General features: G+C 39.8%; 1 protein-coding gene and 1 long non-coding RNA gene across 2 annotated transcripts; one reads left to right on the top strand and one right to left on the bottom strand.

Moving 5' to 3' along the window:
- Nucleotides 1-29192: 29192 nt before the first annotated feature.
- Nucleotides 29193-60866, bottom strand: LOC132623515 (uncharacterized). Its single transcript, XR_009576264.1, has 4 exons — nucleotides 58801-60866; nucleotides 58592-58679; nucleotides 36973-37042; nucleotides 29193-29491 (listed from the first exon to the last, which is right to left on the bottom strand). It is a non-coding gene; the product is annotated as an uncharacterized LOC132623515 (long non-coding RNA).
- Nucleotides 60867-65899: 5033 nt separating this feature from the next.
- Nucleotides 65900-68443, top strand: LOC132624081 (uncharacterized). Its single transcript, XM_060338912.1, has 3 exons — nucleotides 65900-66076; nucleotides 67634-67956; nucleotides 68371-68443. The coding sequence occupies exons 1-3, from the start codon at nucleotides 65900-65902 to the stop codon at nucleotides 68441-68443; spliced, it is 573 nt and encodes a 190-aa protein (XP_060194895.1).
- The last annotated feature ends 3646 nt before the right edge of the window (nucleotides 68444-72089 follow it).

Below are 72089 nucleotides of genomic sequence, written 5' to 3'. Positions count from 1 at the left end.
GTTATTTGTAACCCGAGCTTGTCGCTCGACGTGTCGTATGTTAGTTTTCCCTTCTCTTGATGTTAGTTCTATTTTCATTTATTGTAGATTGAAGTGTTGTATGGGATGATTTCATTTTGGTTTTCGTGAATCGACGAAAGATATGTAATGGCTATTCCTTACCTCTTTGTTGGCATGAATCTGCATCTAAATAATTTCCGAACGACATACTCAAAAGAAGAATCCTTATCAAGTATCTCCCTTCGTAGTGATCTATCATCCAAGTGTTATAGTGTTTCCCTTGACGGGAGTTCAGATTAGGTCTAGTATTTGTTCCATATTAGATAAGAAGGCACAGAGAATACGTATATTGTTCTACAGTCTATTGTTATTTGAGTTCACACCACCGAGCTATAATCGGTTGGGTACGACACTAATGTGCATATACATAGAGCCTTATACGGCCTGGTATGGTATGATTTATACACAGAGCCTTATATGACCTGGTACGGTATGATTTACACACAGAGCCTGATATGGCCTAGTATGGTATGATATACACACAGAGCCTTATATGGCCTGGTACGGTATGATATACACACATATCCTCTTTATGTCCTGGTACAATATTATTGTATTTATTTATATGATATGAGTCAGAAGAAGGTAAGTATTCCCTCAAATTATCCTTGCCTCTCAGTTACATTCAGTTGTTCATGCATATCAGTTCAGTGTCAGTTTACATATATTCAGTTGCCTGACATACTCGGTACATTATTTCATACTGACGACCTTTTTGTTCGGGGCACTGTATTTCATACTGTAGGTCCTGATAGATAAACAGATAGGCCTCCTTAGTAGGCGCTGCCGAGTTCAGCTTGATTGGTAAGCTCCATCTCATCCAGAGTTGTTAGGTCTAGAGTTTTGGAGTTTATTGATGTATATATAGAGATGATTGGTATGCCAGGGTCCTATCCAGACCACAGTACAATTTTTGTTCTGGAAAGGCTTGTAGACATGTTCTATATGTACAGTATGTAGCATGGTGGCCTTGTCGGCCTGTATATATATCTTTTAGGTTGATTCTAGTTCAGTTGATTTACTTTCCCATTTACAAATTTTCACGAGTTGCGGCCTTATCAACTTAAGGTTTTGTATGTCGTGGAAGGATTTGTCCTTGTTGGCCTAACTATGCTAGTAGGTGTTCAGATCTCATGAGTTACAGGTTGTTACGCTCGGTCAAGTAAGGCACCGGGTGCCGATCTCGCCTCATTGGATTTGGGACGTGACAAACTTGGTATCAGAGTAGGTCTGTGTCCTAGGGAGTCTACAAGCCGTGTCTAGTAGAGTATTGCTTATGAATGTGTTGCGCACCACATTTATAAATAGGAAGCTACAGGGCATTTTGGAATAGTTATCCTTCTTTCTTATTCCAGATCGTGCTGTAGAGATGAGTCATAAGAGTTTGAATTTAAACTTACGTTTTGATATATTTTATATAGAGATGCGTGTGACTAGAAATACTACACCTAGATAGAGGGTTAATGCGGCTGTAGGAGAGGGTACTTGTAAAGTTCTGCCACATGATACGGCCCTGTCTGTGGCCCAAAGTTAGACACCCCACCAACCATCTCCGACTCCTCCACCACTTGCGGAGCTCCTGCGAGCCACATCATCTCCAGTTCTTGTTCCTATTCCATCTGATCAGGATATCAAGAGTGCAGTACATCTATTGACTTAGTTAGTGGCTACGCAGACTCCACGCTAGGCGAGAGTACCAGTAAGTGCTGGACCCTCTGAGGGGCCCGTAAGTTTGAGGGTTTAGGAGTTTATTAGTTTGAGCCCTCCAGAGTTTACGGTGAAAGATCAGGAAGAGGACCTTTAGAATTTTATTGATCAGCTTCACAGGATCTTTAGGGTTATGCACGCTTCGGAGATAGAGACAGTAGAGTTAGCGGCTTCCTAGTTACAAGATATAACCGTCCTTTGGTATGAGGGATGGGAGCGGTCCAGGAGATATGATGTACCTCCAGCAGAGTAGGAGGATTTCTCAAAGGCTTTCCTGGATGATTAACTTCCGTTGGAGATTTGCGGGGCCATGTTCGACTAGTTCTTAGCCTTCAGGCAGGGCAATATGAGCATTCGGGAGTATAGCCTCAAATTTGATTTGGCCAAGTATGCTATGTCGATTGTCAATACGATGCGGGCTAGGATTCATCAGTTTGTGACCTGTCTTGCACCACATTTGATTGGGGCTTGTACTACAGCCTTATTATATGATGACATGGATATCTATTGGATCTAGGCCTTCGCTCAGAATCTAGAGGAGCGTAAGCGTCAGCAGAGGGTTAATTAAAGGATAGAGGGAGAGCAGTGTAAGAGGGAAAGATCCACCAGTTATCACAGAGCGTCTCAGGGTGGCTTTAGGCCATGGTTCTTTGGTCGACCACCTAGGCCACCACCATCTCAGTTCCTGTCATGCCCTAAATCTGAATGAGACAGACTATGCTCTGTATACAATTACTATGCACCTGTAACAGACTACATGTCATAACTTGAAAGATAAATGAGAAACGAAATGACTTCTTTATAAAAATGTGGCCATTGGCCTGAGGCATGCAACTGAGGTACAACTGATTACAAATAAAGCCACTATTACTTTTACTGACGCCTATATGAAGACCTACGACTGAACAACTGATACAAGTGTAGGGACAGGGCCCCGACCTACCCATAATCTCTAATATCAAATGGAGCCTACAGTGCTGCCAACAAAAGGGACGTCAGTACATAAAGATTGTACCCAGTAGGTAAGGCAGACATAAAAACATATACAAAAAGTGAAGCTCATATAAGAGATAAATGGAATGAAATCAATCAAATACATCATGAGGCTCTAAAACATCCTACAGGAACTCATGTTTAGTCTTACTATACTTAAGTTGTTCTGGACATTCTTTTGAGTCATTCTGATGATATCTTTGGGTCACTGTGTAGAGTGACATTCTGGGAGCGTTCATTGTAACACTTGGGATCACATACTTTGATTTTTTTCTGGAAGCACTTTACATTAGGTTCATTCCTTTCTTATAAATTGAGTAAGTCACATAGGGCGCATAATAAATAACATACTGAGCCACATAAGGTCTCGTATTTATACTAACATATTGAGCCACTGTGAGGTCTCGTAAGCATAATAATGTACCCATCTAATCAGAGGTATAATACATATATAGCGCACAATAGGTGTCGTACCCAACCGATTATAGCTTAGTGATACATAGAGATACATATGTCACACCCCAACCTTAAGGGGTGTGGCCGGAACCCGGTACTCGAAGGCCCGAGCGAACCATCTATTATATCTGTACTCTGTAACCTGAATCATAGGTCAACAAGGCCACTGAATGACAATAGTAATAATGACATATATCAACCTGCAAGCAGAAAGGCCCAACACGTATATATACTTAACTAGGGCTAACAAGGCCAAACTCAACACTTGTACACTGACTGATAGGTTGTAAGCCTCTAACAGTACTATTATGTAACAACTAGGAGGGACAGGGCCCCGACATACCCATAGCTATATACAAATATATGCATGCATCTCTATACATTAACTCTGACCGTAACTCTGAAGAATGGAGTGCAACAACCAATCGCTGAACTCTGGCATCCTACTGGAAAGTGCACCAACTTGGCTATCTATACCTATGGGCATGATCACAGCGCAAAGAAGGCGTCAGTACCAAAGATTTGCTGAATATGTAGGGCGGTAAGCATAAATGTAACATAAGCATAAGAAATGTAAATAATACGAGGAGAGATATAGAGGCAACCTGAACTCTAAAACAAGACGCTGAGGGCAATCATAACCACAACGTGAATATAACTATATGCTCATAAAAACCATTCCTCACTATGGAGGCTTATAACATATCATAGCGTATAATAATAAATATCCCTCTGTGGGGTGAGCTCATTATCATAACATCATATCTGCTCAACTGATCAGTGACAATGCAAGACTGACCTCAGAAGAGATATCATAAGAAAAGTTGGAGTGACCTATCATCGTTACTCTCCGACTATCATTATTGTCACTACGTTCCTTATTCATTAGAATTATGAAGCACATGTATAGAGAATATGAGAACTGAATGACATGGATTACACTTGATATAGAACATACTCAAAGTAGGCTTTCATTTCACTGATTGAAACTTCTTTAGCTCGATTTAACAATTAAGGCACTATGACAAACACTTCTCTTAAATGATGATTAATAGAGTAAAAGCAGGTAAGTCACACTTGGTGCTAATTATATATAATATAACAATTAGCTCGGAATGGGATCTTCTTGGTTCACTTAACGTAAAGGTTACTATAGCATTTAACTTCCTTGATCAATAAGCAAGGAAGGTGTAGAATACGGCAAACTATTGCCATATAAGCTGTTTATAAGAAGAGTTAACGTTAAGTGTTTTTGGATTGTCATTCACGTATGTTAAGGAATGATCCTTCATACGATAGCAAACAGGACATAGAAACTTAAAGAGTTTCTTAATACAAGCCATATGAGAATTAGAGACTGGTTTATTCTTCATAGAATATGATCGACTCAGGTTATCGGAATAACATTCAACGAAAAAGCGTTTGAGTCCTAGTCATGCCAAGAAAAAGGAGAGGAATGCCCTACATACCTTAATGAAGATGTTTTCCATGTTCCACGAGTCCTTGAATTCTGTTCGAGTGATTACCTACAGAATACGAGTAATTCGAGATCAAATCCAAGTTCATAGCTTAGCGAATTCTTCATTTACGCATTTTATCGAGCAACTCATAGGCGCGAGTTTACAGACTCGTTTGTAGCTTATTTTCCCTGTAAACCGCTACTAATTTCTACTGTTCTACTCCTCCTCATCACCACAATCCATCCATAATATCACAGCCCAAAATAACACAATAAATCAACATAAAACATCCCAACAACAACACTAGTATCATAAGAGTTCTTTAGAGTTAAAGAATGCTTGTTCTATGGAATTTTTCATCCATTTTCTAGATTTAAACACTTGTAGAGCTTAAAGGGATGAAGAGGAAGTTGAAATATACCTTATATGATGAAGAACACCCTGCAACATAAGTTACTTCAACATGAAGTTTCCCTCCGGAAAGCGAAATGACGAAAAACTCTCGATTCTATGATGATCACGTTATCCCACATGTTCTAATCACTTGATTACCCCTTTGATTTTCTTAAGATTGATAAGGAATTAGTTTGAGAGATCTTAAGGGTGCTTAGGGTTTATAAGAATAAGAAAATGAGCTTGTAAGTCGTTTTGGGGATCTTTTATACATGTTGGAATATGTTTCCACCAACCAAAGTTCGCTGTCCTGTGGCAGTTTGCACCCTCGGACCGAACTGTGAAAATTCTCTACTCCGATGTCCTTCGATAAACAATTAATGTGCTATAAAATAGACTCATAGACCTTTGATTTGGTGTGTGGATCACCCCGTAACTCCAGTATATTGAGAGAAAAGCTCTGTGACATCCGACCCACAATTCAGCAAATTTACAAACATAACTTGTGACGACCTTTGTCGACTTTCGTTCTTACAACTCACTTGACTCCCATACATAACAAGTGACTATTATATGATTCAAATACTTCATATCATTACTTTGTTAGTATGTGAAGTACTCCTAATCTCACCCAAAAGTACGAGTTAGCGTATTCCCAACTTGTCGACCTTTGACGAAACTCATCCTTCTTAGATTTATTCACTCTCCTAACCTTTCTCCACTTATTAATCATACTTATAGATTCTTATAACGATTAATATTAATAAGCTCAATCCCTTTTTAACCTTAAAATAATTTCTTTTGACCTGCGTCGACTAACTCATGATGCGACTTTAACGTGCGAAAATTCGATGTGCAACAACATACATATATAGTGCACAATAGATGCCGTACCTAAACGATTATATCTCGGTGGTAAATAGAGATACATACATATATATTGCACAATCGTACTCAACCGATTACAACTCGGTGGTAAATAGAGATACATACATATATAGTACACAATAGGTGTCGTACCCAACTGATTATATCTTGGTGGTAAATAATAATAATAATGTATACATATACATGATACTTAGGCTTATTACTTTTTCAAGTTGTAAATTATTCAGAATGATATAATGTTGTTAATCTTCTGAATGCAGTTTTGGATCTTATTTACGTAACAGACTCTCCCAAATGGAATCAAGGAAATATGGCATGATAAGAAGCTCGATCCTACAAGACAATCTTAAGTGACAAACATATGAAACTATTAGGTGCCACGAGTGGAGTATTTGTGATAAGACACTTCTTTGAAGGACAACATACGGGACAGATTCATGTTGAAAGGCGGAAAGGACAACCTTTACATATTTTATACTCTTATGGTTCCTAACCCCGGACCTTTGGAAACATATGAACTCAATAATAGTGAGAGTTGAACCACTTACAATAACTCGATACAATACAAACGATATCACAGGAGGGGTACAATTGTGTTTAAGTAGAAGACTTGCGATACATCATTCTTTATAACTCATATAAGGAAGGGACTTATGATAGTACCCTATGTTGGAGAAAGGTGGATACAATCTAGACATATGCGTTTGCTGTTCTATAATCTTCTTTGATACTTCTCAAACTTACATTCTAGCCTTTTGAATCATCTTACCCTCGGGGAGGACTATGCTTGTCTATGTCAACGTTCTTCATCTTACAGGATGTCCTATATCCCAATAGCGGTAACCTGGGTACTGCCCACATGCTTCACCTTAAATTAAGGTTATAGTTCATAACAACTATCTAACGTCGTCAATATGATTTACCTTAAGTAGCGATCTAGAATCCATCAACAATACTCTAAAACTCATCTATCTAATTAAGTCTCAATAGAATCTGAAGTTTATCGATGAGCCCTTGGAGCTCTTTACATGATTCATCTTACTTTACAATCTATAACCCTTTTGACAATCACACTAGCCATGTGATTCAACTTAAGTAACGACCATCTGCGTACTATTTGCATAATTCATCCTATGTATCATCTCGTCATCTTTTAACAATCTTTGGGAGTCACCAACATCATTCGCCTTAAGTAACGTTGTATGTCTCAACTATGATCACATAAGAGATATCGATACCATTCATCTTAAACAACGGTCTATAATCCCTTCAACCATACCTTAGAAACTCTCGTCATCACTTATCTTAAGCGTGATCTAGATTCTTTTATCTACACCTTACTGGAAGCCATCAAATTACTCGAATAGTTTATTCCCATAGAAGCCTAGCGTGATTAATTGGATACCATTCACCTCAAGTTAAATACTAGAATCTCTATGACAATGATCCTTAAACCATTTATACAATTCATCTTCAGCATAATCTATAATCCCTTAACAATCACTTGAATACATCCTAGGTATCCTTCTATCATTCGTTAACGCTCTTTAGGATCTATCAACATGGTTCACCTTAATCGAGCTGCTACACCCCGATTCTGATCACATAAGACTATCAACATATTCATCTTAGACAACGACCTATAATCCCTTTAGCCGTACTTTAAAAACCATCCATCTCATTCATCCTAAGTGACGATCTCTCATCCATCAACATTCATAAGGAGTCATCAATATAATTAACCTTAATTAGATATACTAACCTCCTCTAAATTGGGAACTCGACCCTAAAATTAGGACATCATATGGGAAAACCGATTCGTACGTACATAACATGGCTCTAATCTGACTCATGAAACCTTTGACCTGAAAATGACGCACATTCGTATTCCTTAAAATTAACGGTAAGAGAAGAAAGATCCTTATAGGAGTACAAGGTCTACGACATATCACAATAACTTATCACCCGAATACGTTTATCGTTATAAAGAATTTAGGACATCTATTACATACGATTCAACTTAATGAAAAGCTATGACCCGCTGATGACGATTCTAGAAGTTCGATTCTACGAATGGAATAACTGAGTGGAGTATTTATACCAAAACATATGATATAACTCTTATTTGAATTACGAAACACTTAACATCGAGTTTGTTGACACTTGATTTTTGACCTCCCGTAATTTATTTTAATTACTCGGGGTCCTTGGATAATAAATAAAATAATTTACACCACTCACAACGGATCTGAATGATTTTACATAATTATTCAGGCCAATATTTTACTCCTATAAATCAATGAGGAACTTTCAAAGCTCTATTAATTATTCAGAAACTTACCAACCTTTTTTATAGCATCTCTATAAAATACTTTTGCAAATTTATCAGCAGCAGAACAATTTTAAATAATTGTTCATTTAATTAACCAAAATCAAAGAAATCAGATGAGGAGGAAATTTTTTAAATTTTATCCAAGGAATTTAAGTAATTAAGAGAAGTTACCATCTTACCCCTCAAGCTTTGAATTTTATATGTTTGCATATTTATGTTAATTGACAAAATTGTTTTGAAATTTTAAGTTTATTAGTTTTTATTATTGTGTCCTTGCATAAATGACCCCCTCATAATTAACCAATTCATGGTTCAAGATGGATGGGTCAATATTGCAAATTCTAAATTCCTAATGGCTTTAATTGAAATGTCTAAACCATGAGCAAATTAATTGAGGGCATTAGTGCATATTAGTCTTAATTGGTTAAAATTAATACCAAGGTGAGGCTACACGTGCAATGATTAATTGCAAGAATATTTTTTGCAATCAATTACAATGGCAGGCTATAATTGCAATCCTCATTTAATTAAGGATCAATTAAAGGCCATTTTTGCAAAATAAGTTTTAATGTTTCTTTTAATTTAATCACGTATTTGTTTGACCATAATTTAGTTCTTTTGGGATGACTAGTTACTTTAAATATCAACCTATTTTACTAAAATGTTTGTTTCGCCCCTACGGGTGTATATACACATGATATAAGCGCATATACCCATGTAAATATATAAAAACGTTTTGATTTTTTTTTTTAAATAATGGGACCAGGTCCAGCCCACAAGGGGCTGACCCGACCCAAAAAATGGGTATTATACTCCCTTAGTTATACATAAAACTGTGGTGGGGGGGGGGGGGGGGGGGGGGTTGGGCTCATTTGCAAAATTTAAAGGGGGCTAGGGGTAAAACCCTGGCCACCCTATGAGTCTCTACACCTCCCTACGCCCTTACCTCCTCCGCTCTATCCCATAGGCGGTGACGATAACACCGTCATGATGTCGACAAGTATGGTAGATGCGAAAAAAGGACGAAGCATTGAATGCTCATCCTTTTTGCCCGATTTTCGCTCATTTTGTATCCAAACACGGTATTAAGGTACAATCCATCGTTTATTACTTTTTTTTTTCTATTTTGCAAGCTGTTAAGGTGGAGTGAACCATTGATTTTATGGATCTTTCGATCTGGACCGTATAGTTGTGTTCTAAGTTAAAAAAAATGGTAATTTTGGGGGAGTACCACATAGGTAGTGTTTTTTCTAGTGTTCGTTTGGGGGTTCTATAAATAGAAACCCCCCATTTATGAGTAAAACGAGGTCGAAAAAAGGGGGCAGATCAAAAACTTGAGATTTGAATAAAAAATTCAAACTTAAGTTGCTAAGTATAATTTTTAGGGCTTTAAACTCATATTTGAAGCCTTTCTAGTTCTAAAATTTCTTTGCTTTGTCTTTGGTGTTGTGGCTCGAGTTTGCAAGCAGAAGATTTTTCTTTCAAGTCCATTCTTGACTCGGTTGCGCCCAAAAAAGGTAAATTTTTATCTTATTATCAATCTTATTAGTTTGTTGCTTATTTAAATAGTTGTGGTAAGTTTGTTTGGTTAAAATGTGATTAGTGTTAATTTTGTTAGTTTACTACTTGCTTAGATAGTTGTGGTAATTGTTTAGTTAAAATATGATAAGTGTTAATTTTGCTAGTTTGCTCCTTATTTAAATAGTTATTGTAAGTTGTTTAGTTAAATATGATGAGTGTTAATTGTGTTAGTTTGTTGTTCACATAGTTGTTGTAATTGTTCAGTTAAATATGATTATTATTAGTGTTAATTTTTGCTGGTTTGTTGTTTACATGGTTGCTGTGGTTGTCTAGTAAAATATGATTATTGTTAGTGTTTAACTTTGTTAGTTTGCAGTTTACACAGTTCATGTTGTTTAGTTAAACATGACTAGTGTCCATATAAATTTGTGCCATTTTACTACTGTTTACCTATATGTTGTACAGTTACTTAGCTAAACAGAATTAGTACTGACATGAGCTTTTTTTTTTTTTTAATCTAAAACTTGGTTATTGTATAAGTTATTTTGGTTAACATTGACTAATTCTAAGTTAAAAACCTGTTAGAACTCTTTGATTGAAGTTATTGACCAGTGGTTTAGTTGAATTAGATGGGTGTCTTTATAAGCTTACTTCAACTTTTTCCTGAAGCATGAGTTGCTATGCACACTCATGATGATTTGGAATCCCACAATATTAACCTAGCTAGGACTAGTTCATGGACTGCCTTAAAAAAGTTGAACTTATGTTGTGTAATGCCTCCATAAAATTGAATGTGATATTGGAGTTGTAGTGACCTGTTCAGTTGTTTAAATGGGTTCCATGATGGACTCTTGTTGTGTGGGCAGTCTTTTCTTGGGCCAGTCTTTGTGTTAATTTTTATATAATTGGAATCTCTATACTATTTTCGAAAACCTGGACTGTGATTTGTAATCTTGACAACCCTTATGCTGCATTTGACTGTTTTGGTGTCATGGTTTCAATGATGTTTTTTTTTTTAAATTCAAGGCGTGGTATTTATTTTTTGGTCAAATACCAAGATTTGTTCGAGTGTTTTCTACCCATGTCTAAGTTGAGCTTGTTTCTTCTATATCATACACATATGTATTTTAATTACTGTGTGATGCCTTGCTACATGTCCTATAATTTTAGTTTGTCCTCCTTATGTCTATGTGATTCTATTGTTCTTGTACTTCCTATGGTTGTTCTGGTTTCTACCTGCTCTGTCCATTCTTGACATTGTTGTCTAGTTATCATCTCTATGAGTTGTGTGTGTTCCATCCTTGAGTCATTCACCTTTCCTGGAGATGGCATGAAGTGTGGACTTATATCCCATGACTATGTAATAACATCTATTTTTACTAGTTCAAAATCTAATTTTTGGTTTTTATTGTCCAACTTGGATTCATCTCTTAGCATTATATGAGCTCTTGCTTGTTTGCCTTGCCAAGTGACAACTTACTGAGTCAATTTTCATAGCTGTGTGTTGTCTCCTAAGTTGTTTATTTTGCTTAAGTGTGATGGCAAAGTTATGAATCCAATTCTGTGACCATGTGTAGGCTTCACCTTTGATAACTCCCTGGGTTTTGGCTTGTAATTATCTCTGCTTCATCTTTGGACCACTCTTTGACTATATGATTCACACACTTGTGCTTCTGTCTTGTTTTATTAGAGTATGGTATATTACTAAGTTCCATTGCCCATGACTGTGTGTGGTGCTCCCCTTCTTACACTTCCCCTGTTTTCCTCATGTGACATATAGCTAAGGTCTTCTGCCTTTGACTGCTTGTGGCTCTCATCTCTACGCCTTACATATTTCACCCTTTTGTGATATCTTTGCTGATCCTATTATCCCTGGCCCTGCACTGTCTCTCCCCACATTCATTTTACTTGGACTTGCACCTGTAAAAATGTAACTCCCTCTACGACTACTTTGATTTTATCATGGTTGTTACACTTGTGTGCAGTCCATATTCTTTGAAATTTCTTCTCGTTTAGGTCATGCACCTACTTTGTTGTTTTACCTCACTTCATTGCTTGCATTTGCTTAAGTTTGTGTCACCATTTCCATGTGTTGCATCTGCATGACTACTTTGCTGCTTTTAAAAGCTCAATGTGACCCGATGTGTGCCTCCATTGGTTCTCACTAGAGATTTATGTGTCAATTGTTTCTCCTTACCTTCTCTTTTGACATTTATGCATGCTTGACCACCTCTTGGGTAGTGTGTTTGGCCATTTACTCTTATGTTAGCTGGTTTTTTGAGTGACTTGTGCCATCTTGTATCTACTATCTATGGCCCTCATTCCTGTTGGTTCCTCTATTACATGGACTCTTGTTCTCATTATCTACAGCCTTATGGTCACCTGTATATTAAAATGAAGATGCTAACTTAGACTGCCTATTTGAAGAGGTACCAATGTGCCATTATTTGAATCTATTTTGAGCATCTTTTGCCTTAACCAGTGTTGTAATTAGGCCTGTTTAAGTTGAAAGCTAAGTATATATTTGAGGAACCCATTGTCGCTGTGACACTTGATGTCACGACCTAATTTAAGATCGCGCGGGCACCTACCTTTCCCTTCTCGATAGGCGAACCCTCAATCAATAACATCTTAATCAAGTAAAGACAATTTGAATGTTCCAATAATTAAGCACCATTAACAGCGGAATTCAATTATCTAATATACTCCAATATTGAAAGTATTTACCACCATTAAATAATTAAAGATTCTTTTCAAGTTCCCACGACATGGTCTAGACTAGTGCAAGAGCGACTAAATGATACAGATTACAGCAACACTATAAGACCTAACCTTCTGTCCCGGAATGAAATGGGAGAAGGCCTTCAGATTAGGCACTGTGCATCTCCGAACATATTGAAATCAATCACCTGAAACACTCTATTACTGAAAAGGGTGTAGCAAGAGCAGTATCAGTACAATCAACGAGTATTGAGTAAGTATCATAGGCCGACAATGGTTAGAAACACATATCGGTAAGAGAAGCCACAAATAAACATGATCAGCAACTAAGTCACGTCCTACATCTATTTACCGCACAATATGACACCAAGACCCTTAACTCATTCACCTTCCACTAATAACCATAAGCTAGATCCACAATAATATCACGACAATCATATATCATTATTACCATTGGGTTTAGTCCAGGAGCCGACTCTTCACTATGATATCTTTAGTCTACATCCTTTAGAGGCCCAACATACAACTGATCGTACGAACGATCCACAAGATAAACCAACCAGTAAAAGTCACAGATAATCGAAGACAAGTATACATCATCGCCTAAGTAGTATCTAATCCCAATTGTGCCAAGTCTCAATATATCAATCCAATCCAACATCACAAGTAAACACCAAATTATCTCAACAAGCCATAATGCAATGATGTATGAATGCAATGCAAATTCCGTGTACACATGTACTCCGGACGAAAATATCGACATCTCGGTAGCACAACTCAGTGTGACTCGAGAAGTCTAAGTGCCACTCGTCTCGGATCTCTGCCCAACAAACTGACGGGACCCCGAATCTTTGCCCAAGGGGGGTTGTCACCGGCCCTATGCTGGGGGACCCACAGAGTCCATGCACTCACTCAATCAACTATTCCGGAACTAACATCGGATATCGGCCATCTCACATCACTCAAGTAAAATCGAGCCCAGCTCATCAAGTGTTTCATCAAGTATCATCAGTATCTCAACAATGTATCATGAAAATAAAAGTGTGTGCGATGCATGTATCAACATCAATAATCATGCTCAATATCAGAAGTACCAACAATGGCACGCCAACAATATATCTGAATCACAAACACCAACCATGGGTGTGCTAACACTATATTAGGGTCACAAGGACCAACATGGGTGAGTCAACTAAATATTAGAGTCACTAATACCAACAAGCGTATGCCAACACTATCATCAATATCTAAACAAGTCATACAAAATTCTATCCACGTATCAACATCAAATTAAGGTACCACCATAACACAAACAAGTTGTAACAACAATTCTAAATACCAATTACTCACTCGTGGTGTCAAGCCATCACAATAGATCAAATCAGTCGCAATACAATATTATTGCTCTTCTTTTATTAACCTATTAGTTTAGTACAAGTAATTCACCTCCTACTCACAAGGCATTCATTCCTACTCAGTCCAGAACTCAATCGCAACCGTTGGTACATTTTATCCTTCCATTTATCAACTAGATTCACTATTAATAGTATAACACACTTAATCACATATTATGGAAATTCTCCTCGTGAGACATAGAAAATAGGCATCACCCACTACTCCCAAGTCACATAAAATCCACCGATACTCACGAAAACCAAAACAAGCATCCTAAAAAATCTACAGGCCACAAGCCCGAACATACAAATCACACAACAATACCATCCTAGGATTCCATCCCAAATATCCAATTCCTACACATGAATTATCCGTTCCTTCTAATACATGAATATGGGAAACTAACTGGAGTCTACCGAAAGGGAAGCCGTAACCTACCTAGTAGTCGAACAGGTGCCACGAACCCACACATTTGCCTTGTCTTTCGAAGTGTCTCCAAATAATCAAACTCTATTCACATGAAAATTCTATGTAAGAAACCACGAAGAATGGTAGCCATATTGACTACTTTCTATTCGGGTTAAATTCCACCCTTTAATTTAGGAAAAACGGGTCTCAAGGCCAAAACGAGAATTTTATGGTCAAAATACCAAATTCAATACCAAAAGGTCAAAACCCATTACTATAATCATAGGAATACTCAATTAATTCTCAAAATCATCATTAATGTGAAAACCCCCAAATTTGGGTCTAAGAACCCTAACTTTAATCCCACAATTTTATCACTAAAATGGAAGAAACACGTTTACATAGTTAATAATCATCAAATCTATGCTTAATGAAGCTAACCCAACCAATAATACAAGATTCTAAAGCCAAGAACTTATTAGGGCGAAAACCCATAAAAACCTTTCTTTTAATCTTAAGCTTTTTATGGAAAATATGAATCTAGCTAGTTTGTTACCAACATATTCAAGCATATTCAACATTAATATTACTATTTAGGAAGATTCTAGGAACCAAAAATGATTTAGAACTTAACTCCAGAACCCATTTGAAGACCCATTAGATTCTATGGATTCTAGATTATGCTAGATGATTAAAAGAGGTTAATGAAACCATGATAAGGTAGGAATGTTACCTTAGGGAAGAAATCACTTGAAAATCCTCCAATTCGCCTCCAAAAAGCTCTCAAGTTGGAATAGATATAATGACTAGGATTTTGGGGTTTTAAACTTATAAAAACTGCTCGTCGACCGGTCCAGCGGTTGCCCTTACCGCTCCAACTGTACTGCCCCAGCGGCTGAGCAGACCGCTACAGCGGTAAAGGCTAGGAACTTGACTTACCACTACAGCAGCAACCATACCACTATAGCGGTGCCAATACAGCGGTCCTGATGCCACTACAGCGGACACCAGAAACTTTTCCCAAGTTTCACAATTTCATCTCGAAATTCGATAATCACCCGAGGCCCGAAACACACAAACCAGATACGCAGACATACATAAAAACGCCTTATGACTTTCATTGTCAATCCATAACAACAACTTCAACACAACACCTTATGACTTTTCTCCATAACTATTTTCACCTTTAAGACTTGCTAAACCTTCAAATCAACTTCACATAAGAAGTAGAGTGAAAAGCATACCTTATCACTTGAAGAATTTCACCTCACATAACTTACTCCAAAGCTTGTTCACCACAATTCAACTAGAAGCAAGAACAATCTCCTTCCATGAACTAGCTTAGGGTTTTAAGGTTTGATCTTCTCTTGAAATGAGTTGGAATGTTTATGGATGATTAGGAATGGTTGAGAGAGCTTAGAGGGTCACTAGGGATATGATTTGGGGAAATAATGAGCCCCAAGTTGTGGGTTTTAATTTATAACAAAAGGAAAAATTTTGCTGTCCCCTAAAAATTATACGGCCAACATGCTGTCCCCTAAAAATTTTGCTCTCTGTAAATTTCTAAAATCCTTAAATACAGTCCATATCTCAAAATATGGACCATATCTCAATTATACGACCCATATCTTATTTTTCCCAAAAACAACTTTTGACGAACCTTTCCGCTTTGATTCACTTATTCTCGAATCCTTCCGTAACTTACCAAACATGAACTTAAACACTTATGAGCATGAGTTAAGAATATCCAACCTCATATAACCTCGAAGGCAAATCCCGGTGTCCAAAACTAAGACAACTAACATACAACGAATCTCAATATATAAAACTACAAGGTGTAACATTTCTCCCCCCTTAGAAACATTCATCCTTGAATGTTAATGTTATAGCTCGTATTTGATACGCTGAGTTTTGCCGTGAGAGAGACGACATGAAGTTAGTAAGTGAGGATGTTGTCAAGGTTATAAAATATTCTACATGGTTATTCCACATGTGCGGGAGTTTAAGCTGTGTACAGCAAGTATCGGAAGTTGGGAGACGAAATAAACTAGAAAAATTTGAGTTCTGCAGCGGAGTAATTTGACGGTCAAGTCGACGGACCGTCGACCAGTTGACGGATCGTCGACCTTCCCGTCAAAAAACTCAGAGAGAATCAAAGGTTTCCGTAGGTCAACGGTGGCGAGTCGACGAACTGTTGACATGTCGACAGACCGTCGACCCGGCCGTCAAACCGCAAGCGGTGGAAATTTTCTCTTTTCTATAAAGTAAAAGGGCCACGACCTTGGTCATTATTTTTCACCCAAAATCAGAATCCTATAGGTTTTTCAAGTCCTCTCTACACTCTCCACTCATCCATACACTTCCTAAGCCAAATCAAGTGGAATTCAAGCCTTAAAACCCTAAGCTAACCCATGGATGATGGTAACCCTTGCTCTTAGTTGAGTTTATGGTGGTTTTGGGTTGGAACAAAGTTGGGTGAGTTAAGGCTCTTCAAGATTGAGGTATGTTCCCTCTTTATTCCTTATATTAAGTTGATTTGGGAATTAGTAAGTCATAAAAGTGAAGGAAATTGTGGTAGGAAAGGTTATGGGATATTGTGTTATAATTGTTGGTTGTGAATGAAATTTGGAAAGAAGTTTTTGATTGTTTTAGGTGCAAATTGTGTATATATTTTCCTAAATATGGAATTGTTGATGTTGTTATTGTTGTTAGGAGTTTATTTTGAATTCGACGAAGGTCAGTAAAATAGGGGGAGTGCTGCCCAAATTTCGCTAGCCCACTAATTACTCTAGTTTGAGCTTATAAGAATTTTCAAGACTAACTCTAGAATGACTCCTTTTGAATGTAGATTTGCGAGCTTGGAGAAAGAACGTTAGGTAGTTAAGGAGACACAAAGGTATGTTAAGGCTAACCCTTTCTTTCTAAAGGCGTGATTCCCTTATTGTGAACTTGCATATGATATCCATAATGTCCTATTCCCTAGAAATGCTAAAAGCTCATGATTCTCAAGGTTCCTATGATATTGTTGATAAAATTTCTATATGATGATGATGATTTCATTTCTAGAGTTACCAAAGCTCATAGTTCTTGATGTTCTCATGATATTATTGAGCTTGTTCCATGATTAATGATTTTTATTCATTGTTGTTGATCTCATCTTATGATAATTGTTCTTTCAAGGTGAGATGTAGCGATGATGATGACTCCATAATCGAAATCGGAGGTTTACCGACACTCCGATAGAGTAGTCACGTTTTATTTGGGCTCTCATGTATGCTTTATATATATGTATGTATTTTCTTACATCGTGTCGCACTATAGTCAGCCGGGCAGGCACGTAGATGTGCACACCACTGCAATGGGTAGGTTATGATGATACCCTGGACGCAGGATGATATAATATATGGATCGGGCTGCACGTTCCGCAGCACTAACATTTATGGATCGGGCTGTACGTTCTGCAGCACTAACAGTTATATTATATATGTATGAAATATGGGTTTTTTTTAAAGCTAATCATGCATGATATCCGCCTTAATGAGGCAATCCGAGGTACATGTTATTTTTTCCGTTTTATGTTTCTTTCATACTTTTATTATGTTGTTAGTCATGCCTTACATACTCAGTACATTGCTCGTACTGACGTTCTTTTGTTATGGACGCTGCGTTCGTGCCCGCAGGTAGACAGGGCCCATAGGCAACTTCATTAGCATTTCCATAGGAGTGCTTCATTCGTCTTGGAGCTACAGCTTAGCCGGTATCATTCTTTTGGGTACATATGTGCATGGCGGGGTCCTATACTATCCTTATGATGTTTTGTACTCTTTGTAGAAGCTCGTAGGCAGATGCACATAGTTAGATATTCAGTATCCTTATCGGTTCATATTGTTGTATATTATTTTGGCAGCCTTGTCGGCTTGTACATATGGCATAGTTGGTGATGTTATGCAGATGTGTTTTTGAACTCATGCTTTTATAGATTATGATATTTATGAGTTAGCGATGTGATCTGCCTAGATATGAATATGAGAAGTATGTTAAGCGGTGCTCGGTAAGTTAGCTCAGGGTACCCGTCATGGCCATTCGGTTGGGTCGTGACAGTTAACTTCCAGGAATTCTATAAAAATTTCAGCAGAGTTTCCCTTGTAATTGTACCACTACCAACCTGCCACACAGCAACCCAAACCATACAATGCCACATATGGCCACAATAATCAATAACAAAAATGGAGTCACACGACCAATAAGAGTAGCTGATAAATAATACATACCTTAAGACGATTTTTTTATAGTCTGTATCTATTCTGAAGCCGGAAACAAATGAGGTTATCTAGACTTCATATCTCCTCAGCTTCCCAAGTCATCTCCTCCACGTTGTTGTTTCTCTATAGTACCTTTACCGATGCCATATCCTTGGTCTTTAATCTTCGATCCTGTCTATCTAGTATAGCAATGGAAACCTCTTCATACGATAATTGCTCGGTAACTTGAACATCATCAACAGGTAAAACTCTGGAAAAATCTCCAATACACTTACGAAGAATCGATACAAGGAAGACCGGATGAACTGACTCTAAATCTGATGGTAGGGCTAATTCATAGGCCACTTGGCCCACTCTACGTACAATCCTATAAGGCCCAATATACCGAGAACTGAGCTTACCCTTCTTACCAAATCTCATAATGCCTTTCATAGGTGATACCTTTAAGAATACTTAGCCATCAACCTGGAATTCTAGATCTCATCGGTGATTATCTGCATAAGACTTCTGGCGACTCTATGTTGCCAATAGCTTTTCCTGAATAAGCTTAACCTTATCAACTGCCTGCTGGATTATATCTGGCCCTATCAACTTAGATTCTCCAACCTCGAACCATCCGATAGGTGACTTACACTTCCGCCAATATAAAGCCTCATATGGGGCCATCTGGTTACTGGAATGATAGTTATTATTATACACGAACTCAATAAGTGGAAAATGACCATCCCAACTACCTCCAAAGTCTATCACACATGCCTGTAACATATCCTCGAGGTTCTGAATAGTACGCTCAGCCTACCCGTCTGTCTGGGGATGAAAAGTTGTGCTAAGATTCACTTGAGTCCCCAAACCTTCTGAAAAGATTTCCAGAAATTAGTTGCAAACTGTGCACCCCTATCGGAGATAATGGATACCGGAACACCATGAGGTCTTACTATCTCTTTGATATAAAGCATCGCATAATCCTCGACTGAGTAAGTAGTCCTGACAAGCAGAAAATGAGCTGATTTTGTAAGCTTATCGATAATTACCCATATGGAATCAAACCTAAGCTGAGAACGGGGAAAGCCTATAATGAAATCCATATTAATTACTTCCTATTTCCAAGTCGGAATCTCGATAGCCTATAATAATCTGCTGGGCTTCTGAAGCCCAATCTTTACTTGTTGACAGTTAGGACACTAGGCTATGAACTCTGCTATGCCTTTCTTCATTCCATCCCACCAATAAACTTCCTTAATATCATGATACATCTTCATTTTCCCTGGGTGAATAGAGTAGCGCGAGTAATGAACCTCTCCCATAATCTGATGATGTAATCCTACAACATTAGGAACACATAGTCTACCTCAATATCTAAGAACTCCATCTGCAGAAATCTCAAATGGTGACTTTTTCTTCTGAGGGGTTGTGTCTCTATAATGAACTAATATGGGATTTTTGTACTGGCGCTCCTTTACCTCAACTACTAAAAATGAGACTGCCAAATCCTGAATAGTAATCCCTATATTGCTCGAGTCCAATAGTCGAACTCTTAGGCTAGCTAACTACTGAAGCTCACGAACTAACTCCCTTTTCTATGGCTGAACATCAAATAAGCTACCCATAGATCTTCGGCAAGGGCATCGACTACTACGTTCGCCTTCCCGGGATGGTACAAGATGCTAATATCATAATCTTTTAATAACTCTAACCATCGGCTCTGCCACATATCCAACTCCTTGTGCTTGAAAATATACTGAAGGCTCTGATGATCTGCATAGATATCAACATGAACGTCATACAAGTAGTGCCTCCACATCTTCAATGCATGAATCACCGCGGCTAACTCTAGATCATGTGTTGGATAGTTCTTCTCGTGCTTTCTCAACTACCTCGAAGCATAAGCAATAACTTCACCGTGCTATATCAACACACAACCTAACCCAAAACCTGAAGCATCACAATAAATGACATAGGCTTTCAATCCTTCTGGAAGTGTCAAAATCGGGGCCAAAGTCAATCTATTCTTTAACTCTTGAAAGTTGCATTCACAAGCATCGGTCCATTGAAACTTAGCTGATTTCTAAATCAGCTTCGTCAGTGATGCAGAAATAAAAGAAAAACCCTCTACGAATCTCCTGTAATAACCTACCAAGCCCAGAAAACTATGAACCTCCGTGGGTGTTGTGGGTCTCGGCCAAGTCTTTACGGCTTCAATCTTCTAAGTATCCACCCGGATACCGTCAGCTGAAATAATATGCCCAAGAAAAGTCACAGAATTTAACCAGAACTCATATTTAGAGAACTTTGCATACAACTTTCGAGCTTAAAGAACTTTAAGGACAACATGTAAATAATCCGCATGCTCTACCTCTAATCGAGAGTATACCAGAATATTATCGATAAACATAATCACGAACAAATCTAGAAAAGGCCTGAACACACTGTTCATCAAATCCATAAATACCGCCGGTGCATTAGTCAACCCAAATGATAGTACACAAAACTTAAAGTGATCGTATCTAGTTCTGAAAGCTGTCTTCGGAATGTCTTTCTCTCTAACCCTCGCTTGGTGATACCTTGATCTCAAATCTATCTTTGAAAACCATTTAGCACCGTGCAACTAATCAAATAAATCGTCAATCCTTAGAAGTGGATACTTATTCTTGATCGTCACTTTATTCAAATGTCTATAATCGATACACATTCGCAAGGAGCCATCTTTCGTCCTCACAAATAACACTGGTGCTCCCCATGGCGATGTTCTGGGCCTGATAAAGCCTTTCTCGAGTAAGTCCTTCAACTGCTCCTTCAATTCCCTTAACTTAACAGGCGTCATTCTATAAGGATAAATAGATATTGACTGAGTATTTGGTAACACGTCAATGGCAAAGTCAATCTCCTGCTCTGGTTGAAGACCTGGAAGCTCATTAGGGAATACATCTAGAAATTCATTACCTACTGGAACAGACTGAAGAGTCGATGGCTTCACTTCTATATCCTGAACCTAGACTAAATGATAAATACAATCCTTGGCAATCATTTTCCTTGCCTTGATATAGCAAATAAACCTACCTCTCGGTGATGCTATATTAGCCTTCCACTCTAGAACTGGCTCTCCCGAAAGCTAAAATCGAACCATCTTCGTTCTACAATCAACATTAGCATAACAAGAAGCCAACCAATCCATACCCATAATAACATCAAAGTCTACCATATCTAACTCAATCAAATCTGCCATAGTATGACGATCACAAACTATAACTGCATAATTTCTGTATTCCCATCTAGCTATCATTGGATCACCAACGGGTGTAGACCCCTCAAAAGGATTAATCAAATCGGGTTTCACCCCAAACTGACCAGCAATAAGAGGAGTAACATATGACAATGTAGAACCTGGATCAATCAATTCATATACATTATGAGAAGATACTGATAATATACCTGTAATAACATCAGGCGAAGACTCGAGATAATGCATAGATGCAGTTCTGAGAACCGCTCCCCCTCTGCCTCTACCACGACCTGCTGGTGCTTGAGAGCCTTACCCTGGAGGGCGTACAAATGATAATAAGGTCCGGTAGGCTAGACTACCTCTACCACCTCTCAGCGGACACTAACGCATAATATGGCCTGACTAACCGCAAACATAACAAACATTTAAACCCAAGCGACACGGTCCAATATGTAGCTTACCACACTGAGTACATCGTGGTAAAGGTGGCCTCATCTGGCCTGAATCACTTCTACTGAGAACCTGAGGCCCTGGAACCCTGACCTGCTCCTGAATAAGCAGAGCGATCAAATCTCAGGCCTATAAATCGCGGAGGTGCACTAGCCAATGAATGGCCTGAATATCTAGAATACTTCTGCCTCTGACTCCCTCTGAACTCACTAACAACACTTGAAAATCTGGCTCTCTTACTATGACCCCTATCATGCTCATGCTCATGCTCGGCTCTCCGCTGCTGCTCACGCTCCTTAAGATTCTGAACGTGCACCTAAATACGAGAAATGTCCATACCTGTTTGATGGGAGACCGTCATGCATTTATTAATCAAGGGTGGTCCTAATCCACTCACAAACCGGTAAACACGATCCTCCATCTCAGCTACAACTGCTGAAGCATATCTAGCTAATGAATTAAAACGAAGACTATACTCCCAAACACTCATGCTCCCCTGTCTAAGGTTCAAAAACCTATCAGCTCGGGGCCGTCGGATCTGGCGGCAAATAATGTCCAAGAAAATCATCTGTAAACTTCTGCCACACAGGTGGGGGTGCATTGACTCATCTGGACGACACCCAGGTCTCATACCAATGAACAACAACATCCCATAATCTATAGGAAGCCAGCTCTACTTACTCTGTATCTAAAGCATGCATCACCCGCAATGTCCTCAACATCCCATCTATAAAGTTTCGCAGGTCCTCATCGGGTTTCGAGCCAAAAAATTATGTAAGGTCTAAATTTTAAAATCTCGAACCCTGGCACTAACAGCCCTGTCACCATGACCCATCCCCTAACGTTAGGCCTGAGCAGCTACTAACTTAGTCAACAAGCGAATAGCCTCTTGCATCTCCTAGCATGAGGCATCAGGTGGAGGAACTAGGGGTACTGGAGCTAGCGCTGGAGCTTAGCTCCTCTATGCTCCTGTGATGCGGGGGGAGTATGAGAGGTTTGAGATGGAACCTCATTCTAGGACTCGCCCTCCTCAACATCTACAAGAAGTATCCGAACAGTTCTCCTATCTGCCACTAATTTTCCATTTAGGCCACTGAAGCTTTCCTCGTCACAAGCATTACTGAAATCATAACTTACGGTCAGGAAAAAGGAATCCTTATAACATGGCTCTATCACACGATATAAGATAAGAAAGAAAGGCAATCTTCCTAAATGTCCTGCAGCCTCCTGTTTATAAGTGTGGTGCACTGCACACCCATAAACAGACTCTACTAGACACGGCTCATAGACAGCCCTCAAACGAACTGCTTTGATACCACTTTTGTCACGACCCAACCAGAGGGCCATGACGTGCACCCAGAGCTAACCTACCGAGCACCACATGACATACATGCATCACATAATCATACCAAGTGGGCCATAATTGTTACACCTTGAAAATCTCGCATCGTTTGTGTCGTAAGTAAACTAACGTAAGCCGGGTAAGGCCATGAAACCCTTATAAGTTTAAGGAATACTTTTAACAAGTGTTAATCATTTATCCAAAGGTTTCACGATCAAGCAAATTGAAGAAATTAAGTTTGACGAAACTTTGGGAAAATTTGCAAAATTTCTGGACAAATTTTTTTGTCCAACTTGAGAGAGATGTATCTCCTAGAATACGAGGATTTATGGAATACATAACCTATGTAAATTTAATTTCAGAGAGTTTTCTTTCCAATGCAATTGACAGATCACAAATCGGAGAAGTACGGTGAAAATTATGGACCGTACAAAATTATACAATTGCAATGTAGAGACCATATTTTCTTGGCGGTGGCCGACTTTCAGGGCTTATATTTCGTTGATCAGTCCATTTTATTTGATTTACTCATATCTCTCTAATTCCAAAATCTCCCTAAAGACCCTAAACTCCTCTCCTAGTTCATAGAACATTAACTAAGTGATTTACCTCAAGATCTAACCCTCTAAAAGTGAAGAAACACAATAGAAGACTAAGGAACTAGTTGAGGCTTATTGTCGTTAATGATGTGCTGAGTTTTTGAAGATCCTTCAAGGTGAAGAAAGGTCTGTAAAGGTAAGATCTACCCTTCCTTCCTTGTATTTAAGTATTAGAAGTGTTGTAGGAATTATTGGATGGATGAATCATAAGAAAGAAGCATGAAAACTCATGTTCAAGGTGTTGTTGAATACCAACCTACCCTGTGGTTGTGTTATGAAATGGTTGTGGCTGGAATATGGTTATTATGATTTATTCATGATGTTGTGAACATGTGCTTAATGTTGTTGAGAGTATATGTGTGTTCATGGAATGGATTATTGAAAGGAAAATTATAAACTTGAAGTTAGAAAGTGAAACTGAAATGGTATGTTTACGGATTGATTTTAGTAAAGATTATGGAGTAATGTAGAACTGTTTTGGATGGATTAAACTGTGTAAATCTTGTTGTGGATGTTATATGGTTACCTAGATTGAATGTGGGATCGGATGGAAGTCAATATTATAGGGGAAATGCTGCCCGAATTCACGTAAAGTACTTACTAGCTTAAACTTGGCTTATGAGAATTCTGATGGTTAATCTTGGTTCTTATTTTCTTATTTTAGATTGGCGAACGTTGGAAGAAAAACAATGGATATTAGTAGTAAACAGATAAGGTATGTTAAGGCTATCCCTTTCCTTCTTTTTGGCATGATCCATATGAAATGAACGAACGACCTCTAAAGTGATTCCATTCTTAGAAATGCTAGGGAGATTATGTTATTGATCTCCTTATCATATTATCGATCTTTTCTTATGATTATTTATCTAATCCTATGATCATTGATCCTTCAAGGTAAGATATGTGGATGATGTTAGCTCTATAAGTGATAATCGGAGGTGCAACAACCTTACGTCACTTCGATAGATTCAGATTGTCTTCTTATCATTCATGCATTATGTACATATATGTATCCATTTTATGAGTCATTCATGCATTATATATATATATATATAGACACACATGTACATGTACTTTCTGACACCGAGTCACGCTAGAGTCGACTGGGTAGGCACCTATCGTGCAACCACTGATCAGCAGGGTATTCACACCGAGTCCCATTATGGTCGGGTAGTTCCACACTGAGTCCTATTAAGGCCGAATAGCGTATATTGACAACATAGCCCCACTGAGTGGCTTATATATAGCATATGTCACGACCCAGCCAGAGGGCCACGACGCGCACCCGGAGCTAACACACCGAGCACCTCTAAACATACATCTCATAAACATTTCTGGGTGGACCATAAAGATAGCTCCTGGATATCATAATCTGTAAGGACATATATCACAATATAACGGCACATCTCTATATAATCTTCAACAATTATGTCCATCATCACCAGCCGACAAGGCTACTAAAATGTTATACAATGATATGAAATGGTAGGGTTATGAAACGTCTAACTGGACACACGTGTCTACGAGCCTCTACATAGAATACAAGCGACCATAAGGACTAATACCAAACAGACTGCAGCTCCGAAGTAAGTGGAGTACTCCTGAGAATCCACTGATAAAACACCTACAGATCTGATCCGTCTCCCTGCCTACTTGCGGGCATGAGCGCAGCGTCCACAAGAAAGGACGTCAGTACGAATAGTGCACTGAGTATGTAAGGCATGAATAACAACATAATAAGAAATATAGAACATAACATGAAATAAAGATAACCTGTACATCTGATTGCCTCATAAGGTGGATACCATGCATGCTTAGCTTTAACTTTTTAAATCAATATTATAAATATACATATAAGTAAACTGCCCGACCATATAAGTACGGTGTTATCTTGTCCGGCCATATAGGCGAGGTGTTATCTTGCCCGGCCATATAGGCACGGTGTTGTCTTGCCCGGCCATATAGGCACAGTGTTATCTTGCCCGGCCATATAGGCACGGTGTTATCTTGCCCGGCTATATAGGCGCAGTGTTATCATTAGCCGCCCACTACGCCTACCGTAGTTGTGTCTGCCCAGCCAACTAGGCCCAGTGTAATCATACATAAAAATAAGCATGCATAAGAGCCCAAGTAAAAGCTATAACTTTATCGGAGTGACGTAAGGTCGGTAACCTCCGATTATATTATGGAATAATCATCCTCGCTAAATCTCACCTTGAAGGAACAATTATCATAAGCCATATAGGCGCAGTGTTATCATTAGCCGCCCACTACGCCCAACGTAGTTGTGTCTGCCCGGCCAACTCAGCCCAGTGTAATCATACATAAAAATAAGCATGCATGAGAGCCCAAGTAAAAGCTACAACTTTATCGGAGTGACGTAAGGTCGGTAACCTCCGATTATATTATGGAATAATCATCATCACTATATCGCACCTTGAAGGAACAATTATCATAAGGTGAGATCAACAATAATGAATAAAATCAAGGAAATCATGAAATAAGCTCAATAATCTCATAATAGCATTAAAATCACAAGCTTTGGAATTTCTAGAAATGGAATCATCATCATCATGTTCATCATAGAAAACATCTCATCTTTAGTATCATAAAAAGCTTTAAGAATCATGAACTTCTTACTTCTGGAAGTAAGAAGGTTATGGAAACACATATGGAATCATAACATAGGAATCATGCCTTTTGAAAGAAAGGGACTAGCCTTAACATACCTTTTCGGTCGCCTTAACTTTAACTATTAATGGTTATCCTCCCAAGCTCTTAAATCTACATTCAAGAGAATTCATATTATTGTTAGGCTTATCGTCATATGCTTATCTTAAGCCTTCAAATTAAACCCCTTTAGAATCTGCCGAAATTCGGGCAGAATTTCCCCTATTTATATCCCTAGCCCGAAATCACAATACCAATAAAACAACAACAATAGCAATACTAATATCAACAACATCATCATCAATACCAAAATATTCCATAAAACATCCCACATGATGTTTTTCAACATACAACAACAATATACATTTCTTTTCTTCCCAATCAAGGAGCATAATCTCATCAACACACCTACAATATTAGATACCATCCATATACATGTAAATCACCCCAACCACACGGCCACAACATGCTCAAAATAGTCCATAAACACAACAACTACAACACAACACTTTATCACTATTCCTCCATAACTATTTTCTCTTTTAAGACTTTCTAAACCTTCAAATCTACTCAACATAAGAGATAGGATGATGAACATACCTTATAATTGAAGAAATTTAGCCACACCAATTTTCTTCAAGGCCAAACACACCACAACATCAAGTAGAAGCAAGAACAATCACCTTTCATGGACTAGTTTGGTGTAATCTTATTAAATTCTTGATTTAATGGGCTATAAATGTTTGGGGGATGTGTTAGGAGGTTTCTATAAATCATGGGAGTGAAGAATGGTGAAACAATGGGGCTGATGGGGGGGGGGGGGTTTATACCCCTTAGAAGTCGGTTCCACCGACTTTTTCAAGTGGGACCCGCAGAAGCCATTTGGCAGTTGGAAAGGTTATCTTAAAATGGCCATAACTCCCTACTCCGATGTCGTTTTGATGAGCGGTTTGTTGCATTGGAAACTAGACTCGATGAAATTCATTTTAGGATTTTGAAACACCTTAAAACTCCTAATATACCTGGAGATATACCCCTCCAAAGTTGACCCAAAATTCTGTCCAAAATTATGCCAACTTTTTTCTAACTTTTTGACAAACTTATTTTCTTTGATTTTCTTGGTCCTGGAATCTTCCGAAACTCTCCATACATGATATTCATCATTAATCATACTTGATAATGGTCATGTCCTTTGATTTCAAGGTTGTCCTTCCCGGTTATGACTTACGAGATCCTAATTCATCCTTTACTTCATTGTTACGTACATCCCATGGCTTGTACCTTCCAAATCTTCATGGGAAATCTCCGATACTCCATTAGTACATTGAAGTATGTAGCATGCTCATGCTCTGAAAGTGCGAGCTATAACAATATACATATATGATTCTTATTTAAAGGAAGCATGCTTAGTTTACACCCTCATAGGCATTCAAACATACAGGTTGTTTCTTTTTATCTCATATTATTTCCATGTTTCTTATATATGTTGTTTTTCATGCTTTACATACTCGGTACATTATTCATACTGACTCCCCTATTGCCTGAGGGACTGCGTTTCATGCCCGCAGGTCTTGAGATACAGGTTGGTGACTCGTCCAGTAGGATATCAGCTCAGCGGCCAGTGTTGTTGCACTCCACTTGTTCCGGAGTAGCCGTGAGTCAGCATGATTACATATATATACTTATGCATGGGCATGTCGGGGCCCTGTCCTAACCACGTTATGTTATATGTACTCCAGTAGAGGCTCGTAGACAGTTATGTACAGTCAGAGGTAGTATAGTCTTGTTGATTCACACATTGTAGTACAGATGTATATGATAGTTGTGTTGGCTCGTACAATATGATAGCATGTTTATAAAGTCGTGTCTTTACAGACTATTTTATTCAGTCATGTTCGTCTATGAGTCAGTGAGTTGTCACGTGGAGACACTATCGGCCTACCTATGTTGACGTTTATGTTACAAATGTACGTTAGGTGGTACTTGACTAGTATGGTCAGGTGCCTGTCCTGGCCCTTCTAGTTTAGGTCGTGACAATAATGCTAACTAACAGATATCATAAACTATAAGGGACACAAGCCCAAGATATATATACAAGACGCCAAACTGTGCCCATGTATACAAGCCGAGAAGGCTGTCAAAATGATATAACAAAATATGGACCGAGAAGGTCACAGAACAACTAATTGTACATATCTGTCAACGAGCCTCTTTTGGAGTTCATAACATAATAAAGACGGTGTCACGACCCATTTTGCTTAGGCCGTGCGGGCACTTACTTTCCCATCTCGATAAGAAAACCCTCAACCCAATAATGAATAATACACGAAAGTACTAATTTTAAACAGCGGAATAGAACAAATATGTAAGCCCCACGATTTATCTATATGTAAGTAGTAGCAAGTTCGGAAGACAACAAATACCCCTGGGTCTAGTCTGAATAATACAAGAGCCTCTAAGGAGAATAAGACAATCTGGAATACTAATACATAAATGTCTATGTCTCTGAAATAAAAATAGGACATATGATGACGCCATGCTCACCCTGGAAACTCGAGAGAAAGCTAAAGCGTCGATCATCCACGGGTCACGGAAGTGGATCCGACCTGGTACTCTGCATTCATAAAAAAAATGCAGCAAGTGCAGGTCAGTACAAACAACAGTACTGGTAGGCATCATCGGCCGACTAAGCATAGTTAACACAATTCAGATAATAAAGCAGATAAGAAAATAAACCAACCAAGCATAAGATAATATAATCGCAACCGAGCATCCGTCATCGCCTATGTAAAGCATCTAAATCCAAATATGTCAAGTCTGAATACATCCGATCCAATCCAAATCATCACAATCCAATCACCAAGCCTCTCAATCAAATCATAATGCAATGCAGTGCAATAATGGTATGAATGCAATGTAATTCCATGCAAATGAGGTGTACAATGTACTCCAGACGGAAATATCGACGTCTCGATAGCACAACCCAGCGCGACTCGCGAAGTCTAAGTGCCACCAGTCCCGGATCTTTTCCCAACAGACAGACGGGATCCCGGATGTTTACTCACGGGGGGATTCTCACCGGCACCACCCTGGGGGACCCGCGGAGTCCATGCACTAACAACAATTTTGGGATATCATCAGAATCGGCCATGCAACAATGATGCCAAAACAGAACATCGGACATTGGCCATCTAATAATCACTCAAGTAAAAAAGTCTGTCAAATATCAATTTCACACAATCAACGATTCCGGAATCGATCTTCGGACATCGGCCTTCTCATAATCACTCAAGTAAAAGAGTTTATCAAGATATCAGTTTACTCACTCAACGATACCAAATCATCATCGGGTATCCGCCATGCATCATGAATGAGAGAGAATGTGTGCAATGTGTATATCAATCATCAACAATCAGGTTTAATATCACAAGTACCAATAATGGGGTATGCCACTAATGTATCATATCACAATACCAACAGTGGTATGCCAACAACATATCAATATCACATGTACCAACAATGGGTACGCCAACAACATATCGAAGTACAAATACCAACAACGGATATGTAAATTCTATCCCAATCAAGACGATAACACAGAATTCAATATCTACCAACTACTCATGGCATCAAGCCAGCAAAGTAGAACAATTTAAGCACACATAACGGGGTGGCTAGTCCCAACACACACATCGGGGCCCAACCTAATGAAATATCCAACCTGACTTCATACCCGAAGATTCACATGCTGTCTCCGACATTATAATCTAAATATATTCTTCGCTATACGAAGTCATACCAAAGGTAAACCATAACCTACCTGGATGGCCGAACCGTAACACCAACAAATCACTCATCTGCCTTGCCCTTCCGCTGAACCTCAAATCCAAAGTAGTTTAAGCATAATTGAATTCTATATTAGAAATCATGAAGATTGATACTAATATCGCTATTATTTCAATTAGGTCAATTCTAACCTTAGAAATTAGGGAAACGGGCCCACAAGGCAAAATGGGAAATTCAGGGACAAATTACCAAATTAAGTACTAGGTAATCATAACCTAACCACTAATTGTTGATTTAACTCAAGGATTGGCCTAATTCCTGATTTCAAGCAAAACCCCCAAATTGGGTATAAACCCTAAGTCTCCAAATCCGAAATTCAACGCTAAAAGTGGAAGATATATGATTAACGAGCTTAGATTAGTCAATATCAAGCATAAACATCACCAATTTATCATTAATAATCCTAGAGACAATGTTCTTCCAAAACCTTCTTTGAACTCTCATCACCATAGGTTTATTAAGGGAAAAGCGGAATCTAACATGATAATGGATTAAAGGAAGAATGAAGAAATGGGCAAGATTTGCCTCCAAGATTCTCCTCCAAATATCCCTAAGAACAGTTTCTTCAAGCTCAAATATCGAAATGGGACATAATGAGGGTCTAAGGGTTTTTAAATCTTCATTAACTTTACAAAACTACCCGTCACCCTCTTCAGCGACACTGGGACCGCCCCAGCAGTGCTGCTTTAGCGGTCACTTGATCTCTTCAGTGGTAATGACCAACAATCATTGACTGCTCCAGCGGCAGGGCTACTGCTCCAGCGGTGCTGCTGCTGCAGTGCTGGTGCCGCCAAAGCGGGCACCAGACACCAAAAAACTCCCAAAGTTTCGTAACTCGATCCGATTTTTTGACTAGTTCCCGAGGCCATCTGCTTGTATACCATATACCTAGACACACATAAAAACGCGCTACGAACGCGACCGTGGCCTCAGAATTCCCAACGGAGGTCTCATTGACCAAGTCAACCCCCGATGCCTTAATTCCAAATTCCCAACCCAAGTCCCGAAATACATCCAAGTGCATTGGGAAGCGGACCAAATACACACCCAAGTATTAAATGATCATCCTAACCTCTCAAAATTGACAGAATTTCGAAAAGGGTTCGTTTACCCTAAAGTCAACTTCGAGTCAAATATTTTCACTTTAAGCCTATATTTCCCAAAAGTTGCCTAAATCTGATCTAGACACCTCTGGAAGCATGTCAACGGTTCCCTCGGGTCAAAAGTGAGCTAATCAATGCTCGGGAATGGGCGAAAATGCCGAAAAGACTATATGGACCAAAGGGGTCGTTACATTAGATACCAATTGAACCGTCGCTCGTCCTCGAGCGAAGAAAAGAAGGAAGTGGGGAAATGCTTGAATCAGTGAACAACTGGGGATATAGGCTACGCATGTCAGACTCGGTCTCCCAAGTAGCCTCTTCCACAGGACGGTGCTTCCATTGCATCTTCACAGAAGCAATTTCCTTTGACCTCAACTTCTGAACCTGCCTATCCAAGATCGCGATAGGCTTCTCCTCATAAGTCAAATTCTCATCAAGCAATATAGAATCCCAATGGACAATGTAGGTACCGTCAGCATGGCACTTCTTCAGCATCGAAACATGAAAGATCGGATAAACTCCCGCCAAGCCTGGCGGCAATGCTAACTCATAAGCTACATCACCGATACAATCCACAATCTCAAACGGACTTAATCGGAAAGTGAAGATAGTACCCTGATCAGATACAATCGAAATAGGGATCCCATGTAATCTCACAATATCCCGAATATACATCTTAGCTAACTTCTCCGCGGTATAGGAAACCTGAACCGGAACAAAGTGAGCGGACTTAGCTTGTCCACTATCACCCAAATAGAATCAAACTTGCCAAGGGTCTTCGGAAGACCATTGATGAAATCCATGGTGATATTCTCCCACTTCCACTCTGTAATGGGCATCCTCTGAAGCACCCCCACCGGGTCGCTGGTGCTCATACTTTACCTGCTGACAATTCCCACACTTAGTCATAAAATCAAACTATATCTCTTTTCATACGATGCCACCAATAGTGCTACCTCAAGTCATGGTACATCTTAGTCGCTCCCGAGTGAATGGAATAGCGAGAGCTATGAGCCTCAGATAAGATCAACTGAATCAAATCACCAACACGAGGAACGTACACGTATCCTCTAATCCTCAAAATGCCCTCAGAATTAATCTCGGCCTCCTTGGCCTCCCCTCTCGAAACCCTATCTCGGATCTTGCTCAACTGAGCATCCTCAAACTGTTGAGCCTTGATCAGATCCAACAATGATGACTTCGCCTCAATACAGGCTAAGATCCTGCCGGGGGCTGAAATATCGAGACAGACGAAACTGTTGGCCAGAGTCTGAACCTCCATGGCCAACGGACTTTCGAAAACAATCATTCGAGCTAAACTCCCCATACTCACCGCCTTGCGACTCAAGGAAACGGCTACCATATTGGCTTTACTAGGATGATACAGAATATAGATGTCATAGTCCTTCAGGAGCTCCATCCATCAGCGTTACCTGGAATTAAGATCTCTCTGAGTAAACATATGCTGAAGGCTACGGTGATCAGTAAAAACCTCACAATGAACACCATACAAGTAATGCCTCCAAAGCTTCAAAGCGAAGACTACGGCTAGCAACTCCAAATCATGGGTAGGGTAATTCTTCTCGTGAACCTTTAACCGACGGGAAGCATAAGTTATCACTCTACCCTCCTGCATCAACACCACACCCAAACCCATACGGGAAGCATCACAATAGATAGCGAAATCCTTACCTTCCACGGGTAAGGCTAGGATTGGGGCTGTGGTCAAAAGAAGCTTGAGCTTTTGGAAGCTCTCTTGACAATCATCCGTCCACTGGAAGGGAACATCCTTCTGAGTCAATCTGGTCAAGGATAAAGCAATGGCAGCAAAACCTTTCATAAAGCGACGGTAATAACTGGCCAAACCCACAAAGCTACGAATCTCAATAACAGTAGTGGGCCTTGCCCAACCCCTCACAACCTCAATCTTCTGTGGATCAACCATAATCCCCTCCTTGGACACCACATGGCCCAAGAATGCTACAGACTCCAACCATAACTCACACTTGGAAAATTTAGCGAACAAGCTATGTTTTTTTAACAACCCAAGAACGGTACGAAGATGGCTCTCATGCTCCTCTCTACTCTTGGAATACACTAAGATGTCATCAATAAACACAATCACAAAGGAATCAAGGAACGGCCTAAAGATGCAATTCATCAAGGTCATAAATGCAATCGGGGCATTAGTAAGCCTGAAAGACATCACTAGAAACTCATAGTGGCCATATCTCGTCCGAAAGGCTGTCTTCAGAATATCCTCTGCCCTGATCTTCAATTGGTGATAGCCGGAATGCAAATCAATCTTAGAAAACATCGAGGCACCCTGAAGCTGGTCAAACAGATCATCAATACGGGGCATAGGGCAGTTGTTACAAATAGTGACCTTGTTCAACTGACGGTAATCAATACACATCCTCATGGTCCCATCTTTCTTCTTCGCGAATAACATTGGGGCACCCTATGGGGAGACGCTAGGTCTAATAAACCCCTTGTTCAATAAATCCTGCAATTGTTCCTTAAGCTCTCTCAACTCGGCAGGTGCCATCTGATATGGTGGGATGAAAATGGGAGGAGTTCTTGGGTCCACGTCGATACAAAAATTAATGTTGCGATCGGGTGGTATATCCGGCAGATCCGACGGGAATACCTTCGCGAACTCGCTCACAATAGAGATAGACTCAAGGGGTAGAGATGCAACAGTCGTATCACGAACATGCGCCAAATATGATAAACACCCCTTACTTACTAACTTCTTCGCCCGAAGAAGGAAATGATTTTCTTCGGGGCGGGAGTAGGAGTACCTCTCCACTCAAGCCTAGGAATGCCCGGCATGGCTAAAGTGACTGTCTTGGCGTAACAGTCTAGGATCGCATGATAGGGGAAAAGCTAGGACATACCCAATATAATATCAAAGTCCTCTAACCGGAGTAGACACACGAACAGGTATATCTATGCTATCACAAGGCAAATCCCACCCAACGGCATGAAATGCAGATATATACGAATAAGTGGATCCAGGATCAAATAACACATATTCTGCTCTATGACAGACAGAAATGGTACCTGAGATCACAGCATCTGAGGCCTCTACCTCGGGCCTATCAGGAAATGCGTAACACTGGGCTCTACCACGCCCAGTCTGGGATCCCCCCTCTCACACTATGAGTACCACCTCTAGCTGGCTGGGACCCACTTTTAGTACTATGGGAAGTATCGCGGCCTGACTGAGCACCGCCTCTCTGAGAAGTCCCACCTCGTCAACCGGATGATACAGGAGTCCTCGGCGGCTGATAATCCCGTTTAGGTCAGGGACATCTCCTGGCAACATGCCCAACCTCTCCACAAGAGTAACAGGTAAGAAGAGTCGAGCGCTGGAACACGGAAGCTAAAGACCCGGATGAAGCAGCCCTGTCCACTAGTCTGGAGAATGACCTCTCAGAAGCTCTCTGCCTAGGTGGCTGACTAGAGGACAATAGGAATGGGACTGAGGTGCCTCAAAAACTGACTGGTGCCCCTCAAACCAGAACCCCCAAAACTACCAGTCTGACATGGCCTCTTGTCGCCACCACTAAAAGCACGGGCCTTAGCGCTCTTAACCATAGAAACATTCTCAATAATGGACTGGAAGGAAGCCCCCATAGATTCCATCCGAAGACAAAGAATCTGCAGAGGGCCCACTAGTCCTCCAATAAAGCGTCTGATCCTGTCAGCCTCAGTAGGGATCAACGGAGTGGAATAATGGGCCAGATAAAGGAAACGGGTCACATAGGACTCCAAGGACATGCCCCTCAGCTCAAGGTGTAGAAATTGCTCCCTATGAGCCTCTCTCAAAGACCGGGGCACATACTTCTCAAGGAAGGCACGGTAGAACTGAGTCCAAGTCAAAAGAGGAGAACCCTAAGGTCTGCACGCCACAAAATACCTCCACCACGTTTTCGCGTCGCCGCGAAACTGGTAGGACTCATAATCAACGTCGTGGGTCTCCACTATCCCCATATGGTGCAGCAACTCATGCATATCAAGAATAAACTATAAGCATCCTCAGACGTAGTACCAGAGAACCTCAGTGGCTCTAACTTCCTGAATCTCCCCACCAGGTCCTGATCAACAGCAGTCATAATGGCGCCCTCTATGGGCCTAATATCCTCACCAGGGATGGGTATCGCATCAATGCGAGGAGCTAGAGCTGCGGCAGGATCTGATGCCCGCGTAGGCCCCTACTCAGGGGTTTGCGCCCCACCCCTAGTCTATAAACCTGCGTCGGGAGTAGTAACACCGACGGCCGTCTGCTGGGCATCAAGGTGAAGTAGAATCCTGGCCATAGTGTCATACATGGCCTGGTCAGAAGTAACCTCAGTCTGTGTCCGTGCTGGGGCCACGCTATCCTCTGCGGCCTGGTCTCTACCCTGCTGATACTCGGGCTTGGAAAACGGAAACCTCTCTTGTTGCTGGCCCACCGCAGGAGCTCTGCCCCTAGCTGGGACAGCCCCGCGGCCTCTCGCCCTATCGCGTCCTCTGGCTGTAGCGCGCCCTCGGGTGCCAGCCGTAGATGTGGGCTCTGGCACCTGACCTCGGGCCATAGTAGCTCGAGTCCTCACCATCTGTGAGAGAAGAGGTAACAGTCAGATACCAATTTGATCTTTCCAGATACCAATTTGAATAAAGTAGCACGACGGAAAGAAAAAAAGTGAGATTTTCTCAATGTCCTATAGCCTCCCGCAGATAAGTACGGAGCTTATCGTACCGATCCGCGAGACTCTACTAGACACATTCTTGTGTTAAAGATCGGGTAACCTAGGGCTCTGATACAAACTCGTCACGACCCATTTTGCTTAGGCCGTGCGGGTACTTACCTACCCACCTAGGTAAGCGAACCCTCAACTCAACAATGAATAATACACGAAAGAATGAATTTTAAACAGCGGAATAGAACAAATACGTATGTCCCACGATATATCTATATATAAGTAGTAGAAAGTGCGGAAGACAATAAACATCCCCAGTGTCTAGTCTGAAAAAAATACAAGAGCCTCTAAGGAGAATAACACAATCTGGAATACTAATACATAAAAGTCTATGTCTCTGAAATAAAAATAGGTCATATGATAGGGAAGTCTTTAAGGTCAGCGGATGCCATGCTCACCTTGAAAACTCGAGAGAAAGCTGAAGCGTCGATCAGCCACGGGTCACAGAAGTTGATCTGACCTAATACTCTGCATTCACAAAAGAATGCAGCAAGTGCAGGTAAGAACAAACAACAGTATTGGTAGGCATCATCGGCTGACTAAGCATAGTTAACACAATTCAGATAATAAAGCAGATAAGCAAATAAACCAACCAAGCATAAGATAATATAATTGCAATCGAGTATCCGTCATCGCCTATGTAAAGCATCTAAACCCAAATGTGTCAAGTCTGAATACATCTGATCCAATCCAAATCATCACAATCCAATCACTAAGCATCTTAATCAAATCATAATGTAATGCAGCGCAATAATGGTATGAATGCAATGCAATGCCATGCAAATGAGGTGTACACATGTAGTCCGGATGGAAATATCGACGTCTCGGTAGTACAACCCAGCGTGACTCACGAATTCTAAGTGTCACCCATCCCGGATCTTTTCCCAACAGACAGACGGGACACCGGATCTTTGGCCACGGGGGGATTCTCACCGGCACCACCCTGGGGCACCCGCGGAGTCCATGCACTAACAACTATTGCGGGATATCATCAGAATCAGCCATGCAAGAACGATGTCGGAATAGATCATCGGACATCGGCCATCTCACAAACACTCAAGTAAAAAAGTCTGTCAAATATCAGTTTCACACAATCAACGATTTCGAAATCGATCTTCGGCATCGGCTTTCTCACAATCACTCATGTAAAAGAGTTTACCAAGATATCAGTTTGCTCACTCAACGATATCGGATCATCACCGGGTATCAGTCATGCATCATGAATGCGAGAGAATGCGTTCAATGCGTATATCAATCATCAACAATCAGGTTCAATATCACAAATACCGATAATAGGGTACGCCAATAATATATCATATCACAATACCAACAGTGGTATGTCAATAACATATCAATATCACATGTACCAACAATGGGCATGCCAATAACATATCCAAGTATAAATACCAACAACGGGTATGTCAATTCTATCCCAATCAAGACGATAACACACAATTCAATATCTACCAACTACTTATGGCATCAAGCCAGCAAAATAGAACAATTTAAGGACACATAACGGGGTGGCTAGTCCCAACACACACATCAGGGCCCAACCTAAGGTAATATCCAACCAAACTTCGTACCCGAAGGTCCACATGTTGTCTCCGAAATTATAATCTAAATATCTGCTTCGCTATACGAAGTCTAACCAAAGGTAAACCATAACCTACCTGGATGGTCAAACCGCAACACCAGCAACTCATTCATTTGCCTTGCCCTTCCGCTAAACCTCAGAACCAAAGTAGTCTATGCATAATTGAATTCTATATTAGAAATCATGAAGAATGACACTAATATTGCTATTATTTCAATTAGGTCAATTCTAACTGTTACACCCCGTAGTTCTGTACGTTGAAATTCGTAGGTGTTGGCTGTTTTAAGTATGGACATTGGAGTTACCTCCAAGGATACATGAGATTAGATGCGCTTATCTTATGTTTATGAGGGTTTAAGTTCATATAATAAGTGGTGGAAGGATTGGAAGGCAAGTGAATCAAGGTAATTAAGTTTGTTGGATTTTAGAGAAAATATGAGGGGTAATTTTGGCCCTACTTGAGGAAGGAATATATTTTAGTATATGAGTAGTTTTGGAGCAAACCAAAAGCCTAAATAGAAGTTCATGAAGTCTAGTTTCCAACGTAATAATCCATTCGTTGATAGGACATCGTAGTAGAGAGTTATGGATGTTACAAGTTATGCCGCCAGAGCAGAAACTAACCCTTCGCGAATGCGGCCAAAGGGCCGCGAACTTGAAGAGGAGAAGGGATTAACCCTTCGTGAACGCGACCCAAGGTCGCGAACGCGAAGGGTAAATTTTTAGTCGGTGTAAACTCACTTAAACACCCTATATAAGGGGCAAAGCCCTCATTTTTCACCCATAATTTTCCCGAAAAGCTCAGCCAACATACATAGGTGTGTGTGTAACATAAAAGTGAGGGATTGGAGTGATTTCAAGTGACGGGATTATATACGAGGCTCGGGAAGTGTGCAGCTGTGATTATAGTATCGCTTTGCGGTGGATTTCAACTTGGATTCAAAGCAAATATTGAAGATCTTGCGGATCTAGTGAGAATAAGGTATAAATCTCTCCTTATTAATATTAATTTCAGTTTATTTACGGAGATAAAGTTATTAAATAGTCGTAGAACAAGTTGGTTAGTTGAGAAACTTGGAAAATATTAAGTGGGATGTTTTATGGAGCCTATTGGTGTTGATAATGTTGTTGTGATGTTATTGTTGTTGGTTGTTGGATTGTGATTTCGGGCTAGGCATATAAATAGGGGAGATGCTGCCTGAATTTCGGCAGATTCTAAACGGAATTGAATTAAAGGCTTAAGATGAGCGTATGACATTGAGCCTAAAAATGGTATGAATGGTTTATAAGTAGACCTACGAGCTTGGAAGGATAAACGTTGAGTGGCTAAGGAGACCGAAAGGTATGTAAGGATAATCCCTTTCTTTCTAAAGGCGTGATTCGCTTCTTACGAACCTATGCATGAATTCCATAAAAATCGCATTTCCAAGAGCGTTAAAAGTTTATGATTCTCCAAGTTTTTATGATGCTAAAGACGAATATTTTCTATAATGACCATGATGATGGTTATGATGATCCCATTTCTGGAGATTCTAAGGTTATGGTTTTAATGTCATTACGAGATTATTGAGCTGGTTTCAAGATTATTGATTATATTTGTTGATATTGATCTCATCTTATGATTTTGTTCTTTCAAGGTGAGATATATGTGTGATGATAATTCCATAATGAAAATCGGAGGTTACCGACCTTACGTCACTCAGATGTATTTGTACCTTTTATTTGTCTCTCATGCACGCTTTATATATATATATATATATATATATATATGTACGTATTTTACGACACCGAGCCGCGCTATAGTCGGCCGGGTACGGCACCTATTGTGCAACCACTGATCAGTTGGTATTACAAACCGAGTCACGAAATGGCCGGGTACGTTACACACCGAGTCCCGAAAGGGCCGGGTACGTTACACACCGAGTCCCCGAAGGGCCGGGTACATTACACACCGAGTCCTGAAAAGGCCGGGTACGTTATAATGATGATATCATATATATATATATATATATATATATATATATATATATATATATATATATATATATGTCCTGAAAAGGTCGGGTACGTTATGATGATGATGATGATATATATATATATATATATATATATATATATATATAGCTTTTTTTTTTTTAAAAAAAAAGCTAAGCATGCATGATATCCGCCTTATGAGGCATCCAGATGTACAGGTTATCTCTCTCATTCCAAGTTGTCTTTCATATCTATATTATGTTGTTATTCATGCTTTACATACTCAGTACATTATTCGTACTGACGTCCCTTCTGGTGGATGCTGCGTTCATGCCCGCAGGTTCAGGTAGTCAGGCGAGCAGCCCAGCGCAGTAGGATTTTCTCTCAGCTGTAGTCAGTGCGCTCCACTTGGTCCGGAGCTGCAGTCTTTTGGTATGATATTTTGATTTGTATACATGAGTATGACGAGGCCTTGTCCCTTCCTTCCTACAGTTTATATTTCGTAAGAGGTCTGTAGACATCTATATGTAGTTAGAAAGTTAGATAACCTTGTCAGTTTTTATTCCATTAGACGACATATGTAGCGGCCTAGTCGGCTTACGGTGTTATTTTCTGTACATATATTTAAATGATGGTTATGAGTTTTGGATGTGGAGTTTGTTATGTTGATATCACCAATGTGTACAAAAGTCATATATGGGCCACTATGTTGCTCAGTCAGTTTCAAGTTCGAAAGTAGGAGTGCTTGATCAGAAAATGTCAGGCACTCGTCACGACTCCTCAATTTGGGGCATGGCAAAGTGGTATCAGAGCATTTCCGTCCTAGGGTGTGTCTACAGACCGTGTCCAGTAGAGTCTTGTTTATGGGTGTGAAGTGCACCACACTAATAAACAAGAGGATGCAGGGCATTTAGGAATGATTGACCTTTATTTTTATCTTAGATCGTGCGATAGAGCCAAAGTCTATGTAAGATCGTTTCCGACTCTCTTTTGTGTAGATTGATTCAGATGAAGAGGGCGATTTCAGATGATGGGGGTGCAAGGAAGGCCCCCAAGGTACATTCCGGACCAGCATCACCCCCGGGGCAGATTAGGAGGAGCCTCAGTTATTCTATGGAGACTGATCCTTCCGAGGACATTGAGACGACTCCCCCAGAGTCTGTGACCACTATAGAGGAGGATCCATCAGAGGCTAGCTACGACACAGATCCGTCTGAGGGTTCGTACGAGACCCCAGTGGAGCAAGAGGCTCCTGAGTTTGTACCAGATTTGGCTCCTCCAGTTTCTCCTGTGATAGAGCATTTTGTTAGAGCAGCTACGAGTGTAGGTGTTACAGAGTATTCTAGCCCTTTGTTTTGGCCTTCGGTCAATAAGGAGTTACCAGAGTACTCATACCCTACGGACTATGACGGGGAAGACGAGGAGCAGACTAGTAGATGGCGGGGGGATGACAAAGGAGATGTTTCACTACACAGTTCCCCAGATCGGGATCAGGATGAGCCGACTACAGGTACATGGGTCCTTTTATTAACACTTCTCATGTTATGTGTGATTATTATGGGATATTTTCTAATTGTGGGTGTTGACACCTAATTTTGGCTCGACGTGCTTAAAATTAACGTTTTGGGGGGCTCTGATTCGTTAAAGAGCACGAAATACATTTTTACACATTTTTTACATTTTTTCAACAATTTATTGATGATTATCCTTATTTTAGGAATTTTCTCAATTTATTGTCATTTTTTCAAGAATCATTATTTTGCACATGTACAGCGTAATACTACCATTTTTTTTGTGCAATTAATAATTGTTTCTTAATTTTATAGCAATACATTGTCATATCATAGACATTAATGTTTATATTTTATACTTGCGTTATTACTTATACATGTATTAATTAACTATATTTTAGTACAGTCTGACAGTGCAGAGAAAATCGGAGTAATTAATTTTTAAACGCAGAGTAAAATTTGGTCAAGTCAAGATCTCATCACTTTTTTTTTTTTTTTAAAAGAGTTAATTGAGATGATGGGTTGGGGACAAAGGGGTATGGCTTCATTATTTTTGGGCATAAAAAAAGGGGTGTTTGTTTATATTATAAGAAAAGGGGGGGTTAATTTAATGATGGGATCCAACACATATTTACACACACCACACACTTAATGTTCAGATTTGAACTCTTTCTCTTCCAACAAAACCAAACCCTAAACACTTTATTTTCCCTCTCATTTTTTTTTCCACAGCCGCCGCCGCCTCCCCGCCGGAGCTCCGAGCTCCGGCGACGCGCCAACATCACCGCTCTTCTTCTCCACCCTTCGTTTTCCTCCCTAGCCGCCGCCGCCTCCACGAGCTCCGGCGACGCTCCGCCCATCTTTACCAAACTACCACCATCACCGCACAGCCCCACTTGATCTCCCTCTCCCCATTAACGTTGCCACTACCCCCACTGCCCGACGCTAGAGCAGTCGAGAACCACCGGACAACCACCCCAATGCCACTGCCCCACAACTTCATCTTCCTCTTCCATCAGTCACCACTGCCTCATCACGTCGCCACCATCATCACCAACACTATCATCATCATCATTTATGTTCTTTTCGAAAGAGAACAAAAAAAAAAAAAAAACCAGTTATTCTTTCAGTTTTGGATGGTGATGACTTACTGATAAATGGATGACTTGTAAAAAATCTCAAAACCAGTTCAAGATTCACATCAATCTAAATAGTTCTATGACTAGTAAAGTCAATTGAGTCTTTGCCAATTTTGCATCTGATTAAAATCCTCTACAAAGTAAGCTTTTTTCTGTTTCAGTTTTGAGTTTCAATGGGTTGTTAGATCTTGCTTTGCTTTATAGCCCTTTTCGCCAATTTCTATATATCTTTAAATTGATTAAGTTGTTGCTGCAAAATCGTGAATCCCAATTTGAGAAAGTTGGGTTCTTTGTGAATGATTACCCGTCTTGAGTAATTGACTTTTGATGGGCTGTTGTTGGTCGTTGGGAAAGATCATTCTGTAGTTTGTTTTTTGTGTTCTTTTTTATAAATTTGGAATCTTGAATCCCAATTGAGATGGCCGATGAAGAAATTTCCGTCGATTTCCAAGGCCTTTCATGTACAAAGACGGATTTTTATTTTAAGTTTATTCATTATTTTTTAATTTATCTGATAATTATTTATTCTCTTACTAACATTTTTTATTAAGTCTCACGCAGGTATCCGAAGTTATTTTTTTTGAAGATGACACTCAAAAGAAGTTCAAATTAGCTTCTTAAATTCTTTGTTTATATTTTTTGCATTCTTAAATTATGCAAGCATAAAATATAGTGAAATTTTACTTTTTAGGGTGTACGTTAGTGGTATTTATTTATGATCTGCTTAGGTGATTTAAATTTTATGTGTTTTAGACAAATTAATATTAGGCAGTTATTATTTTTGTAGCTAATATTCTTATAGTTATCATGTTTTGCTAGAGTTTTAATTCAATAGCTTAGCACACTTAAGTAAATAAATAGGGTGATTTGCCTCAATATTTAGGCTTTAGAATATACTCTCATAATTAATTGATTAGGCGTACATACTTAGTTAGTTAAATTAGTTAACTCACTTCGAGTGTAAAATAATTTCATGCCCATTTTTTTATACCTTTGTCACATACCCAAGCTTCTAAATTGCACATGACTTTTTTTTTAATAATTATTATATCACATATGTATAAAATACGTATTGCATGATTATTTATGTGAATATTCATATCATTCTTTAGTCTAAATTCTATTAATGTTTGTAAATAATAAAGCCTTTTTACACATCCCTCGTATAGTTAAATTGGTCCAGCCAGGAACCACATTTGTGGATTCTGAAGGATGCCTAACACCTTCCCTTCGGAATAATTTGAACCCTTACCTAGAATCTCACTTATTTTCGTAGACCATGTTAAGCTGCATATATTAATAATTTATAGGTACCCTAGTATACCTTAAATGCTAGGTGGCGACTCTGTACATAATTAATTCTTTCAGAGTTTCATAAGTTGTGCTTTGTTTAGCCTTTGGTAAAAAATAAGGTGCAACAACATGGCGACTCTGCTGGGGACACTTAGGTTCTAATCATATGGACTCAATTTGTTATTCGAGGTATGTTGTCTTTATTTGAATTTTTCTTTATTTTACTTGCCTATATTTATTCGTCATGTATATTCCCTTATTTGTTTACGTACATATCTGCTTTTAATTTCATACACTGTATTATTGCCTTTTTACTAGCAAGTTTTATTTACCATACTCATTTTTTACTTTATTGTAAATTATGCATCTTGCTTTTACTGTTTCTCTTTGATTGCTATCTTTTGGTGGTTTTATATTAATATTCATACGTGTTATCGGTTTATAAAAAATGGCATTCCGTTCATATTTCCTTCACTCCTGGAAAATTCACACAAATTCACACACTTAAAGCGGTTTCGCGGTTCGCGGCCGTGCACTACTAAATTACCCTTTTAGTTGGATCGATCTTGTGGATTTAGTCGATCGGCGGTGCAGTCGACGGCCACGGACTTTCCACTCCCAAGTTGTCCGCTTGGGGGAGCCTTGTGTCATAGGAAAACCAACTCTTAGAATTCCTAAGTTACTGTACATTCCATTTTGCAGTTGTTTTTAGGTAGATTGAATTTTATCCTTTATTTCGAACATTCTTTTCATTTTTCACATACTCTTTATTTGTTACATGTTTTGTTTTTAAATAAATATTGTTGTTATTTGCTTTGCAATACCTTAGCACTTTATCTAACTATTTTTAGTTGACTTGTGTTGAACCCTGCATTTTGTAAAATGTTTTTTCTTCAATCATGCATTTTATATCCTATTTGCAAGAACTACGCACACCTGATTCTCTTCTTTGATGAGATACGTAGGCAGCCCTTTTGGGTTCGGTATTCATTATTCAAAAAATCACAAAAAAAAAAACTTTATTTTTGAAAAATCACAAAAATATTTTATTTCTTTCTTTCTATCTTATCTGAACGAACTACGCGCACCTGATTCTCATCTAAGATGAGATACGTAGGCAACCCTTTTTCGGTTCGATACCCCTATTAAAAAATAATACAAAACAAAAATAAAAAAATTTAGATTCATATCTTTGACTTGGTTGGTACCAACACAGTTAGGATTGTGCATATGAAATAAACAAGTGATAATCAATATGATAGAGAGGACTGACTTTGTGGTAAACCATAGATTCTTTTGGTACCTCTCATTCACACCTTAAGTGATACTTGAAAAATTCTATTGCATGCTTATAAGACAAGAACAAAACCAACCTCATTGTTTCATGTGCATTGTGTGGTGAGCTTTAGATAGCGTTCAATTGCATTGCATTGTGATCTAGAACTTGGCATGAATGTCTGTTGAGGCGAAATTATGAGTAACACTCAGCATAGAAAAGGATCGTAGGCTTTCTTTGACCCGTTTGAGCCTTTCCAGCCTACCAAATGACATTATCCCTAGCATTTGAGCCTAAAGCCTTTTCTTTGACCACCACATCATAAGCCCATACCATTTCTGAGTGCTTATATGCACTATCTCTCTCTTGCCCCAACCTCCCTGAGCGTACTAAAAATGTGCAATCGCGGATAGAGATCTGAGCTGAAGTTTCCAAAAAAAAAAAAAATGATTCGACCGTCCCAGAAAAACAAAGGCTAAGAACGACCTCCAAAGCAAGAAGGAGCCCACAAAAACACAAAAAAAAAAAAAAAAAACCTCAGTCATTCGGGATCTCGGACATACAACCCGTTATTCCTTTTTATTTTTCACACTCAGGCATACAACTCGGAATTAGTATCAAGACCTCGGGCATACAACCCAGGTCAATTCTCTTAATCCCCACAGAGTCTCGGGCATGCAACCCTAAACTCAAAAAATAAAAGGGCTTTAACTTGCAAAAGAGGTCGCACAAGTACAAAAGAAAGGGACAATAAAACAAAGTAGATCAGCGTCAGAGCACACAAATACTAAGCACAGACATATTGCAACGCTTAGGGAAGGATTAGTCACTCCTTACCCAAATAATATCCTACCCTTTTCCCAAGCCTACATTACAACACCATAACAAGCCCTACATGATTCTATGCTAAGGTTTCTCTCATTAGTGGATACTTACATGACGGCCAAGCTTATGGTATTACAATTGCAAGCATTGAACATCTTTCTGAGTTTGAGTGTACTTCTCTAGATGTCTCAAAGTTCAAAAATACTGAATATGTGTGAAAAGGGACTTTCTTTCTGGTGAGGGCACTTGAAACATGAGGATAGGTATAGTTCATAATCCTTGTTTGAAGCAAAATGAACCAATCTTGTCGATCTTTAGGTATGTCTGAGGTACCACTTGAAGCTATAGGAATTACCAATAAGTCGATCTTGGTTTGTTGGACGATAAATAATGGTGAATTCTTATGCACAATACTAATTGTTGGTACCAACTAAAGTCGGGGCATGTTATATCAATCATTGTTATTATTAAAAAAAAAAAAATCTAGATTTTGCTTTCGTGATTTTGTTATTTTTTTTTCTTAATTTTGTTTTTTATCGTTGCATAGTAAATATAGTTCAATGTTGTTGTGTTGTTACTAACTCTACGAGGTATCGACATCTGGTCTTACCATGAAAGATCCTCGTATTTCTCCGCTGAAGCATGAAATTGGGAGAACATTTTTGAGTAGCTTAAAAAAAAAATAATAATAATAATAAAAAAAAGCAAGTGCACATCACTTTCCGCTGGAAGTATGCGAATTTTTGTTTGTTTAAACTGGGACAGAATTTTTGAGGGGGCCCTAAAAAATTCCACCAATGGCACATTTTGAGAGAAAAGGCACGGGCTCATCCGGCCCCACAGTAGGACACTGCATTGGCTCGTCCAGCCCCACAACAGGACATCGAGGGCGTCATAGTCTAAAGGCATCATTCTCATCGCCTAAAGGCACCATTTCATGGCCCAAGGACCTTACCTTCTGCACTTCATTCGCGCCGAAGCAAAGGCGTTACCCTCCACACCAGCATTGCTTTATTATTTTCAAATGCCTCTGCGTATGCTCGCAGCCGCATTGCATTGCACCTGCATTGCTCACCGCCTTTTATTACTGCCTGGGCCATGCACCGCCCTTTTAAATTTCTGCATAAGGCTGTGCACCGCCTTTCATATGATGCATGGGCTGCGCACCGCCCTTTGCATCGCTTTCATATATTACATGGGCCATGCACCGCCCTTTGTAATTTCTGCATAAGGCTGAGCACCGCCTTTCATGTTGCATGGGCTGCGCACCGCCCATTTAAATTTCTGCATAAGGCTGAGCACCGCCTTTCATGTTGCATGGGCCATGCACCGCCCTTTGTAATTTCTGCATAAGGCTGAGCACCGCCTTTCATATGATGCACGGGTTGTGCACCGCCCTTCGCATCGCTTTCATATGTTACATGGGCCATGCACCGCCCTTTGTAATTTATGCATAAGGCTGAGCACTGCCTTTCAAAAGATGCACGGGCTGCGCACCGCCCTTCGCATCGCTTTCATATGTTACATGGGCCATGCATCGCCCTTTGTAATTTCTGCATAAGGCTGAGCACCGCCTTTCATACGATGCATGGGCTGCGCACCGCCCTTTGCATCGCTTTCATATATTGCCTGGGCCATGCACCGCCCTTTTTAAATTTCTGCATAAGGCTGTGCACCGCCTTTCATATGATGCATGGGCTGCGCACCACCCTTTGCATCGCTTTCATATATTGCCTGGGCCATGCACCGACCTTTTAAATTTCTGCATAAGGCTGAGCACCGCCTTTCATATGATGCATGGGCTGCGCACCGCCCTTTGCATCGCTTTCATATATTGTCTGGGCCATGCACCGCCCTTTTTAAATTTCTGCATAAGGCTGTGCACCGCCTTTCATATGATGCATGGGCTGCGCACCGCCCTTTGCATCGCTTTCATATATTTCCTGGGCCATGCACCGCCCTTTTAAATTTCTGCATAAGGCTGAGCACCGCCTTTCATGTTGCATGGGTTGCGCACCGCCCATTTAAATTTCTGCATAAGGCTGAGCACCGCCTTTCATGTTGCATGGGCTGCGCACCGCCCTTTGTAATTTCTGCATAAGGCTGAGCACCGCCTTTCATGTGATGCATGGGCTGCGCACCGCCCTTTGCATCCTTTTCATATGTTACATGGGTCATGCACCACCCTTTGTAATTTGCACCGCCTTTCATATGTTGCACGGGCCGCGCACCGCCCTTTGAAAATTTCTGCATAAGACATCGCACCGCATCTGCCTTGTTTTATTATTGTTTTCTTAATGCCCCTGCGTATGCTCGCAGCCGCATTGCACCGCACCTGCATTTTTTTATTGTTTTCAAATGCCCCTGCATATGCTCGCAGCCGCATTGTACTGCACCTGCATTGTTTTATTGTTTTCAAATGCCCCTGCGTATGCTCGCAGACGCATTGCACCGTACCTGCATTTGTTTGTTTTAAATGCCCTGCGTATGCTCGCAGACGCACTGCACATACATTGCATCATTGCTTTGCGAATGCTCGCAAACACTGCACATGCATTGCATTATCACTTTCAGATACCCTTCAAACGCGTTGCATCATGCCGGCTTAAAAAAAAAAAAAAAAAGGGTGTTACATAAAACGACCGTTCTTCATCCTACACTTGCTAGGACCATTCTGACAACACTGGGCAAAATTTCGATTGGACGATCAAAATTTGCCACAACATCCATTAGTTATCACCTTTCGAACTACATTGACCTGATTCTCGTGATTGACGAGATATGTAGGAAGCTCTATGCAGAGTTCAGTCACATCGGGACGAGAATCATTCTTTCCCCAGCAAGTATACAATCCTTCCCTTTTATCATTTTTCTTTTTATCGCAACCTTGCCGACGGACTGAGAGTATTGTCAAAGCTCTACCAACGTCTGGCCTCTTTCTCCTTACATATCCTTTTAGCAATTTTTTGTCGAGCCAAAATAGGCTAAATGTCAACGTCTTCGTCCGAAAACTCTTTCATCGTCTCCGGTCGAAGAGGGACAAGTTGTTGACACCTAATTTTGGCTCGACGTGCTTAAAATTAACGTTTTGGGGGCCCTGATTCGTTAAAGGGCACGAAATACATTTTTACACATTTTTTACATTTTTTCAACAATTTATTGATGATTATCCTTATTTTAGGAATTTTCTCAATTTATTGTCATTTTTTCAAGAATCATTATTTTGCACATGTACAGCGTAATACTACCATTTTTTTTGTGCAATTAATAATTGTTTCTTAATTTTATAGCAATACATTTTCATATCATAGACATTAATATTTATATTTTATACTTGCGTTATTACTTATACATGTATTAATTAACTACATTTTAGTACAGTCTGACAGTGCAGAGAAAATCGAAGTAATTAATTTTTAAACGCAGAGTAAAATTTGGTCAAGTCAAGATCTCATCACTTTTTTTTTTTTTTTTTTAAAAGAGTTAATTGAGATGATGGGTTGGGGACAAAGGGGTATGGCTTCATTATTTTTGGGCATAAAAAAAGGGGTGTTTGTTTATATTATAAGAAAAAGGGGGTTAATTTAATGATGGGATCCAACACATATTTACACACACCACACACTTAATTTTCAGATTTTAACTCTTTCTCTTCCAACAAAACCAAACCCTAAACACTTTATTTTCCCTCTCATTTTTTTTTCCACAGCCGCCGCCGCCGCCGCCTCCCCGCCGGAGCTCCGAGCTCCGGCGACGCGCCAACATCACCGCTCTTCTTCTCCACCCTTCGTTTTCCTCCCTAGCCGCCGCCGCCTCCACGAGCTCCGGCGACGCTCCGCCCATCTTTACCAAACTACCACCATCACCGCACAGCCCCACTTGATCTCCCTCTCCCCATTAACGTTGCCACTACCCCCACTGCCCGACGCTGGAGCAGTCGAGAACCACCGGACAACCACCCCAATGCCACTGCCCCACAACTTCATCTTCCTCTTCCATCAGTCACCACTGCCTCATCACGTCGCCACCATCATCACCAACACTATCATCATCATCATTTATGTTCTTTTCGAAAGAGAACAAAAAAAAAAAAAAGACCAGTTATTCTTTCAGTTTTGGATGGTGATAACTTACTGATAAATGGATGACTTGTAAAAAATCTCAAAACCAGTTCAAGATTCACATCAATCTAAATAGTTCTATGACTAGTAAAGTCAATTGAGTCTTTGCCAATTTTGCATCTGATTAAAATCCTCTACAAAGTAAGCTTTTTTCTGTTTCAGTTTTGAGTTTCAATGGGTTGTTAGATCTTGCTTTGCTTTATAGCCCTTTTCGCCAATTTCTATATATCTTTAAATTGATTAAGTTGTTGCTGCAAAATCGTGAATCCCAATTTGAGAAAGTTGGGTTCTTTGTGAATGATTACCCCTCTTGAGTAATTGACTTTTGATGGGCTGTTGTTGGTCGTTGGGAAAGATCATTCTGTAGTTTGTTTTTTGTGTTCTTTTTTATAAATTTGGAATCGTGAATCCCAATTGAGATGGTCGATGAAGAAATTTCCGTCGATTTCCAAGGCCTTTCATGTACAAAGACGGATTTTTATTTTAAGTTTATTCATTATTTTTTAATTTATCTGATAATTATTTATTCTCTTACTAACATTTTTTATTAAGTTTCACGCAGGTATCCGAAGTTATTTTTTTTGAAGATGACACTCAAAAGAAGTTCAAATTAGCTTCTTAAATTCTTTGTTTATATTTTTTGCATTCTTAAATTATGCAAGCATAAAATATAGTGAAACTTTACTTTTTAGGGTGTACGTTAGTGGTATTTATTTATGATCTGCTTAGGTGATTTAAATTTTATGTGTTTTAGACAAATTAATATTAGGCAGTTATTATTTTTGTAGCTAATATTCTTATAGTTATCATGTTTTGCTAGAGTTTTAATTCAATAGCTTAGCACACTTAAGTAAATAAATAGGGTGATTTGCCTCAATATTTAGGCTTTAGAATATACTCTCATAATTAATTGATTAGGCGTACATACTTAGTTAGTTAAATTAGTTAACTCACTTCGAGTGTAAAATAATTTCATGCCCATTTTTTTATACCTTTGTCACATACCCAAGCTTCTAAATTGCACATGACTTTTTTTTTAATAATTATTATATCACATATGTATAAAATACCTATTGCATGATTATTTATGTGAATATTCATATCATTCTTTAGTCTAAATTCTATTAATTTTTGTAAATAATAAAGCCTTTTTACACATCCCTCGTATAGTTAAATTGGTCCAGCCGAGAACCACATTTGTGGATTCTGAAGGATGCCTAACACCTTCCCTTCGGAATAATTTGAACCCTTACCTAGAATCTCACTTATTTTCGTAGACCATGTTAAGCTGCATATATTAATAATTTATAGGTACCCTAGTATACCTTAAATGCTAGGTGGCGACTCTGTACATAATTAATTCTTTCAGAGTTCCATAAGTTGTGCTTTGTTTAGCCTTTGGTAAAAAATAAAGTGCAACAGTGGGCGAATGAAAATTTTGAGGAAGTTAATCACCAAAGTAATCATGGATAATTGTGACTAAGACATTTTGTTACAGCTAGCGACCCTGGCATTAAGGAAGAAAAGCAGTCGCGTGTGTTGATTTGTGACTGTGGCAATTTTCTAGGCGTTGGAAATTTCAGAGGTTATAATAGTATTTAACCAACCACGGAAGTCAAGGACTTTTCTAACCACGGGGGAAAATGTATTATAGAATTTTATTCGAGTTTTCCTTTAGAACTTCAAATAGATGTCTCAGCATAGGTGATAAAGACCAGGCTGTAATAAAAAGGACGGATGAGATCCTTCTAAGGAAAGGTATCTTAATCTTTTTTTTTTCAGCAAATGTGGTGAAGGTCATTTGACAACAGGAAACATATGAGCCTTATGATTTATCTTATGAGGTACTAAACGTACTGATCAAGTTGGGTATTGAAATTAAGGTAGCCATTGCTACAGGATAAGTGGATATTGTCTTTCTCCGAATGTTAAAGTAGAGTAATTATGATATAATAATATTGGGGAAGGAGGAGTACGTATATATATATATATATATATATATATATATATATATATATATATATATATATAAGAGTAACAATATTATGATATCGTGAGGAGAGAAGAAGAATGAGTAAGGGAAGTATGTGCTAGTAAGGGTTGAGTGGAATTTTTTAGAAGAGGATTAAGGCGACAGTAAAGGCGAAAAGCCATTTGGGTAAATCCCTAAAGTAAGTAAGCAGAAAGGATGGATATGGCAAAATGTGACAAAGGATAAATGCGATGATCTTGAGAGCAGACCGGGATAAATAAGGTTAACAGTATAATAACAATGGATGTGGATGCGATCCGAGAGGGAATCATCAAATTATACAAAAAAGGTCAAGGAAAGTCTGACTCTTAAGGTACGTCTGAGAGGATAAATATGAGGCCATATTGATACGTTCGCATAGGGAACAGACAACCCCCCTAAGAGACGACCTTGTAAATGGAACAGGTTCATACTTCTAATAGAGTATTTTATGAATTCTGGGGCCAATGTGGTAAAATGGCAAAGAGGAGAAGAGTGCTTTATGAGTGAGGAATGTTAAGCAAGGTTCTAAGGGAAAAAAGTAAGAAAGGGAACTAATGGATTGGGCAAGAGGATATATACAATCATCAAGGACAAGAGGAATGATAATAAGCTAATAAGTTTGGCCAAGAGACAAAATATCGATGACTGGAGATAAGAGTCATAGTAAGAAGTATAGAAATTCGATCATAAAGGAAATATGAAGAATGTACAAGGGATGTGCATGAATACGGATAAGTTGTAATATCTCAAGAGCTGGACAAAGGGAGAAAAAGAAAAGAGTATACTTTACGGACATCTCATGATAAGCACAAGAGTTGGTAAATGAAGGACTATGATACAAAACTATGATGCAAGGGGAAACGAATGAATCGTGAGAATGAATAGTATAGTATAGATGTAAATCAGGAATTTCAAGTAAGAAGAATCTTAAGGATCATAGTAAAAGTAGTCAGGAATGAAGATTATGGTTAAAGGAGCATTGTATAAAGACCCCGAAAAACTTTGATATCACTATTAATTCATTGGCCTAAAGGATTAATGATCACGAAAGGAAGAAGTGGTCGGGATTTTAATCAATATGTGTAAACTTTTGACTCGATACAAAAGCTCAGCTAATGAAAGGGGAATGACTAAAACCAGGCAATGAAAGGAATTCTAGTATTGTATGGGATAAATAGTTAGAGGACCGGTAAAGCTGGCCACATGTTTACCAGAGATGGTGAGTATTTGAATATTACTAGTATATGAAAATATTCCTGGAAAGGCGGGGGAAAGCTAAATTCAATTTCGAGATGAATTACACTACTCCTAAGCTCGGAAAGGGGCAAATATATTGGCTTGAAGAAGCCAAAGTTGAGATGTATCGGTTTACTAACGGAAAGTGGGAATGGAATAAATGCAGGTATATATATGAAACAAAAGTGGAACAAGAATGCATGACAAGATAATCAAAGAAGTAAAAAGGAGATTTTAGTATAAGATTAAATGAAGAGTTTAACAAAAGGGGAATAACTACAAAAGGTTGTGATTAAGTGAGATTTTGTTAAATATGTTAAGATTTAAGGAGAGGAAATACGAGGGAAGTTCCAAATATGGATTTAAAGACGTCTTGAGTCGTAAGCCAGCATACATTGCAATTTTTAATATGTTATGAATGTAACTTGGCTATGAGAGATAATAATAATAATGAGGAAGTGTTGAATACAAGTGTATAAGGTATTGTGTTCCGATTGTTGTCAGGGACGGATTGTGAAAAGGAGTCTGGTTGATCGAGTACAATTTGAATATAAACCTCTCGGCTACATGATATACAGGGCATGAACAATCTTAGGACAAATCATCATCGAGAATAATAAGACGTTAGTAGGGAAAAGTTAATACTAATCACCTGGGCGTTACCACAGATGGAACTATGATGAGTTTGTAAGGAATTAAAGGGATCCAGCCAAGAAGCTAAAAGGACATGATATGCTATATATATAAAGTCGACCAGACTAAAAGGGATAATCTAAGATAGCACCAGAGAAGCGAGTAAGGAAAAGTGCTACAGCTAAATAAGAAAAGTTGTTCATTGGTGGAGAAATAAAGAGTCACGAAACAGGTTGGGCTAAGCCAACTGAAGGGGAAGTCATGGAAATAGTTGGAGATAAGATCACGAGAAAAGGAGTTAACGATATAAATAGAGAAGAGAGGCATTTAAAGAATTAAGCGACCCACTTGATTGATAAACCGAAATGATAGATAGGTGCGCCAGACTATGAGAAAGACTTATTAAATGAAAGTGGGGCGAAGGTCCAAAGTAAGAGGAGGACCCTAAAGCAAATGATCAAAGGATGTTATTGATACGAATAGCCAACCCGAACGCAATAAGTCAAATCAAAGGAAGAAAGGATTAAGCAAGGGATTTTGGTGTTACACTAGCTGGTGTATTTATACCACAGGAATTGATTCGACTGCTGTAAGAAAGAAAAGAAGGCTATAATATGACCAGTTTTGAAATTATTTCAAGGGGAAAGTGCGTCAACTCGAACAAAACAAAGGCCGAGGATATTTGTGAAGTATAAGAAGGATACGTAGAGATCGGAGAGAACAAGAATTCCTGAATAAAATGAAGATGGGATCAGAAATTGGATAAAAGTATGTATCGAAAAAAAAGGTGTATAACAGTGTAGACAATAGAGGTGAAGAGACAACAAGAATGACTAAGCACGAAGAGTTAGTAAGAAAAAGGGGCGACCTTGAGCACGAGCATAATTTTTTTCCACAAAAGAAGAAGGATAAGTGGCGCAATTCAAATAAGCTCAGTCTTAATAAGCAAGTTAGATTGCACATAAGTAAAGTAAATACCAGCAAATACAGGGAAGAACATTGACATCTACCTCAAAGCGAACTCTACTTCAACATTCGAGGACGAATGTTTTTGAAAGGGGGGAGGATGTTACACCCCGTAGTTCTGTACGTTGAAATTCGTAGGTGTTGGCTGTTTTAAGTATGGACATTGGAGTTACCTCCAAGGATACATGAGATTAGATGGGCTTATCGTATGTTTATGAGGGTTTAAGTTCATATAATAAGCTGTGGAAGGATTGGAAGGCAAGTAAATCAAGGTAATTAAGTTTGTTGGATTTTGGAGAAAATATGAGGGGTAATTTTGGCCCTACATGAGGAAGGAATATATTTTAGTATATGAGTAGTTTTGGAGAAAAGCAAAAGCCTAAATAGAAGTTCATGAAGTCTAGTTTCCAACGTAATAAACCGTTCGTCGATAGGACATCAGAGTAGAGAGTTAGGGATGTTACAAGTTATGCCGCCAGAGCAAAAACTAACCCTTCGCGAATGCGGCCAAAGGGCCGCGAACTTGAAGGGGAGAAGGGATTAACCCTTCGCGAATGCGACCCAAGGTCGCGAACGCGAAGGCTAAATTTTGAGTCGGTGGAAACTGACTTAAACACCCTATATAATGGGCAAAGCCCTCATTTTTCACCCATAATTTTCCCCAAAATCTCAGCCAACATACATAGGTGTGTGTGTAACATAAAAGTGAGGGATTGGAGTGATTTCAAGTGACGGGATTATATACGAGGCTCGGGAAGTGTGCAGCTGTGATTATAGTATCGTTTTGCGGTGGATTTCAGCTTGGATTCAAAGCAAATATTGAAGATCTTGCGGATCTAGTGAGAATAAGGTATGAATCTCTCCTTATTAATATTAATTTCAGTTTATTTACGGAGATAAAGTTATTAAATAGTCGTAGAATAAGTTGGTTAGTTGAAAAACTTGGAAAATATCATGTGGGATTTTTATGGAGCCTATTGGTGTTGATAATGTTGTTGTGATGTTGGTATTGTTGTTGTTGTTGTTTTTGGTTGTTGGATTGTGATTTCAGGGTAGGCATATAAATAGGGGAGATGTTGCCTGAATTTCGGCAGATTCTAAATGGAATTGAATTAAAGGCTTAAGATGAGCGTATGACATTGAGCCTAACAATGGTATGAATGGTTTATATGTAGACCCACGAGCTTGGAAGGATAAACGTTAAGTGGCTAAGGAGACCGAAAGGTATGTAAGGCTAATCCCTTTCTTTCTAAAGGCATGATTCGCTTCTTACGAACCCATGCATGAATTCCATGAAAACCTCATTTCTAAGAACGTTAAAAGTTTATGATTCTCCAATTTTTTATGATGCTAAAGACGAATGTTTTCTATAATGACCATGATGATGATTATGATGATCCCATTTCTGGAGATTCCAAAGTTGGTTTTAATGTCATTATGAGATTATTAAGCTGGTTTCAAGATTATTGATTATATTTTTTGATATTGATCTCATCTTACGATTTTGTTCTTTCAAGGTAAGATATATGCATGATGATAATTCCATAATTAAAATCGGAGGTTACCGACCTTACGTCACTCCGATGTATTTATAACTTTTATTTGGCTCTCATGCATGCTTTATATATATATGTACGTATTTTACTACACCAAGCCGCACTATAGTCGGCCGGGTACGGCACCTATTGTGCAACCACTGATCAGTTGGTATTACACACTAAGCCCCGAAAGGGCCGGGTACATTACACACCGAGTCCCGAAAGGGCCGGGTACGTTACACACCTAGTCCTGAAAAGGCCGGGTATGTTATGATGATGATATCATATATATATATATATATGATATGTATGTATGTATGAAAAAGTTTTTTTTTAAAAAGCTAAGCATGCATGGTATTTGCCTTATAAGGCATCCAGATGTACAAGTTATCTCTCTCATTCCATGTTGTCTTTCATATCTATATTATGTCTTTATTCATGCCTTGCATACTTGTGCGCTCCACTTGGTCTGGAGCCGCAGTCTTTTGGTATGATATTTTGATTTGTATACATGAGTATAACGAGGCCTTGTCCCGTCCTTCCTACAGTTTATATTCCATAAGAGGTCTGTAGACATCTGTATGTAGTTAGAAAGTTAGATAGCCTTGTCAGTTCTTATTCCATTAGACGAAATATGTAGCGGCCTAGTCGAAAGTAGGAGTGCTTGATCAGAAAAGGTCAGGCACTCGTCACGACTCCTCAGTTTGGGGCATGACACTAAACTTGGAAATTGGCAAAAAGGGCCCACAAGGCAAAACGGGAAATTCGGGGATAAATTACCAAATTAAGTACTAGGTAATCATAACCCAACCACTAATTATTGATTTAACTCAAGGATTAGCCTAATTCCAGATTTCAAGCAAAACCCCCAAATTGGGTATAAACCCTAAGTCTCCAAATCCGAAATTCAACACTAAAAGTGGAAGATATATGATTAATGAGCTTAGATTAGTAATTATCTAGCATAAACATCACCAATTTATCATTAATAATCCTAGGAACAATTTTCTTCCAAAACCCTCTTTGAACTCCCATCACCATGGGTTTATTATGGGAAAAGCGGAATCTAACATGATAATGGATTAATGGAAGAATCAAGAAATGGGCAAGATTTACCTCCTAGATTCTCCTCCAAATATCCCTAAGAACAGCTTCTTCAAGCTCAAATATTGTAATGGGATATAATGAGGGTCTAAGGGTTTTTAACAGTTCATTAACTTTACAAAACTGCCCGTCACCCGCTTCAGCGGCACTGGGATCGCCCCAGCGGAGCTGCTTCAGTGGTAATGACCAAAAGTCATTGACCGCTCCAGCGGTGCCACTGCCGCGGTGCTGGTGCCGCCAAAGCTGGCACGAGACACCAGAAAACTCCCAAAGTTTCACAACTCGATCCGATTTTCTGACTAGTTCCCGAGGCCATCTGCTTGTATACCATATACCTAGACACACACAAAAACGCGCTACGAACGTGACCGTGGCCTTAGAATTCCCAACGGAGGTCTCGTTGACCGAGTCAACCCCTAATGCCTTAATTCTAAATTCCCAACCCAAGTCTCGAAATGCATCCAAGTGCTTTGGGAAGCAAACCAAATACACCCCCAAGTATTAAACGATCATCCAGACCTCTCAAAATCGACGGAATTCCGAAAAGGGTCCGTTTATCCTAAAGTCAACTTCGGGTCAAACATTTTTCACTTTAAGCCTATATTTCCAAAAGTTGCCCGAATCCGGTCTAGACACCTCAGGAAGCGTGTCGGCGGTCTTCTCGGGTCAAAAGTGAGCTAATCAATGCTTGAGAATGGGCGAAAATACTGAAAGGAATATAACGACCAAACGGGTTGTTACAGACGGGACAGGACCCCACCATGCCCATATGTACAGAAAAGAACCATACCAAGCTAAACTGCAACTCTGGAACAAATGGAGTGCTTTTGTAATTGCTGAGAAGGCAGCCTATGGGTCTGAACTGTCTCCATGTCTACCTGCGATCATGAATGCAGCATCCACAAATAAAACAATGTCAGTACGAAACGTACTGAGTATGTAAAGCATGAATAACAACATAATAAAGATATGAAAGTAATATGAGATAAGAGAAATAACCTGTACATCTGAATGCCTCTTAAGGCGGATGTCATGCATGCTTTCCTTAAAAAAACATTTTCATACATATACATATATCATAACACCGTAGCCGGACCCGGCCCTAATAAGGCTCGGTGTTATCCGTAACCAACTGTAGTGGTATGCGCAATAGGTGTCGTGCCCGACCGACTATAGACCGGCTCGGTGTGAGAAAATAGGTACATATATATATATATAAAGCATGCGTGAGAGCTCAAAGAAGAGTTATGACTCTGTCAGAGTGACGTAAGGTCGGCAAAACCTCCGATTACCATTATAGAACTATCATCATGAACGTATCTCACCTTGAAGGAACAATAACCATAAGATGAGATTAACATCAATGAATAAGATCAATAACCATAAGATAAAGATCAATAATCATGAGACAAATATCAACAATATCATAGGAACATCAAAAACCATAAGCTTTTAGTACTTCTAGGAATAGGGACATTATGGATATCATTTGTGTGGGTTTGTATCAATAAGATCATGCCATAAGAAACAAAAGGACAACCTTAACATACATCGTCGTCTACTTAAGCACTCAAAGTCTATCCTCCTGAGCTTGCAAATCTACATTCAAGATGATTGATACTATGGTTAAGTCATAGAAACTCTCATAAAGTCAAGCTAAATTAATTGGTGAACTAACGAAAATCAGGCAACATTTCCCTCAATTAGCTACTTCCACCAAACTCCAAAACAAGAATAACAACATCAACAATGCCATAGTCAAGAGATTACATTCAAATTAAACTCAATTCAGTCCCAAAACTTCCTTTCATAGTCAATCCATAACAACAACTTCAACACAACACCTTATGACTTTTCTCCATAACTATTTTCACCTTTAAGACTTGCTAAATCTTCAAATCACCTTAACATAAGAAGTAGAATGAAAATCATACCGTATAACTTGAAGAATTCACCTCACACAACTTACTCCAAAGCCTGTTCACTAATCCTTGAACTAGAAGCAAGAACAATCTCCTTCCATGAATTAGCTTAGGGTTTTATTGTTTGATCTTCTCTTGAAATGAGTTGGAATGTTTATGGATGATTAGGAATGGTTGGGAGAGCTTACAGGGTCACTAGGGATCTGATTCAGTGAAATAATAAGCCCCAAGTCGTGGGTTTTAATTTATAACAAAAGGGAAAAATTCCATCGACTTAGATTATACGGACCGTATAAAATTATACGGCCAACATGCTGTCTGTAATAATTTTATACGGACCGTATAGTTGGTCCATATAATTCCCCTAAAAAATTCTGCTCTCTATAAATTTTTAAAATCCTTAAATTTGGTCCATATCTCACAATACGGATCATATCTCAATTATATGGCCCCTATCTTATTTTTCCCAAAAACAACTTTTGACGAACATTTCCGCTTCGATTCACTTATTTTTGAATCCTTTCGTAACTTACCAAACATGAACTTAAACGCTTATAAGCATGATTTAAGCACGCCAAACCTCATATAACCTCGAAGGCAAATTCCAGTGTCCAAAACTTAGACAACTAATGTACAACGAATCTCAATATATAAAACTACAAGGTGTAACAATATTGGGTCATTTGAGATTATTCATCATATTGGCGAGGTAGCCTATGAGTTAGCTTTGCCACCTGGTATATCGGGTGTTCACCTGATTATTCAGCATATTAGCGAGGTAGCCTATGAGTTAACTTTTCCACCTGGTTTGTCGGGTGTTCACCCTGTATTTCATATTTTGATGCTCAGGGAGTACCATTTGGATGCTGCTCATGTGATTCAATGGGTTTCAATGTTGCTTGGTCAGAATTTCACTTTTGAGAAAGAGTTGTTAGCCATTTTGGATAGGCAGATTCGAAAGTTGAGATCCAAAGAGTTAGTTTCAGTGAAGGTTCAATAGAAGCATTATCCGGTCGAAGAGGATACTTGAGAGACCGAGTCAGACATGCGGAGTGGATATCCCCAGTTTTTTGATAGTTCAGATACCTTCTTTCTCTTTATGTTTGAGGACTAGCGTGTGTTTAAGTGGGGGATGATGTAACAACCTAATCGGTCATTTTGAGAACCGATGCTCTATTTTGCATGTCGCCTATTCCAGAATCTCTGTAATAATTGTTTGGACGTTCTTGCCAAATTTAAACTCAAACGGATATCATTTGGTTCACATTGGGAAAAGGTTCCATTTTGGAAATTCCGATATTTAATTATTTGGATTAATTGTTCGTTTTGAGAAAAAATACTCTGATTGGCGATTTGAATGTTTCATTAAATTTTTAATGTTAATTATGACCTATAGAAATCAACAGATCTAATTTTAGAGTTCGTTTGTTTGGTTTTTTATAATTAAGTTGGTTTTAGTATTTAATATGTCTATTTATGGTGAAAAGATGGTCATGGGAAGAAATAAGATCTGGATTGGAAATTTAATGGTTCGATTAGCTTCGTATTGATGTCTATGACTTGCGGGGATGGGTAACGCGATTCTCGAGGCTTTCAGAGAAAAGGATATTTTGGAAATCCTTAAGTTAAGAAATGAGAATGGTTTACCAAAGTCAACATCGAGGATAGATGAGTCTTTTTTAATGTTTCGTCGATTCCATTAGATCTGAAATATGATTTATGACTTAGTCGAGTCGTTGGTACGGTTCCCGAGAGGTTCGGGTGTGATTTAGGTAGCTAGTTGAGAAACTAGCTTTTGAGATGATTTGGAATTGACCACGGTCAACATCGGGTCAAGACGGGTTAATTTGGATGTTTTGAGAGTTCGAGCAGGTTTACAGAAAGGTCGATGGAGAAGAGGAACCATTCGAGATGTTTCCCGAGTTTCAAGAAAAAGAGAATGATGCGAATGATGAATCTGACTACTATGCCCTGACCAACGAGGGATCTGATCTGACTTCTATGCACCCTCACCCTTGCTGGTACCTAACAAATTATAATTCCTCTCCCCCCATTTATTTAACTTTTGTAATAGGAAAGGATTTGCCAAAGTAAGTCTGCCATAAAGGCCATTGGACCGAGATCCACCCAAACATAAAAGGCCCATAAACCTCCGAACTTTTAGAACAAAGGATCAAAAATATTGAAGCTTTAATATATGATTTTATGTGCTATGTGCACTTTAAATATCAATATGTGATATCTTGCCTTTATATGTTATGTTAAGTAACTAACTTTGTCTATCATTGAGTTATTTTTATCTTATAGAACGAGGCCGATTATCATAGCACGAAAGCTAGCATACTTCACGAGATCCAAAGCCGTATTAGCATCCCTCTCAGACAAAGGAAAAGAAAAGATGACTGGTACACCCGATAATGGAAATGAGCTCGTTCTCCGTGTCGGAGATGCCCAAGACCCACAGGAAGAATCATCTCAAGAAGATGTGATCGCAACATTACTAACCGCCATCACGGCCCTCTAAGAAAAAGTGTCTAGGAATGAGGCAGCCAATGCGGACAAGGAGGCCTCGACGGAGGAAAGGAGGCCTCCTCCTCCCTTCCCTTCACTAAGCTCCCCAATGCCTGATCACTTTCCTATATACCCACCAGGAACCATCCCACCTCTACTAAGCTCCTCCAACCCAAACCACACTGGTCCTTCCTACCACACCACACTACACTACCAACAAAATAGACTCCCATTCCAGGGACCACTCTCTCAGTCCCTTCTTACCAGGTTCCTCGGCCCGTTTTCATCAATCCAACGAACCAAGTACGTGTTCTAGCCCCACCAACTGGGCAAACCTCCACTGCCCCACTCAACCATACCACCACTAAGTATTATTCTTCACTCCCAACATCCCAAGTGAATTCTCCCCAGGGCATAAAGAGCTGGATCATTATGAAGAAATGGAGAAGACCTGTAGGGCTGAACAGGATAATCGCGAAAGAGATATGGAAAAGAAGATGGAGGAATTACTAGAGAGATCCAACAGGTCCGCAAGGAAGGCTACGGGACTAAGATATGATGACATGTGCATGCATCCGGATTTGGACTTACCGGAAGGGTTCAAAATCCTAAAATTCGAAATGTTTAGCGGACAGGAAATCCCAAGACACACCTCCGATCCTACTGTGACCAATTGGTCGGAGTGAAAAAAAATGAACCTCTGATTATGCCACTATTCAATCATAGTTTAACTAAAGAAATCACTGAGTGGTTCGCAACTCAAGATATGCGCCAATGGCTCACCTAGGAGGACATGGCAGAATCCTTCATGGAGAGATTCCGCTTTAATGTCGAAACAGTACCCGACAGCTACTACCCTGAAAAGGTCAAACAGAAATCAACAGAAAACTATAGAGAGTTCGCCAGCAGGTGGAGGGAGGAAAGCAGCCCGTATGCAGCCACCGATATGTGAGGGAGAGCGAGTCTCCGTGTTTATTAGGTCCGAAGAGCCCGATTTCTATGACAGAATGTTATCTATGGCTGGGAGGCCATTTGTTGAGTTGGTCAAAATGGGAGAGGCCATAGAAGATGGTCTCAAATCTGGGAAAATAGTCAGTGTCTTCAACAAGGCATTTGGACGAGCTACTGTAGGAATCTTCCGTAAGAAAAAGAGGACGTGACAAGCATATCCCACATTCCAAACCCAAGCCCAAAAGAACCGCAATCCTCCCTTCATAAATTACTCCACACCTACCTATAATCCAACACCTATGTATTACGTATAGCCTAGCTTCACCACTACTATACCAGCTTACACGGCTCCGTCTAGTGTCCATGTGTCCGCTCTTGCTTATCGAACACCGCCACAACAAACCTATCAACCGCCACCTCAATAAAATTACCGCCCACCACCAAATCAACCACCTCAGAACTACCAAAATCAACCACCACCCCCAGCATACAATGCTCCACGTCCTGCTCTCAAAAGAAAGCCAGTAAGAGAATTCACAACACTTCTCGAGCCCAGGGCTCGGCTTTTAGAAAGGCTATCGGCCGCTGGCCTAATCCAGAAGGTCCCTCAAAAACCAACACAGCTGGGGAACAGATTCTCAAGGCTGATCAGACTTGTACTTATCTTTCAAGAGGAAATGGGCACAGCACATAAGACTGCATAAATCTCAAGCACAAAATTCATAATCTGATCGACAAAAGGAAAATCACTTTGGAAACTGCAGCTCCCAATGTGAACACAAACCCGTTACCCAGCCATAGAAATAACGGAGTCCACATGATTGAGAGGGATGAGGACTGGGAAGCTTGCAAAGCATTGGCCCCCAAAGCAGTCGAATTTCTGCAACAAACAGTAGCCTCTCTCACACTCCAGGAGCGCCCCAATTTCAAAGTTTTGATCCCAGCACCGGGAGCCACAAAAGCTATATCGAGGTTCAGGACTTTGGTCCTAGCACCCGTAGTAGCACAGACATCACAGCAAATTGCACCTACCCCAAAAAAGCCAATCACTGTGCAAGTAGCCATGGCTCAAGGCATGACCCGCTCAGGGTGATGTTACACTCTTGAAGAGCTGGCCTCAAAATGCCACAAGGAAAGAAAACACCCAAAAGAGAGCAATGACCGAAGGAGAAGCTGAAGATTTCTGGCGGCGCATGCAACCAAAAGACTACTCCATCGTTGAGCATCTGAAGAAGACATCGGCACAAATATTTATGTTATCATTACTGGCCAGCTCCCCATCACATAGGCAGGCCCTCATGAGAGTGTTAGATAATGCACATGTACCAGCCGGTACAAGCAGCAAATACTTGGCTGGATTGGTAGCCTATATCATTGGGGAACACAGAATTTGCATCTCAAAAAGGGAGTTGCCAGCAGAAGGAACCTCCCACAATAGAGCTCTTAACGTCACCGTAGAGTGTCGTGGCAAGGTAATAGGGAGGGTCCTTGTGGACAATGGGTCAGGCATCAATATCTGCCCCATCACTACATTAACACAGCTCGGTTATGACATAACCAAAATCCGCCAGAGCGGGACGAACGTCAGAGGATTTGATGGATCCTAGAGTGATTCCCTGGGAGAAGTAGACCTATAGATCAAAGTTGGGCCTGCCTCTTTCACAGCAGAATTCCAAGTCATGGCGATCACGACCACTACAACATGCTCCTAGAAAGACCCTAGATACACTCCGTCAGCGCAGTCCCATCAACTCTGCACCAAGCCATAAAATTTGATTGGCAGGGATAGAAAATTGTGGTTCCAGCCGAGAAGGATATCCAAAAGTATCCTTGCAACATCATACATGTGATTGAGAGGAGTCCCCACATGTCAAACTTCCATATGGTGGAATACGTTGGGGCCACCCATGCAGAAGGGGAGGTCGACAATCGATGCCAGCAGTCTACAAAATGATTACCTCCACCATGCTGATAAGTGGTTTTGAAACAGGAAAGGGCCTAGGAAGGGACCTCGAAAGGATAACAGAGCCTGTGCCAATCCCAAAAAAAAATTGCCACTTCGGTCTAGGGTATACTCCTAGTGAAGACGAGCTCACAAAGGCTCTCAAGAGAAAAACCAGAGCGGGGAATCTATCTCATCCAATTTCGGGTCTGTACCAGTCATTTCCCAGAAAGATGCTGATGCTGAATGAAGAAGAAACTGATGGGGGTCTCGAGTCGCTGTTTGAAGAAGAGGGATGCTACACAATCAATGAAAAAAGCCAGGAGATGCTCACCATATGCCGTCTGAAGCCAGGAGAGTACTTGAGAAATTGGACATATACTCCCCTCTTGGCTCCTTGGTAGAGAGATGGATTTTCCTTAAAATCTTTTGTTAAAAAGAGACGACATCGACAGAGGCCCGAACGATCGCCTTTCTAAATTACTTCGTGATGTTTGAAAATGGGAATAGTCCGGCGTTATTCCGAACCAGGACCACAGTTTGTAACCAATTACTGTTGAATTAATGAAAAGCCTCGATCTACATAAAACTGCTACCTTTATCAAATAATAATAACGAAAATTTTCTAACTAACCAAGAATAACGAACAATAATAAACCTAACTTTACTTTGCCTTGCCTTTTTAATAGTAAACGTAATAAAATGGCCTAAAATGTCATGATATGTCGCGAAACGAAGGAGGAATAGTCAACAGGAGTACGATAAAGCGACCATGATGCTAGAGGGACTAGTAGAAGAGTTGGAAGAGTTAGAAGATAAGAAGAAGCCGAATATGGACGAAACAGAGGTGACCAATCTCGGTGACGAAGAGGATGTCAGGGAGACACGAATCAGTGCTCATTTGAGATCTCCACCGAAAGAAGAGCTCATAACTCTGTTGAAGGAATATGTGAACGTCTTCGCCTGGTCATACACAGATATATCGGGATTGAGCACTCAAATAGTGGCCCACATATTACCCATCAAGGAGGGTTTTTCCCCAGTCAAGCAAAAGACGCGAACATGTAAGCCATACATGAGTATCAGGATAAAGGACGAAGTAGAGAAATAGATCAAGTTTGGAATAGTGGAGGTGAAGTCCTACCCCAACTTTCCTCTCTCAAACATCCACATTCTAATAGACAACTGCACCAAGCACGAGCTGCAGTCATTCGTGGATTGTTTCACCGGGTATCATCAAACACTCATGAGCGAAGAAGATGCAGAAAAAACAACCTTCATCACCCCTTAGGGGGTCTACCATTACAGGGTGATTCCGTTTGGCCTAAAAAATACCGGTGCTACGTACATGAGAGCTATGACTACCCTATTTCATGATATGATGAGATTGAAGTCTAGATGGACGATGTCATCATAAAATCAAGGGAAAGCTCAGAACATACCATGCACTTCCGTAAGTTCTTTGACATACTTCGCAAATTCAATCTAAGGCTAAACCTTGCGAAGTGCGAATTTGGAGTGCCTGCGGGTAAATTGCTAGGATTCATAGTCAGTCGAAGGGGTATTGAACTGGATCCTACCAAAATTAAAGCAATTCAGGAGTTACCGCCTACCAAGACCAAGAAAAAGGTCATGAGCTTCTTGGGAAGGTTAAACTACATTGGGCGGTTCATAGCCCAGTCAACTGTGATTATAGAGCCAATCCTTAAATTGCTCAAGAAAGACGCTCCCACGAATTGGATGGGAGAATAACAAGAGGCATTTGACAAAATCAAGAGATACCTTTCTAATCATCCCGTCTTGTGGCCGCCCAGGCAAGGGAGTCTTGTGTTACTGTATTTGTCAGTACCAGAAAATGCTTTCGGGTGCATACTCACCCAGCATGATGAAGAGGGCAAAAAGAAAGATGTCATCTACTATCTGAGCAAGAAGTTCACATCTTGTGAGGAGCGATATATGCTCATAGAAAAATCCTGTTGTGCTCGGACCTAAATTTCTCAAAAGCTGAGGCACTACCTATCGGTATTCACCACTCACCTTATATCTAGAATGGATCCATTGAGATACATTTTTTGGCAACCGATGCCATTTAGCCAATTTTCCCACGGACGAACTTGCTGGCAGAAAGTCCCGTCAATGACGAACTTGAACCATTACATGCTTTCTTCCCAGATGAGGAAGTGATGGCGATGGAAGAAGAGGTAGCAGAACCATACTCAGGTTGGCGACTGTTCTTCGACGGAACGATCAATTACAAAATATCAGGCATCTGGACGGTGTTAATATCATAACAGGACAACTTTATCTGATGGCCGCAAAGCTCAACTCTAGGTGTACCAACAGCATGGCAAAATATGAAGCATGTATCCACGACCTCAGGATGGCATTGGACATGAACATACAAGAGCTGTTGGTAATCGGGGACTCTGATTTACTCATAAATCAAGTGAAAGGAAATTAGGCAACCAAAAATAATAAGATACTCCCATCTGTGAATCTGGTATAGAGATTATGCGGGAGATTCAATAGTATCAACTTCAAACATACTTCAAGGGCTCAAAATGAGTTCGTAGACGCATTGGCTACAATAGCATCTATGATCCAGCACCCCGAGAGTACTTGCATTGATCCGCTAGAGATCACACTGAGAGAGGAACAGGCTCACTGCACCCATGTCAAGGCCAAGCCGGATGGCCAACCATGGTATGCTGACATCAAGGCCCCAGAGAGTTCAGCAAATCAAAAGAAGACCATTAGGAGGTTGGCTAATGGGTTCTTCTTGAACAAAGAAGTATTGTATAAAAGGACCCCTGACCTCGGGTTACTCAGGTGCGTGGACGCCGAAGAGGTTAAAAAATTACTAAAAGAGGTACACACAGGGGCATGCAGACCCCACATGAATGGATTCACACTTGCTAAGAAAATCCTGAGGACATGATATGACTGGATGACCATGGAGCATGACTCCTATAAATTCGTGCAAAAGTACCATTAGTGCCAAATACACGGGGATCTGATCAAGGTTCCCCTCACAAAATTACATGCGATGAGATCGCCTTGGCCATTTGTGGCATGAGGAATGGACGTCATAGGACCCATCGAGCCGTCACCCTCCAACGGACATCATTTCATCTTAGTCGCCATCGACTACTTCACCAAATATGTAGAAGCAACTTCACACAAGTCAGTGACCAAGAAAGTAGTGGCTGACTTCATAAAAAACAATCTGATATGTCATTTCAGTGTATCGGAATCCATCATCACAGACAATGGTGCCAATCTGAACATCCATTTGATGAAGGATATCTACGACTAATTCAAGGTCACCCATAGAAACTCTACCGCTTACCGGCCACAGATGAATGGAGTCGTAAAGGCTGCCAACAAGAACATCAAAAGAATCCTGAGAAAAATGATCGACAACTACAAAAATTGGCACGAGCAGTTACCTTAATTAATGGAAACAATTTATTATCAAAAGATAGAAATGTGCCTGAAAGCCATGTTATAGACCCACAGAAAGGGAAAGTCCCATGATTCGCCTGGGCTTACAAATAAAACTTGGGAAAATTCCATTAAAAAAGTTGACAATCGTTCTGAACAAACAAGAAGAATGGAAATAGCAATTTTAAAGTTTAGAGCGAATACGAGGGCTAAGGGTCCGGTGCAGCTCCAGCGGTAGGTGGTGACCCAGAATCTTTACTCCCCGATCTCTCCACTTCTAGATCCCCAATGTCCTCGACAGCTATCTCTACAGCCTCCAGCTATATTTCAGCTTCAAGCAGCGACGTAGGAAGATCAAAATCAGGAGTATTTGCCTCTTCCAGCATATCCCTCCGAGTTTTTAAGATGGCTAAATCATGACGAAGTCGTAATTTTTTGCATCAGGCTCGAAGGAGACCTCCCAAAAAACCTCAACACTAAAAAGCTGGCCCCGGATGTTGCTCAAATCCTCCTTGAACCTAGCAGCCTTATTATGAAGACCTATATATGAAGAAGTCAGAATCTGAACAGAATTCTCCCGGTCCCATTTTGAATTAGCCGCATCCTCCAAGCGCATTCTCAGGGACGCCTGGAAAGAATCCAAATCTTGAATCTTAGCCTACAGCCTCTCAACTTCATTCCTTAGACGATCGTTATCTTCTTAGAGCTTGACTTCTCTATGGGACGGAGAGATCAATCATGCAAATTCGGCAGTAGAGTTGGCAGCCACATGACCCTGATACATGAAAAATAAGAGTGGTAGCTAGAAATACTAGGGACTTGCAGGTGAATTTATGAGGAAGAAAATATAGGTACCTGAAGAAACAGATTGGCCAGGTGAGCCAATGAGTATTTCAAATGGATAACCGGAGGTTTTGGATGAGGAAATAAGCCCGAGGTTCCAACTTCAACAGGTGGAATGAATCTTGTCTGTGATGGTTCGCAAACTGGAGGAACAGGAGGTCCTCGACGCAATTCAGCAGGGGAAACCTTTGGTTCCCCGGCTGCTTTGCTGGAATAATGCAAAGGGTCCTGCGGACTTCTAACCAGAGGCCACTAGTCATCATCGTCAATCAAAACTACCTCGGGTTTTGCATCCTATTGTGTGGTGTACCACACTTCCATGATTCGGCATTGGGTCCGCACTCTAGAACCACTTTATGTCAAAAAGGTTCGTTCACCCGTTGGCTTACGCTTTCGAATGGAAGAAGCAACATTGAAAATGTTGGACATGATAGTTTTTTGAGTAAGGACTCTCCAGGAAGTGGTCTGTCTCACAGAAAGACCTGCAAGGAGAGGATTAATAAGAAAGAAAATGAGGAAATGAGGGGTGTTGTTACACCTTAGAAAATTTCATATCGTTTGAATTATATATAGACTAATAAGAGACCAGAGAGGCCATGAAACCCCTATAAGGTTGATAAAGATGTTTAACAAGAGTTTAGTAAGTACCTTAAGGTTTCGGAGTTAAAAGAATCGAAGAAATCAAGTTCGTCGGGAAAGGCATTTTGACAATTCCATTTGACTGCCGCAAAACGTTTTTGCGCCCCGTCAAATGGCATCCCCTCCACCATATAATGGTTACATTAAGGTCCTTTTTGGTTGTCCATTTGACAAACCCATTTGACGGAGAATCAAATATTCTGCGGTCCGTCAAAGCGGCTGCAAAATTGAGTCAGTGGCCGACCTTTTGATGTTTTAAATTCGTTCCAAGGTTCATTTTTAATTATCTCCACCTCAAACTTCGTCTAAATACTCTCCAAAACCCTCTCTAACAGTTCATAAGTTTCCCAGGTCAAGACTTCATGATTTGATGCAAGATTAACCTTGGAGATTAGCTTAAGTGAGGATTAGCCCTTGTATAGTGTTGTATTGGAGTTGAGGGTTTTTTTAAGCTAAAGGAAGCTTTGATTTCGCGTTTTGGCTGCTACATGAGGTAAGTAAATCATTATCTTGCTTGTGCTTAAGATTATCTTGGTGTTGGTTAAGGTAAATGATTGGAATAAACATGAGCTAGTGAGTAGAGTTGCTATTGGGAAATTGTTGAGTTTATGGGCTGTTTGCTTTGTTATTTTTGTATGGTATAAGGCTGAATCTTACCTAGTATTAATAATGGACCCCTTTACATTTTTGTAGCTTGAGTTGAATTGTGGAGGATTTCTTAGAAGGTACTAACGAATCACCAGAATAAGGTATGTTAAGGCTATTCCTTTCTCTTGGCATGATCAGAATGAAGTAAACGTAACGAATGATATCCATGACAGCTCTACTCTTAGGAAGTGTCAGAAGATTATGTTCTTGTTTCCATATGACGGTTTTTACATTATCTTATAATCCATTGATCCTTGAAAGAAGTTATGTTGACGATGTTAGTTCCATAACGATAATCAGAGGGGAAATGACCTTACGTCACTTCGATAGATTAATATTGTCTTCTTATCATTCATGAATTATATATATAGATATGTATCTATTTTATGAGACCAAGCCGCGCTATAGTCGGCCGAGTGTGGCACCTATTTTGCACACCACTGCATTTGGATACGGTATGATGATGATAGCCCCAAAGAGCAGCTTAATGATGATGATACAGCCCCATAGTGTGGCTTATATATGTACGTATATGTTTTTAAAAGAAAGCATGCATATTATCGCCCTCAGAAGTATTCAGATGTACAGGTTAATTCTCTCTTGTCTCATGTTACTCTCATGTCTCTATTATATTGTTTTCATGCCTTACATACTCTGCACATTATTTGTACTGATGTACCTTTTCCTTAGGATGTTGCGTTCCATGCCCACAGGTCTTGAGATACAGGTTGACAACCCACTCAGTAGGATATCAGCTCAGCAAACAGTGTTGTTGTACTCCACTTGTTCTGGAGTTGCCTTGTGAGTCAGTATGGATATGTATGCATATTTACAAGTATGGCAGGGCCTTGTCCCGACCATGTTATGTTATGTACTCCAGTGGAGGCTTGTAGATAGTTATGTACAGTCAGATATTGCATGGCCTTGTCGGCCCATACACTATGTCTAGCATGTTTATTTATTTATGTCCTTTTGAGACTCGTCTCATTTTCAGTCTATGGCTTCTGTGAGTTAGAAGGTTGTCTTATGATGGCCCTCATGGCCCACCTATGTTATGATTATGTTTACAGATGTATGTTTAGTGGTGCTGGCAAGTAAGGCCTGGGTTTCCGTCATGGCCCTCCGATTTGGGTCGTGACAAAAGTGGTATCAGAGAACAGTTCAGTCCTAGGGTTGTCTACAAGCCATGTCCAGTAGAGTCTTGTTTATGGATGTGTTATGCACCACACTTATAAATAGGAGGCTGCAGGGCATTTAGGATGGTTGTCTTTCTTCCATGTTCTATATCGTGTTATAGAGCCGAGTCATAAGGTGTGAAGTTCTCAACCCTAACCCTTGTTTATTTTATAGTTGGAAGATGACTTCTTCAGATAGGACTACAGATGGTC

Source organism: Lycium barbarum, chromosome 12 (genome assembly GCF_019175385.1).
Source record: "Lycium barbarum isolate Lr01 chromosome 12, ASM1917538v2, whole genome shotgun sequence".
Classification (NCBI taxonomy): Eukaryota; Viridiplantae; Streptophyta; class Magnoliopsida; order Solanales; family Solanaceae; genus Lycium; species Lycium barbarum.
This window is presented reverse-complemented; position numbering and strand designations above follow the sequence as displayed.

What these genes read in the sequence shown, in the direction of transcription:
- LOC132624081 (XM_060338912.1), top strand. Translation starts at nt 65,900, where the DNA reads ATGATGCTAGAGGGACTAGTAGAAGAGTTGGAAGAGTTAGAAGATAAG. An exon ending in TAACTCTGTTGAAGGAATAT is followed by an intron (nt 66,077 to 67,633) that starts GTGAACGTCTTC and finishes AATCTGGTATAG; the next exon opens with AGATTATGCGGGAGATTCAA. An exon ending in CCTGACCTCGGGTTACTCAG is followed by an intron (nt 67,957 to 68,370) that starts GTGCGTGGACGC and finishes ATGTCATTTCAG; the next exon opens with TGTATCGGAATCCATCATCA.